Source organism: Vicia villosa, linkage group LG2 (genome assembly GCF_029867415.1).
Source record: "Vicia villosa cultivar HV-30 ecotype Madison, WI linkage group LG2, Vvil1.0, whole genome shotgun sequence".
In the NCBI taxonomy this organism is placed as follows: domain Eukaryota; kingdom Viridiplantae; phylum Streptophyta; class Magnoliopsida; order Fabales; family Fabaceae; genus Vicia; species Vicia villosa.
Window position 1 is genome coordinate 166,970,681 of NC_081181.1, and position 68,962 is coordinate 167,039,642.

General features: G+C 33.6%; 5 protein-coding genes, 1 long non-coding RNA gene and 2 pseudogenes across 6 annotated transcripts; 1 reads left to right on the forward strand and 7 right to left on the reverse strand.

The window, feature by feature from the left end:
• The first annotated feature begins 9,130 nt into the window (after positions 1 to 9,130).
• Positions 9,131 to 11,246, forward strand: LOC131652859 (uncharacterized). Its single transcript, XR_009298850.1, has 3 exons — positions 9,131 to 9,494; positions 10,570 to 10,720; positions 11,124 to 11,246. It is a non-coding gene; the product is annotated as an uncharacterized LOC131652859 (long non-coding RNA).
• On the reverse strand, positions 10,546 to 12,667 carry LOC131652858 (7-deoxyloganetin glucosyltransferase-like). Its single transcript, XM_058922840.1, has 2 exons — positions 11,962 to 12,667; positions 10,546 to 11,835 (listed from the first exon to the last, which is right to left on the reverse strand). Exons 1-2 carry the CDS (start codon positions 12,479 to 12,481, stop codon positions 10,898 to 10,900), a joined length of 1,458 nt encoding a protein of 485 aa, XP_058778823.1. The 5' UTR covers positions 12,482 to 12,667; the 3' UTR covers positions 10,546 to 10,897.
• Positions 12,668 to 14,065: 1,398 nt separating this feature from the next.
• Positions 14,066 to 16,012, reverse strand: LOC131652860 (7-deoxyloganetin glucosyltransferase-like). Its single transcript, XM_058922841.1, has 2 exons — positions 15,363 to 16,012; positions 14,066 to 15,204 (listed from the first exon to the last, which is right to left on the reverse strand). Exons 1-2 carry the CDS (start codon positions 15,886 to 15,888, stop codon positions 14,270 to 14,272), a joined length of 1,461 nt encoding a protein of 486 aa, XP_058778824.1. The 5' UTR covers positions 15,889 to 16,012; the 3' UTR covers positions 14,066 to 14,269.
• Positions 16,013 to 30,200: 14,188 nt separating this feature from the next.
• Positions 30,201 to 32,046, reverse strand: LOC131652864 (7-deoxyloganetin glucosyltransferase-like). The gene is made up of 2 exons (XM_058922844.1): positions 31,394 to 32,046; positions 30,201 to 31,256 (listed from the first exon to the last, which is right to left on the reverse strand). The coding sequence occupies exons 1-2, from the start codon at positions 31,905 to 31,907 to the stop codon at positions 30,322 to 30,324; spliced, it is 1,449 nt and encodes a 482-aa protein (XP_058778827.1). The 5' UTR covers positions 31,908 to 32,046; the 3' UTR covers positions 30,201 to 30,321.
• Positions 32,047 to 35,447: 3,401 nt separating this feature from the next.
• LOC131650575 (7-deoxyloganetin glucosyltransferase-like) lies at positions 35,448 to 37,431 on the reverse strand (annotated as a pseudogene).
• A 1,569-nt stretch (positions 37,432 to 39,000) lies between these two features.
• LOC131652861 (7-deoxyloganetin glucosyltransferase-like) lies at positions 39,001 to 40,993 on the reverse strand. The gene is made up of 2 exons (XM_058922842.1): positions 40,404 to 40,993; positions 39,001 to 40,264 (listed from the first exon to the last, which is right to left on the reverse strand). The coding sequence occupies exons 1-2, from the start codon at positions 40,930 to 40,932 to the stop codon at positions 39,330 to 39,332; spliced, it is 1,464 nt and encodes a 487-aa protein (XP_058778825.1). The 5' UTR covers positions 40,933 to 40,993; the 3' UTR covers positions 39,001 to 39,329.
• Positions 40,994 to 44,254: 3,261 nt separating this feature from the next.
• On the reverse strand, positions 44,255 to 46,066 carry LOC131652863 (7-deoxyloganetin glucosyltransferase-like). The gene is made up of 2 exons (XM_058922843.1): positions 45,417 to 46,066; positions 44,255 to 45,283 (listed from the first exon to the last, which is right to left on the reverse strand). The coding sequence occupies exons 1-2, from the start codon at positions 45,937 to 45,939 to the stop codon at positions 44,349 to 44,351; spliced, it is 1,458 nt and encodes a 485-aa protein (XP_058778826.1). The 5' UTR covers positions 45,940 to 46,066; the 3' UTR covers positions 44,255 to 44,348.
• A 6,035-nt stretch (positions 46,067 to 52,101) lies between these two features.
• On the reverse strand, positions 52,102 to 54,064 carry LOC131652862 (7-deoxyloganetin glucosyltransferase-like; annotated as a pseudogene).
• Positions 54,065 to 68,962: the final 14,898 nt, after the last annotated feature.

Genomic DNA, 68,962 nt, shown 5'->3' on the forward strand with positions numbered 1-68,962 from the left:
TGTCAGTAGTGGAATTCGAATTCGGGACTGCATACCTGCAAACCTTACCTCCTTACCAATTGTGTCATATCATTTGTTCAAAATAAATTGACATTTGCAAATATATGAGGGCAAATTTTGGGGTATGACACGTTGTCACAATCAAGGACCGTTAACTCCTAAGAAATTGCTTGGTTATTTAAAGAAGTCATCTCTTCTTATTATTCATAGTGTGTTGATTATTTCTTTTGTCCTTATGGCTTTTGTCCAAGTTTGGGTAAGTATCGTATGGGTATGGGCCTGTGATGAATGTACTTGTCAATTTGTGGCTAAAAAGGGGGAGAAAGGTTTTGTTCAGTTGTTGAGTCAGGAATTTGTTCTTGTAATAACTAGGTTTTATAACTGGGTTTCTGGGTTTACAAAGATGTCAAATAGGATGTTCGATCTTTCTTCTTTTTGTGTCTTGTGATCTGAGTTATGAACACAATTGTGTCTTGTGTTCTGAGTTACCTAGAATTGAAGTCTTCTCCCCTGAGTTTTCCTCTAGAGGCTTTAGTTTGGTGTTTGATTGCTGCTTAAGGGGTCTCATATGCCATATGACAGCTGGAGGAATTATTCAACAGTGGAAAAATTGGTTCATGGGTTGAGGGGGAGTGTATGTTATCTTCTTCCTTATGTACACCAAATGACTTCAGGACTTTCTACTCCTTTCCTGAAGTTATTGGACTATGGTGTTCAGGGTTGGATGGAAATGGTTAGACTGTTGTGAAAAGATGTTAAACAAGATGTCTTGACAACCTTCATTTGAGTGAGAAGAAATTCTCTATGTAGCTGTGTTTTGGAGTTGCTAAAGACTAACTCTTAGACATTTAGGTCTGCTACTAAAGTCTCAAATTGAGAGTTATATTTGAGAAGTGCATGAGTACGACTAGAGTACTACTGGACTTCTGTCACTTTTGATTGTTTGTTTTTGCTGCTGAAATCTGAATTGTGTTATGTAAATTTGTTTTAGCCAATATTTGCCAAATGGGGAGATTGTTAACTCTCTGATAGTATGATTGGTATTAATTCTAGTAAAAAAAATAGACAGCAACATATTAAATAGGATGTTTCAACTTGAAGCAAATTTATGTTGAACAAAATGTTCTATCAACTGCAACTGAAGAAACATGTCGAGAAAGATGTCCCATGCAGGATTATCCGACATCGTGACTATGTGTTAAGATGGACTCTTGGGATCTGTTTTGATTGTTACAGATGCAGAATATTTTGGAAATATTATGCAATCCAGTATGGCGCTTAATTTAGGGATAAAAGATTTTATCTTTTTTTTAAGATGTATTCATAGTTTCTAAATAAGGAGATTATTTAGGAAACTAATGATTGAAGACCTATTTTCAAGGAGAAGCTTTTGCATATTTTTAGCAGTTTCCTTGTTGCATTTTAAAGCCCAAATCTAGACCATATGTGTGCTTTAAATAGAAGACTACAAATATAATTTAAAAGTTGAACTTACGGTGGAATAGGTTAGGGTTTGTGTGTAAATTGTGAGGTTCTCTAATATCATTCTTGATAGAAGAGTAGGACTATTTTTGAGTCGTAAGTTATGTCATGCATTCATAATCTAGTAAGTATTGAATGTATGTATGTCACTTAAGTATCATTGATACGAGAATCTAAGTGTGTGTTGCTTGCGTCTCAAGCTATTGTTCTTGATCGAAGCTTTTAAGCAAGATCAAGTATTCTTGTTGATTAAGAGGTTCTTAATCTAGTATCACTTGTAATTGAAGATTGAGGTAAAGGGTCGTCAATATCAGTAACTGGGATTGTTAGTGTGAGACATCACTACGATGATAGGAAGTGAGAGGGGTTTCTCATATCTAGGAGGTTTTTAGGTATAAGGGCATTGGGTAGCGATTAAGTGAGAAGTTGTAAACCAGAGGTTGTTTAGCTTTGAATTGATAATACTAATAGTGGATTTCCTTCCTAGCTTGGTAGCCCCAATAGTAGGTGTTATTGTACACCGAACAGGGTTAACAATTTTGTGTGTTCAATTACTTATCATCCTTGCTTTTTACTCATGATTACCTTGCCACTGTATGTTATTCCGAGATCAATGTCTTGACATCTATTAGGACATTTGAGATTTGAAGGCAAGAATTTCACTACTGTTGTAACTTAATATGTAGTTGCTGGTGATTATAATTCAAAATTCTTATGGCTAAAGCAACAATTATTGGATTATGATTTAAAACTCAATAAGAATCATGTACTTCATTCTTGTACTTAAAATATAGAAATCCAACACCACTTCCTTAGGGATCTTGTTGAAAAGGGTGGTGTTATTTTTGAATATGTGGATACAAAAAATTAAATTGGCTGACATTTTCACGAAACCGTTATCCATAGAACCCTTTCACGAGATACGAAGGGAATTGAGAATCTTGGACTCTTTGTGTTTTAAATAGATTTAGGATCATATTTAATTCCATTTTCTATTTGTATTATGTTGTACACTAACATTTTCTTGTAGCAAGTTACATTTATGCCAACCCTATTGGTATGAATCTACTCCTTTTATATCTAGTTATACCATTGTTATATTTGTCTATTTGTTTACTTCTTACATTTTTTTATTTCATTCATTCAATGTTAAGCCGGTGTATGATTGTTTTTTATGCATTTAAAATCTTTTTAAGTGCAGTGGCGGAGTCAGAACAAAATTTTTGGGATGGCCGCTAAGGTAAACTAAAAATTATAAAATATAAAAAGTATAATATATAAAACATTTAAATTATAATTAAATTTAATAATATATTTAATAAACATAATTATATATTAAGACTGATTTGAGACAAATTTCAATTATAGAGATTTTTAAGATAGATTTTAGAGAAAATACAAAATTGTTTATTAGTTTTTTAAGAAATTTTATCCAAAATTCGTGTAAAATATTGAGACGGATTTTAAATGGAATCCCATTGTATACATAGAATTTGAAATGAATTTTAGACATAATGCAAAAATGTTATTTATTTTACTATTTTTTTATTTCATCTCAAATCTGTGTAAAATATTAAGACGAATTTGAAACAAAATTACGAAGAGTCTTTAAAATGATAATTCACAAAATACACATTTATTATTTATTTTAGTTATTTTTATGAAAATGTTGTCTCAATTTCTTATCAAATATTTAGACGAATTTAAATTCTTTATATAATCATTAAAATGTATTTTAAATATAATACACAACTATTATTATTATTATTATTATTTTGTAATTCCCGTTACAAAACCTTGTGAAATATTGAAAAAGATTTAAAAAAAGTTCAATAATATAAAGCATTTGAGATAGGTTTTAGACAAAATATAGAGTATAGCTTATAAAAAATAATGCAAAATATTAATAATAATTAATTCAGTTGAATAATTAATAATGACAATAATAGTTAGTTTTGACATGGAGAGTGGAGTTGTAGCTTATAGAGTCAAATATAGATATAAAGCTATATAGTTGAGTGTGAGTATAGTGTATGATGTGGGACCATAACACCTAATTGGAACTAGTAGTACATCTCAATGTTTAGTGTTTACTAATACTTTTAATGTATCACTGGTATAAACTTAATGCATTATATTTTCCAGCTGGTAATTGTAAGAGGATATGAATTTTACTTTTAAAAAAGAAAAATGGGGTGGACGTGGCCTTCCTTTGCCACCTCCTAGCTCCGCCACTGTTTAAGTGCATCAAGTTAATTATGTGCATTTCAGCATCATTTTGTTTTGTTCATGCATTATTTAATCTTTCATTCTATACATTTTAATCACGTATTTGTGTTGCTCTGCAATCTTATGTCTATTTGCATATATTGTTGCATTTGTCTATCTTCGTATATCTGAAATATATCATCTAGTTTTGTATATTCTTCTTAGCTATTTTTAGCTCATTTGCTTCTCTATATTATCATCTGTGTCACTAGTTATTTTGTGTATAAGATCATTAGCATCTATCTCTTTTTAATCTTGTCAAAAGGGGAATAAGTTATTCTCTACATAATTACTTTGGTAGTGCTGTGTAGAAGCCTACATACAAAGTGAGAGTTCTTCTCATTCTTCAGACAGACCATCGCTCAAGATATTGGTAGGATCGAGGAAACATCGCTGCAGAATCGAGACTTTGGAAAAGAATTGTTGGGGCTGAAAGATTCAAGATGATTTAGATTAAATATTTTGCAAATATTAGGTTTGGATACTATGTACAAGTTAACGGATCCATATTAAATATATTTATATTTTACGCATAATTTGGAAATTGAGATTGTACTAAACATTGTGTAATATGTCACACACTATAATGGTAGACCAAAATTTTCAATGGAAAACCATTGCAGAGTGGAGTAGACTTAGCAGGGATGATCGCCAAACCACTATAAATCCGACATACACACACTATATATATATATATATATATATATATATATATATATATATATATATATATATATATATATATATATATATATATATATATATATATATATATATATATATATGAATATATGAGAATGATTAAGTTATATGAGAATGTAATAACAACCATTGGATTTATATTTAATGGTTGAGGATAAAAGATATTTTTTAAAATTTAATTAATAATTTCTCATTCCTCTTAATGACACATGATTTATTAAATATCACAATTTAATCTCAACCATTCCTTTTTCAATCTAATGGTTCTTATTCATTCTCACATTCTCATATAATTTATTCATTCTCTCTCTCTCTCTATATATATCTATATATATATATATATATATATATATATATATATATATATATATATATATATATATATATATATATATATATATATATATATATATATATATATATATATATATATATATATATATATATATATATATATATATATATATAAAATTTCTTAGAAATTACATGTTTGGTTATTTTTACATTTTTACTATAATTGCATGTCATTAGATTTTTTTTGGTAGAGATTTATTGATTAAGTGTAGGTTTTATTAGAATCGACACTTTGGTTTTGTATTGTTGTTGATTAAGGCTGAAAATTGTGGTGTTAGAACTCAAATCGTATTGACTTTGTTCAAATACACGTCTTGTGTAATTTTGATATCAATTTAATACATTGATTGATTGTTCATTTTGGGTAACTGTTTGATTTGATTTATTATCATATTGTGTACCGATTAAGGTGTAACGCCCCGAATTTAATTAATTATTTAATTAAATTGATCGAGGATTTATTCATTGGAATCAGTTGAAGTCGAGGTTTATCGGTATTATTCTACAAACGTAATGGATTAATATGTTGATTTGAGCAGTTGAGTTATGGTCAGATTAATAAGTCGGATTAGTCAGAGATGTACAATTGCGAGTTAGTATTGTTAAAGTTATGGATCGATGGTAAATGTGGAATATTATTGGAAATAATATTCGGTTATGTTGTGTGGTTATTTATTTACGTGTATTATTCGGATTAATTGAGTAATTAAAGAGATATTATGAATTGGGCCTAAGTGGAAAGAATATAACACAATGGATGGGTTATGGGTTAAGTCCATTAGTGAGAATGATAGTAAGAGTTAGGGTTTTAGAGGTTTGGCCTCATAACTCATTTTGTGGAGAAAGAAGAGAAAGAAGAGAAAGCTATGGCATGAAGAGGAAGAGCTCCATTGAAGGAAGTGAAGCTTTTGCTAAGGTAAGGGTGGGGTTCTTACTCTCTAAGGGTTGGCATGATGATGGGTATGGTAGAGATTAGGTTTATAATTGAAATCCATGATTGTGTTGCAATGTTGATGAATGTGGAATTGATAATGTTGTGTATGCTTTCTATTCTTCAATTTCATGAATTTAGAGAAGTTGGGGTTTATGAACAAATGCATGAATTTATGATTTGAAATGTGTTTTTAATGGATGTTTAATGATGTTATGATGTTAGAAGATCCATAATATGTGTTGTATTTGTGTTTATAACATGTATTCTATTGTTGTTCATGATGGTTGGTGTTTTCAGCTTGATTTGGGTTGAGTTTAGGGGTTTTGGAATGAAATTCGCATGCTGTTTTCTGAGATTTGGGATTTTCGGAAATTGCCAGTTCGCGCCGCGAACTATTGTTCGAGCTGCGAACTTTGTTGGCGCCGCGAACCCTGTTTTGCATAACTTTTTCTAAACTTTGAAATGGTGTAACTTTTGATCCGTAACTCCGTTTTAGGCGCCGTTCGAAGCGTTGGAAAGCTAACGCAATGAACTATACCATGATGCAATAAAATTATCCATATGATATAGTTTCCTATTATGTTTATTAGGATTAAGTGATGAACTATGTTGTGTTAACAAATGAAGTATGCTCTTTGCGATGAATTGACATAATTGCGTTGTAGTATAACTTGATGTATGTTTTCTTATGATGATACAATGTTATTGAGATGATGATAAGTACCTTCCTTATGATGAATGAGATAATGATGTATGTGATGATATGCATGATTAATAAAGATGTTGTATGCTATATGCGATTAATTGTGCGTATTTGGTATGTATGAGTCGACAATGATGCCATGCGATAACTTAACAATATATATGAAATTGAATATAACATATTATGATGATTACTTGAATTAAGGAACATGATGAATGTGTTGATGTTTGTTGTTGTTGTGCAATATGATGAATCGTTGATGTTTGTTTTAACATGATGAATTGTTGTTGTTGTTAACATGATGAATTTGTTGTCGTTGTCGCTAGTATGTGGAAATTGTTGTTGTTGTCGTAGACCCAATGGTCAATGTTGATAAGTTGTATTGTGATGTATTGTGAGGTGAATTATTGTTGTATGATGATGCAACATAGTGACGTGATTGTGAAGTGATGCATTCTTATGAATGATGATGATTTTGTTATTGTTGAAGTTCGACATTATATTGATAATGTTCGATGGTGATTTAGACGATGTTGTGATGTATTAGTTATATGTGTTGTGTTTGTGTGGATGTTACATTTATTGGGTCACATCCATTGCATAAAGAGACGATGGCCTTAATGGCAAAAGCGACGGTGGCCTTGATGGCAAATAGCGACGGTGTGCCCAATGGCAAATTTTGAGACGGTGGGAGTTTTACTCCAAATGGTACCACATGCATTTGCATAAGTCGAGTCACATGTGAATTGCATTTGAGTCTTATTTTATTATGTTTGTGGTGATGTGTTGACTTGATGATGAGATGTTTATCGTGATGTGTTGGGATCTTACTTGTGAATTGCATATATTGTCATGGTTGATTGTTGACATTGTTGCCATTCCATAAGTTGATTATGTTATTTGAATTGTTGAGTCGATGATCTGTTGTTGTGACATGATGATAGTATAATTGTGAATTTGAATATGTTGTCTTAACTGATTAATGATGTTGTTTCCGTTTTGAAAGTTGTACTATATTGATAAGTTGTTTTGCGGTGAAACTTGTTGTAAGATGTTATGTGATGCGAAGTGGTGAAATTATGCATGATCTATATCTCCTATATTATTTATCATGCATTCCTTTATATTGTAAGATATCTCACCCCTTTGCTGATATTTCCCCTACCATGGGAAATGGGCAGGTATTCAAGATTAGTCGTGGATGTTCGAGGTTATTGATGTGAAGTCTTTATGTTGTGTTATGGCTAGTCGAGTTGGTGTCCATTGCTCTGATACGTAGCACTCGGGGGGATTAGTCGATTATTACTTGGTTGTTGTATTCTATGATGACATTTGTGATAAGTTGAATATAAAGATGTTTATAATTTGAAATTGGAAGATGTTGGATAAAGTCTTGTTTTCCGAATGCTATGTATCTGTGTTGATTGCAATATGAGTATGTTTGTTGGTTTAAGTCGAATTGTGACATCCCATCTTTGATGAATATTTTTAAATGCACTCTGATTTTCGCTTATAATTGTGGGGTAGATTTGGGGTGTTACATAAGGTATCCTGTGTATATATTGTTCGATAAGCATAATCATTTTATACGCATATTGCTTCCGCCACACAATCAACATTTTTTTCCAACTTTGATAAACTTTTCAAAACTCTTTTGACCGTTCATTCTCATATTCTCACCCAACACAAGCAATGCTTGAGGGACTCACTTTTACAAGTCATATATGAGGGATTCATCATTACAAGTGATGCTTGAGGGATTCATCCTTGATAATTCTTTTAGGATCCATTAACTAAGGATACCACTTAGAGCGCAACCAGTTGAATTTAATCACTTCACCCTTTCCAAAATGCCGTGCTTTAGAAATTATGGACTATGAACTATTTGATTGAACCTAGAAAGGAATGCTCCAATGAAATACAATGGGTCGCCCGGAACACTCGAAGCAGGGTTAGTCGCCCGGACTGAAGCGAATGCAATTCGCTAAATAGGGTTAGACCCAAAATCCATGATCAACCTCATTTGATATATGTTGCTAGTGAGGTGTCCAATGAATAGCGGTATGAAAATATCAGTCAAAAAGGGAGAAACATCTTCTTCTAGTTTTGAGGAATACTCATTCTTCCTGTACTTCCATGTTGTTGATCATAAAAGAGAAAAGAAGAAATACACAAAGTTTCTCACAATCTCCGCGTCAACGGGTTCTTTCTCTCAACTATTCTAAGTGAAAATTTTAATTTGATCTGATCCAATTTTATGCAATTTAATTTAGATCAGTTTTTGAATATCCAAATTACAAATTATAATTTTTTTACTAGTACAAATATTATAGAAATATTAAAAAATAATAAGTTTGAAATAATATACTATATATGCAATAAATTAAAAATTAGAAAAACAAAATAAAAACGGCTGATTATATTTAAAATAAATAAATAAATTAAAGTAATAAATAATAATAATAATAATAATAATGATAATAATAATAATAATAATAATAATAATAATAATAATAATAATAATAATAATAATAATAATAATAATAATAAAATTCAATATCAAGAAATAATAAATTAAACTTAATATATTATTTAGTAAAAAAAAATTAAAATATATGAATGTATTTCAGGTTGATTAGATTTTAGAAAAGAAATCCAAAATTCGTTATTGACAGTCAGCACCTCTTCCAACGACAACGTATTCACCGTCAACTATAACGGAACTAAAGTTACTATCACCGCCACCGGCTTTGCCTCCGTCGTCGAAGGATGGATCAATTCCACGCTCTTCCGCGGCAGCAACTACCTCTGCCCGCGTCTACTCATCGCTGGCCTCGCCACCGATCCTCCGTAAACGCATTGCGTTTGTCACCAATGCCTAATTTTCATCTCTCTCACGCCGATCACATTCCGGTAAGTCTCCGTAACCGTCCTCGGATTCAAAGTTGAGCATAGATAAGATATCGGAATGAGTAATTGGAACAAAATCTCAGCGGTGATCGAATTGATTATGCTTGCGTTGAAGCTTGGAGGAATCTCAGAAGTGCTTTTGTAAGTAAATAAGTTCTAATTAATCAATTCAAAGTCTTCTTTGTTGTATAATAATTTTTTCATGATTCATATTGTTGCCTGTTCTACAAGAATACAAGATCATAAATGAGAATTTGAATTGTCTTCATTTATCATTTCCAGGAGTTTATAGGTCATGCAATGAGAAGCTCACACACATATACCGGACCCGGTCTGACACCGACATGTTTGACACATGTAATAATTTAAATTAATTAATTAATTAAACGTAATCCAAGTGTCGTGTTGGTGTCAGTGCTTGACAATGACTCCGACATGGACTCGCCTTTTTTTCATAGGTGTAAGTGCTACATAGCATTTGATCAATATTCAATGACGATTTGTTCTTTAAGCTAATGAAGGTCCTTCCTTATCTTACTTTTTAATGATATACTCAATTGAATGTAGAGATAAAATCCACTTTAAAAGCAAAATTAAAATCGGAGTTGTTCAATCTAGATCGATCGGCTCTGAGCTGCCCAATGCATAGGTGTGTGGAAATTGTGATCACAGACTAACTAAGTTCTCAAAGATGATGAATGAGATCATCAATAAACAAATTAAGATATTGTTTCTTTTTTTTCGCACTAAAAGTTACCTTTTTGGTTTGATATATATGGGGCCATGATTGAGAACTGAGGGGAGAAGGGCCCATATAAGCAAAGGTTGCTAAGGAAGATCCTTGGCTTACTTTTTAATGATTTACTAAATTTGATTTAGAGATTTAAATAAAAGGAAACCAAAATTTTTTAAATCTATCTTGATTAGATGAATATGAAAGATTAGTTTTGGAATACCTTAAACTTATATGAATTCTCATTACTTTCATTCATTCATTAATTCATTGTCTTATGTTAAAGTAAAACTAGTTTCCTTGGTAGAGTAAAAGATTAACATGTTCTTTAAAGTAGCTGATCTTATGCCCTTATGCCTGATATATTTAGATTATAATTTTTTATCATTCCATTTGCATCCTATAAAGTTGTTCTTTGATGATATAGAAAATCAAAAGTATAATTGCTTACTCAACATGAATGAATGTTTTTTATTGTCGTAGGAAAAAACCTTTAAATTCAAATGCTTTCAAATTAATTTCTGCATCAAGAAGCTGACAATGTAGAGCAGAGAATTTTTACAAGAAATCTAAAGAAGCATGTGAATATAATAGAGGTGGAATCAATCAAACATTACTGGAGGGGGAAATAGAGGTATGTGATCTTTAGTTATGAAGAATGAACTTGAATGCATCATTACATAGATCCTAGTTATGAAAAATTAGGTTTTAATGCTGAAGATGAGTTCACTTCCATCATCATGAACTCATTATTTCTCAGGATCAATACACATACACTGCAATAGGATAGGACCTAGAAATTAAAAGTCACTTAAGTATGATTTTGTTTTAGCATAACTTCCTTAATCACTTTTTCCAAGTTCATGTATGAACAACCTCCAGGTCTTGTATCCTCCTCCACCTTCTTCTTTAATTCAATTGTCTTTTGCCTCATCTTCTTTCCTTTCTCTCCCACCATCAATTCAATGACCAACTTCTCCACCTCCTCTCTCTTAACATTAGTATCGATTTCAATTCCAATCTCCCATGTATTGCAGATATATCTACAGTTAGCTGTCTGATCAGTAAAAAATGGCCAACACAACATTGGAACTCCAGCACATATGCTCTCGGTGGTTGAGTTCCATCCACAATGAGTTAGGAATCCACCGATTGAAGGGTGGCTTAACACTTGCTCCTGATGACACCAGCCCGCAATTAGGCCTCTATCCGAAATTTCATTCACAAACTCAGATGACAAAACCACCGAGCCACCGATGACAAGGTCAGGCCTAATGATCCACAAAAACGATTGCTTGCTATTGGCTAAACCCCAAGCAAACTCTAACAATTTTTCCGGAGTCATAACTGTCATGCTCCCAAAATTCACATAAACAACAGATCCTGGTTCCTTGGATTCAAGCCAATCAAGACACTTATCATCTTCTTTCCAAAGATTAGTACTTAAAGATGCCAAGTGGTTTTGTGGACTTTGATATAAAAATGAAGATAAAGGACCAATTGCGTAAACGCAAGGGAACTTAGTCGACAGAACATTCAGTACATCACTTTCAAGTTCATTGGAAGTATTAAAAATTATTGCAGAGGCTCGATGAGCCCTTTCTACCGTTTCATTGATAAATTCTATCAAGGAATCATTTGGATCTGTAATCCTTATAAAGTCTGGCAGATCTTTCAGTCGGAAGTCCTGCAGACCTGGAATACAATCTACTTTAGCGTCCAAATATCCGTTTGTCAAATAACTCTCATCTGCATATCAAATTTATAAAAGACGTTAGCTTGAAATTGAATCTCCAAAGTCCTAATATATCTCATATGTACACTTTAACTACATAACACCTATGAAGAAAGAAAGAAGATTAACTAATTTGTTACCTTTGAGTGGTATGAGACCTTTATCAAATAATGTTGGTAAATGCAAACCAGACAAGAATGTACAAGCATTGGCTGGACTAAAGAAAACAATAGTGAGTGAAAGTTCTTCAGCAGCTTGTATAGTAAAAGACATGCTACTATCAGAAACTATGCATGTAACTGGAGGGACAAGACCAGAAGTTGCAGAGTCATTAAGTCTAGCAAGAAGTTCGCGGAACGGTTTGATGAAGTTCTTTCTAATTGATTTACAAAGTAAGAATATGTCTTGGCTAACATCACCATCAGCATCACCATCTGTTGGAGTTAAACCATCTGGAATAGTCTGAAAGCTAAAACCGGTGAGACCATTGATGGCTTTCGGACCCCTTGATTTGAGCAAGCGTTTGTGATTGTATTCAGTGTTGACAAAGGTTATGTGAAAGCCTCTAAGGTGAAGAAGCTTTGCTAGTTTGATCAACGGATTGATGTGGCCTTGAGCTGGATATGGAATTAACACAGCATGTGGTTTTTTATCACCCATTTCTGTTCTGAGTTCTTGTGTTTGAATGTAGAGCAAAGGGATTTGCCAGTGGTTTAATAGGGATAATGTCCAACCTTTCTTGGATTTGTGGAATAGAAAATAGAGAAACAAGACAAGTAAAAATTTCAAATTCAATGAGATAATAAAATTTAGAAAATAGTAGACAAAAGTTTAATACACAAAATTAATTTAATCTATTATATTTTTTATTTTTTATATATTATAGTATTTTTAGAACTTTTTAGACACAACTTACAAACAAGTCATCAGGATCAATCCAATTTAATACATATATAATTTTATCTTATGTCATCCAATTTAACTACTAATTCTCGTCCCTTTCTAAATTTCTCCAACTTTTTTTGTCTGTAGTCTCTTCTTGTCTCTTCTTTATTGTCTCTTCTTAAGAGAGTAAATTGAGTGATTTGGCACAAAAAAATTTAAAATATTTTAAAATTATGGCTTTACAAGACATTTTAAATTTAAGAAGTATGATTTGAGACATTTAAAATTTAGGAAGTATGATTTGAGAGTTAGTTGGTATTCTAATTCTTATATTTTGGAAAAATAATATACAATATCAAGAATTAATATTTTATTAATTATAAAATAAAATAGACATGTAATTTCTACTCTGAATAAATATTTTATATCATTGAAAGTTAGGACTTAATACTACAAATTGCATTCATTGATATAAAAGATAAATTTAAGTCATTTTCTTAACATTTTAAAATTATAAATAAGAAAACTAAATAAATAATTGAAGTATAACTGATTTTTACTCTGATGTGTGATGACAATGAAAGAATACTAAAACAATTGTTATGATAAACATTTGTTATTATTTAAAACCTAACAAAAATATTAAACTAACAAAAATGTCGAACCAGTAATTACGTATTGGATGGCAAACACTGTCATCATATGATTGTGGACCACTTCCTTAAGTTTCAGTTTTCTAGTTGAGCTAGAAGACATTTTTACTCTAGTACAAGTACAAGTATAACTAATTTCTCACGTCATCAAAGATTCTAGTTGTACAGAAGAAAACATGATATATGCCAAACTATCAGTCCCTTCCAAAAAGGACTCAAGATTATGTCCAAAATTACATTGAGAAAAATCTAAGAGTTCACCTTTATTGTGCACCTCTAGTGATGGATCTGCTGTCCCTATCATAATCAATTTTTTGCTGCCCATTTAATGCTAATGTTAGAACTTCTGCCTTAATTGCGGTCCGCCCCTAGTCGTCTTAATTGCGGTTCTTTAGCTTGCTTCATTGCTGCCTCTAACACCTTCATTGTATTGGCTTTAAAGGGGGTGGATTTAGTCCCTCATTGCTTAAAGATATGGTCGGTGTTGTGTTTATTAATGGGAGCAATCCTCACCCTACAAGTTGATTTTGTAGGGATGAGTTAGGTCCAACCTAAATTCTAGATAGTTCATTGTTAGATTTGTTGTAAAGAAAAATTGAACCTAAGTGTTATCAAAGTTCAGTAAAATTGAACTGTAATAATTCGTTTTGAACCGAATCAAACTAATATAAAGATTTGGTGCAACCATTAATCCGTACTGTGACAGATATTTTAACAACATGATTGAATTGGTTCAATTTTGTTCTTGATTTGTTGGAAACAGTTCAATGGTTCGGTCTATGCTTTCTTTTAAAAGTTCTAGATACAACTAGTACTTTTAAAAGATGCATAGTTCTTATTTGACAATAAAGTACATTAAATAGTAGAAAAACATTTTGGTGTAGTACAATGCCGCATGGCTGAAATAATTCTAATTAGGTTTAAGCAGCACTTCGTTAATAACTTTGTCTAAGTTCATGTATGAACAACCTCCTGGACAAGTGTTCTCCAAAGCCTTCTTCTTCAATTCCATTGCCTTTTGCCTCATCTTCTTTCCTTTCTCTCCCACCATCAATTCATTCACAACCTTCTTCACCTCATCTCTCTTCACGTTTTTATCGATTTCAATTCCAATCTCCCATTCATTGCAAATATATCTACAATTTACTGGCTGATCAGTAAAAAATGGCCAACACAACATTGGAACTCCGGCACATATGCTTTCGGTAGTTGAGTTCCATCCGCAATGAGTTAGGAATCCACCAACTGAACTGTGGTTTAACACTTGCTCCTGTGGACACCAGCCTGTGATTAGGCCTCGATCTGAAATTTCTTTCACAAACTCAGATGACAAAATCACTGAGCCATCAATGACAAGATCAGACCTAATGATCCATATAAATGATTTCTTACTATTGGCCAAACCCCATGCAAACTCCAACAGTTGTTCTGGAGTCATAATTGTGGTGCTGCCAAAATTCACATAAACAACAGATCCAGGTTTCTTGGATTCAAGCCATTCAAGACACTTGGTATCTTCTTTCCAAAGATTGGTACCTAGAGATGCTAATTGATGATTATTTGGAGCTTGGTTCAACAATGCAGGTAAAGGGCCAATGGGGTAAATAGAAGGAAACATAGAGAAGAGAGCATTTATTACATCACTCTCAAGTTCATCAAAAGTATTCAATATGATAGTAGAGTCTCTATCAAATCTATCTGCCATATCAATTAAGAAATTTAACATGATATCATTTGGATCGGTTGTCCGGATAAAGTCAACAATGTCCTTCAAACGAATGTTTTTTAACCCTGGAATCCAATCTACTTTAGTTTCCAAATGTCCATTTGTTAGATAACTCTCATCTGCATATCATAAATATCAAAGTTAAGTTTGAAGTTCCGTATAAATACGCGCGAGTGTGTATATACTCGCACATATACATTATAATAATAGTAATAATTATTGTATATATACACATACTATATTCCGAAGAAAAAAAAAACACTTAATGTAACAGTACCTTTGAGTGGTGTGAGACCTTTTTCTACAAAGGAACGGAAGTGCAAAATATGCAATAAAGAACATGCACTTGCTGGAAAAAACAAAACATTTGGTAGTGCAAATTCTTTAGCTGCTTGTATAGTAAAACTCATCATGGCACAGTCAGAAACTAAGCAAGTAACATGTGGAATAAGACCAACATTGGCAGATTCATTAAGTCTAGAAAGAAGTTCACAAAAGGGTTTGAGGGAATTCTTTCTCATAGATTGACAAAGAGAAGGAAAATGTTGAATAACATCTTCATCACCTTCCATTGGAGTTAAACCATCTGGTATGGTCTCAAAGGTAAAGTCTTTGAAGCCATCAAAGGAATCAGGACCTCTTAATGTGAGCATGCGTTTATGGTTGAACTCAGTGTTGACAAAGGTTATGTGAAAACCTCTAAGGTGAAGAAGCTTTGCAAGTTTCAACATTGGATTTATATGGCCTTGACCTGGAGCTGGAGTCAACACAGCATGTGGTTTTCTCACTGCAAAACTCTCCATCTTTGATAATGTTCTCTGTTTGTATGTTATGTGTGCAAGATATGAGGTGGAGGAACAAGTGATATAAGCATGTGCTTTAATAGAGAGAAAAAATGACAATTTTATAAAATTTATAAATACTAAAAAAAAAATACTAACAGAAAAAATCTAGGAGATGCCATTATATGTGTTGGTGTCTGATTATATGACATGTCGGACACCACCAAACACACCTTTAATTAAAAGTGTGCTGCATAAGTACAATATTTTTTTCATACGCCAATGTTATTAAGGTAGCTGTAGTTATGTTAATTTCTAGAGTTTGAATTTTGAACCATTACTTAAATCTATCTCTCTCTCTTAATATCTCTAACTCATCACACACTAATGGAGCCACCTACTATACTGTTGGCATTGAATTCTTTGATAGTACCAATCTTTATGGCATTGAATTTTTTTTCTTTTTTCTTCTAGTAGTAATAGTGTGTCAACTTACATTATAGAAGAAGAAAAGAGGATATACCTAAAAAAAATGAACACTCCAAAGATAGAAGAAAAGAGGATATACCTAAAAAAATGAACACTCCAAATAGAAGAAAAGTGGATATACCTAAAAAAATGAAAACTCCAAATTAACGTCTATTAAGATCCATAAGTGTATTTGCAATGTAAAAATAATAATGTGCCCAACATTTGCAAAGGACCAACCTTTTTTTTTTCAATGATTAGCATCATTTGAAACATTTACATAATATTCTTAGTTGTGTTCTAATTTAGGTTAACTCAATAAATTTTTTAATGGGTTAAAGATTAAGAAGGAAAAGTCTCGATTCAGGAAAAAGATAGGTAGAAGATTTATTTCTACAATTTATTTGATGAAAGATATGTTATTTCACCAAATTTAATAGGTCTGGCATTAGAAAAGAGAGTCAAAATTATAATTACTATCGTCGGATTTAGAAACAAGAGGTAAAAGAAGCATTGAGTAAAAGTATGGTGGTTGGGTCAGACAACATGTCTATTGAAGTGTGGAAAATTCTTGAAGATAGAGGTATTAAGTTGCTCACCAAACTCTTTAACGAAATTATGAGGGCAAAACAAATATCGAATCAATGGATAAGAAGTACTTTAGTTCCAATATATAAGAACAATAGGGATACACAAAATAATGCAAATTATAGAAGGATTAAACTTATGAGTCATGCCATAAGCTATGACAAAGAGTGGAAGCGATATATCTATTATGACGTGTGATAGAGCAATATTAGATGAACCAATAAGACTTGCACATAATTTTATTGACTTGGAGGAGACATAAGATAGCGTTCTTAGAGAGGTTTTGTGGAAAACTCTAGAGAAGAAGTGGGTTAAGATTGGATATATTCAAGCTATCTAATTTATGTATGAAGGGGTGTTGACTAGTGTGCAGACACAATGCAGAGAGACAAATGATTTCTCCATTACGATAAGTTTGCATCAAAGTTCAACCCTAAATCCCTACATTTTAATTTTAATTTTTATGTACTCATAGAACACATCCAAGAGGTAGCACCGAGATGAATACTTTTTGCAAATAACATAGTCTTACTTGGAGAGTTGAATTAAGATTTAAATGACGGGTTGAAGACTTAGATATGAGTTTTGTAAATATAAGACTTTCTCTTAAGTAGGAGTAAGATGGAGTAATGGATGTAAGTCCAACAAAACAAGAAGTATTTCTAACCTAGAGGTAAAATTTTGAGACCATATCATCCCACAAGTCACACACTTTTTATATCTTAGGTGTAATACATAATAGTGGAGAAATAGAAGGAGATGTAAACAATTGAATTCAAGATAAGTAGCTGGAATTGAGGAGAGCTTTAGAGATTTTACGTGACATTAAGGTACCGCTCAAGTTCAAGAAATTTTTTTATTGGACTGTGGTAAAACTTGCAATATTGTACGAGACAAAATATTGGACGATTAAAAGTTAACACGAGAATAAATGAAGTGTACTAGAGATGAGAATGGTGCGTTAGATTTGTGGTAAGACTAGACATGATAAGATTAAAAATGACATTATAGAGTGTCGGGGTAACACCTATAGTAGAAAAGATAATGAAAAATTGACTTAGGTGGTTTGCGCATGTAGCGAGAAGACCTATAAATTTTGTGGTAAGGATAGTAGATTAGATAGAGAGGAGTCAAACTGGTACACATGAAAGAAGACATGAAAAATCTATAAAAAAGCATTATTAAGAAAGATCACGATACTAACCATGTGGATATAAGTATGATATTAAATAGAACATTATGACGGAAACTAATTATGTACACGACACAATTTAGTGAGATAAGAATTGATTGTTGTTGTCATTGGCTCGACTAAGCAAACATTACAAATCACTACAATGAAAAAATATGTTGTGGCGTTTTTTTACTGCAACCGCCACAATAATTGGAATGCCACTGTTTTTATTCTTCCATATGTGTCAGCATGCATGATCTGCGACAGTTTGAAAAACCGTCATTACTATTTTTTACAGTTACTTAAATAGTTATTTGCGACACTTTTAAACAATTGTGAATTTTATTTGGTGTTTAGTTTTCAATGCTGATTGCGGCGGTTTCAAATTGTCGTGAATTTTATTTGCTTTTTCGTTTTTAATGTTTTTTCGACGCTTTTGTTTTAATACTAATTGCAACATTTTTAAACTGTCATGAGTGTGAAATTGTGATAGTTCAAACCGTCACTAATTTTAAACAAACTACTAAAATTTACAACCTTCTCTAAATTTATTAATTTAAATTTTTTTTAAAAATCCAATATAGCTGTAAAATTAATTGCTGAAATATTCATTTTTTATAAGAGCACAAAAACAAAATCTTTTCCCTTACAAATAATTAATCTATGGAAAGAAAGCAAGTGATGCTATGCCAAGAAACCAAGTGATGGCATGCCAATTATATATCAGCATTAATAACTTCAAGAAAATCACACTAACAAGAAATGTACTTATGCCTTTTAAAAATTCTTTGCCATGTCCAAACTCTACAGCCAAAAACCACAACAATAATAATCTGCAAACCAATTACATATAAACCTTTTTATTATTGTATTTGTTGCATTATACATAACATAAGGATAATAATAAATAAAAGAAGTAGTGTTTCATTAGTTTTAACCATATGGATTAGCTTTTTTTCTGTTTCTATTTTGTCAATCTAGTCCTGGAAGTGAATGTACCAGTATTTTCATGATTAAGGATTAATATCGGAATATGTAAGTAACATAATTAAAAGCATATGTTTTCATGAAGTGATCTTACACAAGGTGACAATTTGGATTCTCTCCTTTATCTTAGACGTGACAAACAAATTACATGGCCGTGTTTTTCAAGGGAACATTTTTAATAATGAGAAATACTTGCATGGATACGAACCTAAATCCATATTTTTAGACACAACCAATAAAAAATGAGAAAATTGATATTTGTTAAAAATTTAATTTCATTTTTAATTGCTATCATGTGTGTGTCGTGTGTGCGTGTGTGTGTGTCGTGTGTGTGCCGTGTGTGTGTCGTGTGTGTGTGTGCGTGTGGGTCGTGTGGGTGTGTGTGTGTGTGTGTGTGCGTGTGCGTGTGTGTGTGTTTGTGCGTGTGTGTGAGTGCGTGTGGGGCGTGTGGGGCATGTGTGTCGTGTGTATGGGTGTGTGTGTGTGTGTGCGTGTGTGTCGTGTGTGTGCGTGTGTGTGCGTGTGTGCGCGTGTGTCGTGTGTGTCGTGTGTGTGTGTGTGTGTGTGTGTGCGTGTGGGGCGTGTGTGCGTGTGTGTGTGTGTGTGTGTGTGTGCGTGTGCGTGTGTGTGTGTTTGTGCGTGTGTGTGAGTGCGTGTGGGGCGTGTGGGGCATGTGTGTCGTGTGTATGGGTGTGTGTGTGTGTGCGTGTGTGTCGTGTGTGTGCGTGTGTGTGCGTGTGTGCGCGTGTGTCGTGTGTGTCGTGTGTGTGTGTGTGTGTGTGTGCGTGTGGGGCGTGTGTGTGTGTGTGAATAGATCAGACCGACTAATGCGGGTCAACGGTCCAGCGTATATAGGCATAGGTCAGGTCAGACTTTTTATATAAATAGAAAAGATCTAGACTTTTTATAGAGAATTTCTTACATCACTCCTTGGGGTTCTTAGGTACCATGTGCGTTTTCAAAAAAAAAATTGGAGGTGTATCTCCGGACGCATTTTTTTACTCAACGTTGGTTTGATCCGTAGGTACATTTACAGAAGCATTCCTGTAATGTATCTCCGAAACCATTTTTTATTAACTCCCGTCAGACTCTCTTCTCCTCCCTCATTATAAAACTTTTTCATCTCCCCTCTCCAAACACTCTCAATCCTCGAAAATCATTTTTCCACTAAACTTACTTTTTTTCTCTCGAGTTCGACAAGGGGCATCAACTTCAACGATAAACACACTCCAAATCATTCAAATTTCAATATAATCGGTAAAATTTTGAGTTTTAAAGATATTGTTTAGCATTTCCCGTTAAAGAGTATGAATATACTTTTAGGTGTAGAAATTCTTAGATGGTTTTAGAAATATAGTTTAAAGACATTGTAGGTATTGTTTGTTGTGTAAAATGGACGATCAGGGCCTCACTAATTTGATTTTCAAGGGTTTCAGACGCCATTGTCGCGTTTGAAGAGTTGAAGAAGGTTCAGAAGGTGCATCTACGGAACAAGTTAACGTTAGGGTATTTTCGTAGATGCAGCTCTAGAACAAACTCATATGTTATATATGTTGAGTTCTTCTGTATCTGTATCTACGGAAGCTTTTCTTATGTACATATCTAGAGTTAATAATGGTTTTTTTCTTTTGTTTTTATAATTTAGTTGTATCTAATTCAAATTTATTTTTTATACCTTGCAGACCTTATGGTTGATAGGACGGAGAAACTCATACATGGGAAGAGGGAGTTGACGCCTGTGTTCCAACAGTTCCAATAGAGGCCACAGATGAGGCTACGTCACAGCCTACTCCGCAGCCTAGTGCACAGGCCCCATCCACTTCCACTTCTTCATCCTGGAGGCCTCGGGATGCCGGTGATGGTACATCACAAACCTCGTCCTCCCGTAGACCTCGTCGGGATAGTTCTGTACCACTTCTTGCCGATGATGTTTCTCCGGTGCCACCTCCAGAGGGTGATGACCCACTGGAGGAGGATGCTGATGAGGGTTACCTAGGGGTCCCTCCAATACGTCACTACTAACAGGGTACGCCAACCATACTGCCAGACATGTTTGGGATGGAGAGGTAACGTTGCACCCATTAATTCTTTAGTTTTTCATTGGAAATTTATCATTCGTAACATTAATTGTTATTAGCATTATTTTCATTGGAAATTTTCAAGATAGGTCGACCCAAAATTTCTTTAACCATTGGCAGAAGATATTATGTTTGGAGCAGACACAGGAGGCGTGGTTCCAGGATGTCCTCACAGCCTTTGGTCTGAAGGACCTTTGTGAGATCGGGTACAACCTGATCCACAACGTGATGCTTATGACTTTTGCGGAGAGATGACACCCTGAGACGTCCTCCTTCCATCTAACTCATGGAGAGATCACGATTACATTGGACGACATCTCATGTCTATTGCATATACCTATCAGGGATGCCCTTATCCGTCACGGTAGGATGACAAAGGAGAAAGCGGGAGAGCTTCTGGTTGAGGAGCTTAGGGTTGATCCACTAGATGCGCTTGAGGAGGTGGATAAGACCCGCGACGCTCACGTGAGATTTTCCTTCCTGTTGCGTAGATTTACTGAGGCACTAATTAAAGCATGACAGGATGATGGTGATTTAGATGAGGTGAGATACACAGACTTAAATATTATTAGAACTAAATTTAACAAATCTAAAACCAAATTCACTTTTCCAAACTTCATATAGTTTCTAATAGGTGTGATGAATCATTTTTGCTTAGCAACGAAGTACATTAAATTGAAGAAAATCAAAGAAGTAGCAGGATGATGTATTGCAGAAAATAAATCTAATCCTTTTTAAGCAATACTTCATTGATAACTTTGTCTAAGTTCATGTATCCTCCTGGACTAGTATTCTCATATGCCTTCTTCTTCATTTCCATTGCCTTTTGCCTCGTATTCTTTCCTTTCCCTCCCATTTAATTCATTAACAAGTTTCTCCATCTTATATCATCATGATTGTTACGATGATAAGTCATTGTCACAATCATCATGATAGTGACGATGATGAGACAGACTTAGGCAATAGATTAATGTTATTTAAAATAAACTAGAAGAGAATGAATCAATTCTATGAAAGACTTAGGCCATTGAACCATATTCTATATGTTAAAGAGCAAGATATGAGTTATGACATGCATGCAATTCGAAAAATAGTGGTTTGTTTAGGTTGTTTTGCAAGAATAATTTAATTTTCAAATTATTTTCTTCTTCATCAATTTGAATGGTTGTATTTGTTTAGTGAGGTGTATGGAAAAAAAGCAATATATATTATACAATTAACTCAAGGTACTTTCCACAACGGTTATCTATTGTAACTCTAACTAAATGTTAGTTATATTCCAACTAAATCATTGCTGCTGGGTTTCGAACTCATTACCTAAATATATATATATCACAACGGTTGTTTAGCGTAACCATTATGATAGGTAGCACGTGTCATGCCTTATTATCACAGATACACGTCATACATACAATCACCCCTTACCTTACAATAGTTGGTCAAACATTGTGATATCCCTTTTCAAACTTTTATAGTATGGCTTTTCTGTTGTAGTGAATAAACTAATGACACATACCATGAATTTATGAGGAAGAATGATTGAACTGAGGGTAAGAAAAAAGACTCAAGTAAGTGATAATCAATATTTTTTATGATTGAAAGGTCAATAATTGAAGAAATCTATCTACTACGACGTGTGATGGAGAAATATCGGATGGAAAAAACAAGACTTGCTTAATTTTTATGGACTTGGAGAAGATGTATGATAGAGTTCCTACAGAGAATTTGTGAAAAACGTTAGAGAAGAAATGAGTCAGAATTGCATATATTCAAGCTATCCAAGATATGTAGGAAAGGGTGTCAACGTGTGCGGATACAGGGTGAAGAGACAGGCGATTTCCCCATTACAATAGGGTTGCATCAAGGTTCAACCCTAAACCTTACCTTCTTACTTTAATTTTGGATATTCTCACATAACAAATCCAAGAGGTAGCACTAAGATGCATGCTTTTTGCATATGACATAGTCCTACTTTGATAGTCAAATTAGGATTTAAATGAGAAGGTGGAGACCTGGAGACGAGCTTTAGAAACGGATGACTACTGCCAAAGAAGTAAGAAGAGATATATGGAATGTAAGAAACAAAAGAAGAAGCCTTTCTAACCTAAAGGTGAAAGTTGGAGATCATAACATATCATAAGTTATATGGTTTAAATATCTTGGGTCTATAATACAAAATGATGGAGAAATGAAATGGGTGTAAACCATCAAATTCAAGCTGAGTGGTTGAAATAGAGTAGGATTTCAGGTAATTTATGTGACACAAAGGTACCACTTCAGTTGAAGGAAAAAATTAATTTTATTGTGTTAAGACTTGTGATGTTGGGTGAGACATAATGTTGGACGGTTGAATCAACGCGAGAGAAACACTACTATGAATAACATATTTTATCTTGGTTGGGAAAGTGTTATTACCTCCTAATCAACCCCACTAGGAAAAGATATACTAAGAGAGGAAAGATTTGATACAATAATATCCTAAATAATACCACTACAAAAAATATATCCATTTTACGTCGGACGCGAAGGGGATTTTACCTCAGTTATAGAGGCTAGGTAACAAAAGGCTTCATAAAAACCACCACCTTACCCCTCGAATTTTGAATAACTGAGGATATATGTGAAAAGATCATTATTTTGATCCCTATCAGCAACATTTTTTTATTTTCATAACTATGTAACACTCGCCATATACATCTCTGTTTTAGTTAATAACCCAGAGAAAAATTCAAGTATTTATGCCAGATTTTGTTAATACCCGAGGGATATAACCAATTTTTTTCATGAATCTCATTTTAACTGACCTAATTCATTTTTTCACAGAACCTATAAATTATATGGCATAATCAGATAATTTGTATTTTATCAAGAACTTAACACTGAATATAAAATTTACATTGCTTACAAAACTAAATGTACAATACTTATAATAATATTTGGGACACACAAAATCTCTACTAAGAGAACTTATAAATATTTGATACATTACATATTTGCACCTATAGGGTGCGTTTGATTTGCTAAAAAACGAGGTACTGGACAGAACAACTTTTTTATACTCTGTTTGATGCAAAAACTAATCATGGTACTGGACAAAAAATTTGGCAAGGTACTGGACAAAACCATAATTTCTTGTCCCCCACTAAACCATGGAACAACTTTTTGTCTCAAGCACTAATTATAAATAAAAAAAATCAAAAAATTATTTTTTTACTCTCTTTCTGATTATTTAATATTTTAATTTATAAATATAATATTAATATTTTATATATCAAAAAATGTTATAATAAAAATTACACTGTTGTCCAGTACAGTAACCATCAAACATAGTACAATACAAAAAGTTATCATATATTGTTCTGTACTGTCTAGTACCGTTCTGTCCAGTACTTCATATTTTACAAATCAAACGCACCCATAATGACAAAACATTTATACAATGCTTACAACAACTAGGAAAAACTATTGTTTATGAATTTCATGATAAGATAGAAAAACTATTGTGGAAATGGTTTTTCGTCGCAAAACCCCTATAATTTGAACAAAATTTAAATTATGATAAATTAACAACAACAACAACTGTTGTGATAATGACAAGGTTCAATTTTAATCAACACTTTTATATGTAAGGCAAACAACAGTAGCAACCCAAATAAATGGCTTTCAACAGTGATAATCAAAAAGAAAAAAATATTAGAATAAGGCGAAAAAAAGATGAAAGATTTGTTTATCCAGTTCGATCAAAAGATCAACTCTGATGGAGAGAGCAGTTTTTCAATTCAGATTTCCACCATTAAAAACACAAAAACCCGATGTAAAGCATCTATTACTTGCATATCATGTCTAATCAACATCTGAATATCCAATGGTATCAGTGTTGCCTCTATCACATAAAACAAGCCCTTTTTAGGTGATCATCCTTTGATATACTTAAGGATTCGAATAATTGCATTCCAATGGTTGTCACAAAGAGAGTTCAAGAATTGATTACTACCCTGACTGGAAAAGATATATCAGGTCTAGTCAAGGTAAGATAATTCAATTTTCTTATAAATCTTAGATATCTTATTAGATCATTATATGGCTCAGTCTAATTAAGGAGAAACTTTACGTTAGGGTCCATAGGAGTGTCATTCGGTTTACAATATGTAAGATTTATTTCCTTCAAAATTTCTAGGGAATAATTCCTTTGATAGATAACAATACATGACTTTAATTGAGATATCCCAACTCCTATAAAGTAACTAAGAGGAGGAAAATACGTAGTCTGAAAGTTATGAAATAAGTGTTGTTTTAAAGTCCTGATTCCCTTAGAATCATCATCAGTAATTCAAATGTCATCAACATAAATCACTAGATAAATATATTTATATAATGATGAGCATTTGTGAAAACAGAGTGATGTGATACAACTTCCTGCGCGTCCATTCCCCTGGAGAAACTGTGTCCCGTCTAAGGCATCTGCGTCAGCAGGTTCCATGGTCAGATAGTAATGCACATCACAAACCCTCGCCCTACCCAGCAGGAACAACAACTTCGGGGAAACTAATATGGGCCAATAGCAGGGCCCAATAAGTAAAGCCCATTAATGGAGAGAAATGTCTGTCAGAGAAATGGTTGCCAACAATCCATCCTATTTAAAGGAGAACAGAAGTCACCCTCAAAGTATAATTCATTTTTCTATTCAAATTCCATTTTCACTCTGTTACTAATTTGAATGTTAGAGTGATAACTTTGCAGGCCAGCCTCTATTCCATTACATCACAGATCAACCTATATTCCATTGCATCGAAAGTTTCGGGCCATAGTTACTTAGTGTAGATCCAACTTCTCTTATCTTCATACATTTCGAGAGCTGAACATATTTGATAAACGTATAATAATAATAAAATTAGGAAAACTCTTAATCCACCCCTTAGCCTCTTATGCACCACGCGAGTTGCCAAAAATGTCCTCTGCTTCCGTAGATGTATATCTGGAAGCACCTTTTTTGTCAAAGTTCATTTGTTCCGTAGGTGCATATACGGAATTCTTCTAGTTATGCATCTATGGAAGTATTTGATCTTATATTCGCGACAGACTGTTTCTCCTCCCTCATTCTCATATCTTTCATCTTCTACTTTCTTAATCTCTCTCAACCTCAAAAATCAAACTTCCACCAAACTTCATTGTTTTCTCTCGAGTTTGGAGGTGAACGTCAACATCAACATCAACGATTAACACATTCCAACAACTTCAAAACTTAATTTAATCGATAGATTGCCTCTCTGCAGCAGTGTATGGAGCCGTGGTTTCTGGATGTCCTCATAACTTCTGGGCTGAAGGACCTCTGCCAGATTGGGTACTATATCATACATAATGGGATGCAGATGGCATTTGCAGAGAGGTGACACCCAGAGACATCGTTGTTCCATCTGCTACATGGTGAGGTTACCATTACTTTGGACGACATCGCATGCCTCCTGCATATACCTATATGGGGTACCCTCATTAGTCACAGTAGGATGACGAAGGAGGAAGCGAAAGAGGCTCTGATTTAGAAGCTCAGAGCTGATCCTAAGGACGCGCTTGAGGAGGTGGAACGAACCCGAGGCGCACACATGCGGTTTAACTTCTTGACCCGAAGATATGATGTCGAGCTCCTTGCGGCACAATAGGCTGCTGGTGACCCAATAGAGGTGGAGATACACAGACAACGTTTGCTGAGATGTTACTTCCCCATGATCATTGGCTAGGGATAGATGCCTGGCTACACTGAGGCCGTGCTAGTGCCTTCGTCCCCACTTAGAGAGAACCAGGTGTCGGATCCGTACTAATAGTATTTGGACCGCTTGGCTATCGAGGACACTTGATATGACTACTACGCTACTCACCGTGAGACGGTTCCGTGGGATGACGTTGCATTATATATAGGATGGTTAGCTGCCAGTTCGACCATCATTATTCGTTATCTTCTAGAGCGCGTCATGTGGCAATTCAGCTACTATCAGACGATATCTCGCCACCCTTTTGTCTCTGCTCCTACCTTGATGATCTGTCGGCCAAAAGATGAGGTCTTTGTAAACTTTAAGCATCACATGGTTCTGGATGAGATTCGGGCGTCTAGATCAGAGGTAGTATGGAGTTGCGCCGATGGGTACATCACTGATACTTCACGGTGTCACACCCCTACATGATCCCCACTGCAGCGGGACCACCACCCAGACCAGCCTATCAGGAGATCTTGCAGACTCATTAGTCTTAGTTGAACCACACTGACGATGTTCTTTCTCGATGTCGTGAGATACTTAACATGACGCATGCACACATTGCCGATGATTTCTTCCTTGAGGGGTCTAATCACAGGCATATACTGAATGGTATCATTAGGGTGGAAGATGGGACATTTTTGTATCATCGACATCGTGCCAAGACAGGTGGGACATTTGTGGTGGACGCAAAGGCGGGGCCAGAGGTAGAGGAAAGGATGAGGATGTTGTCCGACACACAGAGTAGTGATACCTATGATTGTATTTTGATTACATTTATGTACTTTATTTTGATTATGTATATGACATTATTTGGATGATTTATACGATGTATTCTTTTGGTGTACTATATTCCATTGCCTTTAAATTGCACTACTTTGATGTCCTATAATTTGATGTTCCATTTTTGTTATAAAATTAAGTTTTGGAGTGAAATGTAGTTGATTTAAAATACAACAGAATGTTCTGGAGGTACATCTACGGAAAACTCTGTTTTAAACACCTTCCATAGATATATTTACGGAAGATTTCCTGAACTGAATTAATTTACATTTCTCTAACGTTCACTATATGTTTTATGCTTCCGTTGATTCACCTCCGAAAAAAACCAAATTTTATTAAAAAAGTGTTTCCTCATACATATCTAAACAATCAGAGAGCATAATTAAAATTTTGTCATGGTGACTAAGAGATTGAAGGGGTGGAATGTGATATTGCCTAAAATTATAATTTAAATACAAAATCAAAATAATCAAACTATATTTGAATTTAATCTCTTTTTATAAAGTATACAAATGATCACTAAAAATAATTTGACAACCGTCAATGAACCTGCCCGAGAGTTGGCAGTATCTCCGTTTCAAAAATATATGGCAAGGGCCATTGATTATCCGCACTTTTTCAATGATAGCAATTTCACCGTCAACATTCACGGAACCAAAATTACCGTCTACTCATCTTCGACCTCTACGTTGATCCTCTCTTGTAAACATGTTGCGTGCAAATTCCTAGGGTTTTGGAACCTATCCCATCGGTTTGGGAATATACACAGATTTTGTGGTTCTCTGTGGATGAGATGAGATGATATTTGCAAAGTTGATGAGAAAGAGATTAGAATGAGCAACTGGATTGAACAAAATCTAGGCAATGATCAAATTGTTTATGCTTGCTTGCGTTCAACCTTCTTTCACATTCATCATTGGGAGGAATCAATCTCAAGGTATGTGATCTTTGCTACTAATATTTTACCCTTCTCATATATAAACTTGTAGTACCCAAGACTCAAGGTCCAAATGTGAGTCATCATTTGAACACCCCTGATTAAGTGAAAATCCTACTTTATAGTACAAATATTTGGTCACGTTTAGACTAGACTTTGAGCCTCGTTGTACATCCATGTCACCAAAACTTAAGGTTTTTTTTAGTTAAGGGACTAAAGCAGAACATTAAATTAAAGAACATTAAATTAAATTAAGGGACTTGTATACTAAATATGCCAAACTTTTATTATAACCTCTTTTTATAAACAAAGAAATATAGGAATGCTTTTTACTGGTATAGGGAAGAACCTTTAAATTCAAATGCTTTCAAATCAATTTCTGCATCTGGAAGCTGACAATGTAGAGCATGTGAATATAATAGAGGTGGAATCAATCAAACATTACTGAAGGGGAAAATAGAGGTATGTGATCTTTAGTTATGAAGAATGAACTTGATGAACTTGAATGCATCGTTACAATGTTTCTGACTAAAATGTTGATGTTCAGTGTTTACACTTAATAACATAGGTTGAAATTCAATATAAATTACTTGTTCCTGACAAAACTATATGTATTGTATAATATTAGAGAATGTCAGCTAAAGGATTTTTTTTTATGAAATGAATGATTCACATGATATTGGAATTCAAAATACTTCGAAAATTCCTTAGATTATTCCATCATCAGGAACTCATTATTTCCTAGCATCAATGCACATGCCTATACACTGTAATAAGAGAAGATCGAGAAATTAAGAGTCTCTTAAGTTTGGTTTTGTTTTAGCAAAATACCCTTAATCACTTTGTCCAAATTCATGTATGAACAACCTCTAGGTGTTGTGTCCTCTTCCACCTTTTTCTTCAGTTCAATTGTCTTTTGCCTTATGTTCTTACCTTTCTTCTCCACCTTCAATTCACTGACCAATTTATTCCATAAACTATTAATGTCTCTCCAATTTGTTCTCTAAAGTATACTCCTCTGGTCCTTAATATAAGAAAAAGTTTACTTTTTAGATTCATTGAAGAATCAATGTTATTGAACTATATATAGCCTAAATACATTGATTCTTCAATGAACATAAAAAATAAACTTTTTCTTATATTAAGGAGAGTCTAAGATATTTTTCTATCTTCCAATTTAGTCCTTTCATTAGTCACTGTCAAGTTGGCATCATTTTCTCTTTCTTACATGTAAACGATTACTAGTACATCTTTATTTGTAGAGTTTATTATTTAACCACTTAAATATGATAAGTATATCCAATCAGATAGGCATAATAAATCAGAAATCAGTGTTTCAAAGAGTTATAGTAGTAATATTTGGAACAAGTTATATTCTATGAATTTATTAAATACACATGTTTCTAAGGGACTACCATAAACCAAAGATTACTACTATAACAACAACAACCAAAGCTTATCCCACTAAGTTGTGTCGATTATATGGATCAAATTTCACCATAAAAAAAATTACTTATTAAAGGAAAAAAAATAATAACAATTTAATATAGCGAATTTGATAATTAACAATTAAACTTAATATAGAGGGGTGAAATTGAAGGATGAAAAAATAGTTTAGAGACTATTTAATATTCTAGTACACTTAAAATGGAGAGGGAATGATAATACAATGCTGCATTGCAGAAAATAATTCTAATTCTGTTTAAGCAAAACTTCGTTAATAACTTTGTCTAAGTTTATGAATGAACTACCTCCTGGACTAGTGTTCTCCTCTGCCTTCTTCTTCAATTCCATTGCCTTTTGCCTCATCTTCTTTCCTTTCTCTCCCACCATCAATTCATTCACAAGTTTCTCTACCTCATCTCTCTTCACGTTTGTATCGATTTCAGCTCCAATCTCCCATTCATTGCAAATAAATCTACTGTTTGTTGGCTGATCACCAAAAAATGGCCAACACAACATTGGCACTCCTGCACATATGCTTTCGGTGGTTGAGTTCCATCCACAATGAGTCAAGAATCCACCAATTGAAGGATGGTTCAACACTTTTTCTTGTGCACACCAACTTGCAATTAGACCTCTATCTGAAATTTCATTGACAAACTCAGATGACAAAACCACCGAGCCACCAATGACAAGATCAGGCCTAATGATCCACAAAAATGGTTTCTTGCTGTCGGCCAAACCCCAAGCAAACTCCAAAAGTTTCTCTAGAGTCATAACTGTGATGCTGCCAAAATTCACGTAAACAACAGATTCAGGTTCCCATGATTCAAGCCAATCAAGACACTTGGTATCTTCTTTCCAAAGATTGGAATCTAGAGATGCTAATTGATGATTATGTGGAGTTTGGTTTAACAATAAAGATAAAGGGCCGATTGGGTAAAGAGAAGGAAATATAGAGAATAGAGCATTTATTACGTCATTCTCAAGTTCATTAAAAGTATTCAAAATAATAGTAGAGTACTTATGAACTTTATCTGCCACATCGATAAAAAATTCTAAGGTGATATCATTTGGATTTGTTGTCCTTATAAAGTCGACAATGTCCTTCAACCGAATGTTTTTCAAACCTGGAATCCAGTCTACTTTGATTTCCAAGTATCCATTTGTAAGATAATTCTCATCTGCATATCATGAATATCAAAGTTAATTGTTTGAAGTTCCACACACAATTATGCGTATATAGTTGTTTATATATCCATAATAATCGTAATAGTTATTGTATATATGCACTTAAGAAAGAACTTTAAGTTAGCAGTACCTTTGATTGGTGTGAGACCTTTTTCTACAAAGGAACGAATGTGCAAAATACACAATAATGTACATGCACTTGCTGGAAAAAAGAGAATATTTGGTAGTGCAAAATCTTCAGCAGCTTGTATAGTAAATGACATGTTAATCTCAGAAACTATACAAGTAACTGGAGGGACAAGACCAGAAGTTGCGGAGTTGTGAAGTCTAGAGAGAAGTTTGAGGAACGGTTGGAGGAAGTTCTTTCTAATTGATTCACGAAGAGAATTCAAATCTTGAGTAACATCACAATCATCATCTATTGGAGTTAAACCATCTGGAATAGTCTCAAAGGTAAAATCAGCGAAACCATCAAAGGCTTTTGGACCCCTTGATTTGAGAAAGCGTTTGTGATTGTATTCAGTGTTGACAAAGGTTATGTGAAAGCCTCGAAGGTGAAGAAGCTTTGCTAGTTTGAACAATGGATTGATATGGCCTTGAACTGGATATGGAATCAACACAGCATGTGGCTTTTTATCATCCATTTCGGAGTTTCTGTGTTTGAATGTTGAGCGAAGGGATTAGCCAGTGGTTTTATAGGGATAAGTCAATTTTGTTTGATTCTGGAAAGGAAATAGAGAAACAAAACAAGGGAAATAAACTGAAATTCAGTCTGGGATTTTTTTTCTGTTAAAATGAAATAACCTAACAAAATTGTTGATGCAAACTTGTCTAGCCACCACTTTTTAATCTGTGAGAGAAGTAAAAATTTGTTGGCACAAACTTAAGTTTTGCCTTTGGTTTGCAATTGTGAGAATTGATTTGAATTAATTAATTTCACAAAGTTATTGTCTTTAAAGTAAAAGTGAATTTAATATAAAATAAATTATATTTAGATACATTTATGTAAAATTGACTATAAATCAAATCTTAAAGCAAAACAAGATTATACGACTTAATTGGAAATTCTACTTCAAAGAAAATCTTGGAGTCGGCGGAGGGAAGCTTAACAAAGGAAGCATCATTGTTTTTCGTTGGAAAAAAGTAGGCTCTTTGTACATTATTTAGGGAAAGATAAATAAGGGAGTGACCAATGTTGCTCAAGACACAAGAAAAGAAATGTGGCACAAACGACTAGGTCACATCAGTAAGAAAAGTTTGGAGATTCTTGCTCAGGAAAACACCTTCCAAACATTAAGGGTCAACCACTTGAATCATTTGAAAAATGTGTAGCAGGATAACAACACAATATCTTTTCAAAGATCTAACAAATACTTGCATGGAACAACAACCACTGAAGTAGAAGATATTATCCAACAATACCATCATAGTGGACCACCTCCAAGGGTTTCAGTTTCCTAGTTGAGCTAGAAGACACTTATAATATATTTGTCAGATAAAAAGATTCAAGTTGTAGAAGAAAACAAAAGCAAATTGATTAAAATAATTGACTTTTATATATATATATATATATATATATATATGTGTGTGTGTGTGTGTATTTTTATCAATAGTCTATTGGCTATAATTTGCATTTTGGACATCTGCCAAATTATTAGTCCTTTTAACAAATGCTCAAGGTTATCTCCAAAATCACATTGCATAAAATTCAAGTTCACCTTTTCTTTGCAGTTTTCACTTCTAGTGATGGATAAGTTGTTCCTATCATAAACACAACCCTCTACTCTCTTCATTAGTATATGTTTTCCAAGGTACAAGTTTAATGATAAGAGTTTGAGCTTTTAATTTTAAGGAGTAGAGTTTGAAGTTCTTCGAGATAAATATAAATTAGTCATTATTATTATTTTAATTAATATTTTGTTATTTTCACTAATTATAATATTCATTTTCAAAGACCAAATTGGCGAGGTCTTCAAATCATTGTTCAATAGGTTATTCAGTTAAAAAAATGTAAAGAATGAAAATTGGTAAAACAAACACGAGATCAACTTTGTCAATAATATAAGAAAAAAAATTTTGAGAAGACAAATTGTAATATATAAACTAAAAAAGTATGTAAAAAAATTGGGGGGATAGACCTAACTCAGTCTCAGATGATAGAAAAGAACATAAAAACAAAAAAAGAAAAGCTAAACCAAAACAGTCAAGTCAGTAAGAAAATCCCAAAGGCCAATCCCCTGAGACATAAATCAAGCGAATCTAAAATATTAAAAGTCAAATTGATCCCTAAAGAACTCTTCTCTAATGAAATGATCAAGGGAATCCCACCACTAGAAGTCCATTATAACTATCAATGATTAGCTAACTTGTCTGTGCGCATGTTTTTTTCTCTATAAATATGAGTGTATACCAAGTTCATACGAAGATTTTTGCTGTTAAACCATCTGTTTCTGAGGGTCCTGGAGAATTATCTCTTTGTTTTGCAAACATTAAATGGTTGTTTTTTGAGTCGCTCTGAAACAAACGTTTCATCAACCTTTAGTCTCTTCCTTCTCTATAGCTATCATGATTGAAATAATTTTTGTTCTCGAGACATTCACCTCACCTAAGTTGACTGAGAATCCACCTATGAATCCACCATGACGATCTCTCACTATAGCCCCTCCCGCAACTTTCCTATCTCTGGGAGCCATTTCTGTTTACTTTCATTCACATAATTCTCGACTTCTTCCAAATCACCATCATGAGTACAAGTATGCTACTTTGTGCAACATACATTCCTGTTTTTTAATTTTGGAAACACATCGCATTTCTAGTTAGCGAAAACCAATGAATCGTATGAGGCAAAGGTGAATAAATCGTCTTTGACTTTGAGGTGCCAACCTAGATTAATCATTCACAATAGGTCATCCCTTGTTGTTGGTAAAAATAAAATGCCAAACTTCCTAGTGACCTCTTTCCAAATGTTAACTGCAAAACAAAACTCAAATAATATGTGAGCACTTGGTTCCACCTCCTTGTTACATATATCATACATTGATACCATATTGCAATCTCTTTTCCTTAGGTTTTCATCACAAGGGATTTTTCCAAATCATGAATGAGGAGGATGGCGGGATAAAATTCTGCCAAATAAGTTTGGCGCACTCTATAGTATGCTGCTTTCTCGATAGATAAATAAAGGCCTCTTTTCCTGTCAGAATGTCATTGCTTGAGTGTATCCACACTAACTTGTCCTCCAGCTGCCTATTTCGAATCTGAGTAGGATTGATTTTTGAGGCAATTTCCAGAGAGTGATTTTAGATGAATTGCGGAATAACCCAAGTACCGTCTATTAGATCTGCTACTTTTGTAGACAATTTATGCCTAGCGTATGGCCCAACCAATTATCATTCCAATAGTTTATATTCTCGCCAATGACAATTATCTATCTCGTGTTATCCATTACTCTTTTGTAGTACCAACTAATTCGTAGACAAACAAGAATACCAACTTATTCTTAGACAAACAAGAATGTAACCGAGATCAAATCAACTGGAGAAAGGACCAGCTTTTAATTCAATATTCAAATATTGGCTATGATTTAACATATATATGCAATTTGAAAATTGCATATGAATATTCCAGTATTAACCCTTAACTATTGGAATAAATATTGGCTAATGCCAAATCTGAAAACTATTAACCATATCAAACATAATGTCAATGTGATACTAAATTTTTTTTTTTTTTAACTTTGGTTTACTGAAGTATGAAATTTATGTAGAACAGACTATTTAAATAAATTAGTTTCTAATTAATCTGTTTCTCATGATATGATGATAGTGACTTGGCTAAGAATGTAGTAACTGTGCAAAGATGAAATTATATAGTGTTAATCCCAAATAGAATATTGAACTTGTACATACTTTAAAATATAGTACATAAATGAATTGTAATAGCTTGTAAAGTTCTAGATGTCGGGGCTGTTCAGGGCTAGGTTCGCCAAGAAAAAGTGAACTTAACTGTTATATAAATTAGTAAAACTTAACTGAACTGTAATGGTTTATTTTAAACCGAATCGAACCAAATTATACCATTAATTCGTACTCTGACAGATATTTTGCTAACATAATTGAATTGGTTTTTTCGTTCTTGATTTGTCGGAAACACTTCAATTCTTTTAATTGCGGTTTCATTTCTGATATCTTTTAAAAGTTCTAAATACAACTAGTACTTCTAAAAGATTCATCATTTTTGCTTGACAATCGAGTACATTAAATAGATGAAAACCAAAGTAGTACAAATTGTACAATGCTGCATTGCAGAAAAACATTCTAATTCTGTTTAAGCAAAACTTCGTTAATAACTTTGTCTAAGTTTATGAATGAACTACCTCGTGGACTAGTGTTCTCCTCTTCCTTCTCTTTCAACTCCATTGCCTTTTTCCTCATCTTCTTTCCTTTCTCTCCCACCATCAATTCATTCACAAGCTTCTCCACCTCATCTCTCTTTGCGTTTGGATCGATTTCAGCTCCAATCTTCCATTCATTGCAAATAAATCTACTGTTTGTTGGCTGATCAGCAAAAAATGGCCAACACAACATTGGCACTCCTGCACATATGCTTTCGGTGGTTGAGTTCCATCCACAATGAGTCAAGAATCCACCAATTGAAGGATGGTTCAACACTTTTTCTTGTGCACACCAACTTGCAATTAGGCCTCTGTCTGAAATTTCATTGACAAACTCAGATGACAAAATCTCTGAGCCACCAATGACCAGATCAGGCCTAATGATCCACAAAAATGGTTTCTTGCTATTGGCCAAACCCCATGCAAACTCCTTGGAGTCAAGTCATTCAAGACATTTGGTATCTTCTTTTCAAAGATTGGAATCTAGAGATGCTAATTGGTGATTAGATGGAGTTTGGTTTAACAACAAAGGTAAAGGGCCAATGGGGTAAAGGGAAGGAAGCATAGATAATAGGGAATTTATTACATCACTCTCAAGGTCATCGAAATCGAAAGTATTCAAAACAATAGTTGAGTCTGTTTGAACTTTATCTGCCACATCGATTAAGAATTCTAACATGATATCATTTGGATCTGTTGTCCTTATAATGTCAACAATGTCTTTCAACCGAAAGTTTTTCAAACCTGGAATCCTGTCGACTTTAGTTTCCAAATATCCATTTGTTAGATAACTAACATCTGCATATTATAAATGTCAAAGTTAATAGCTCGAAGTTCTGTGCATAAATATGTGCGAGTGTGTATATACCCTATTCTTTCTGGCAGTCCTGAAACCATATTCTTTCTTTTCAAGTCTCTGATGTCTTTGAAGTTGAGATGAGCTAGTCGATAGTGCCACATCCATTCATCTCTGCTAGCTGCAGTCGAAAGGAACTTGTGCTCCATCACATCGAGTTCGATCTTGAAGTTTCTATTTTGAGACATAGGAGCCTTCAAGATTAACCTTCCACTTGCGTCGACGACTCTCATCATCTTGTCTTAGATCGACACTTTGTAGTTCTTTTCGACCAACTGCCCAATGCTGAGCAAGTTGCTCTTCATGCCTGGTATGTACAACACATTGGAAATTACTGACCTCTTGCCATCTTTCCTCATGATTAGAACGTCTCCAATACCTTTAGCTGTTAGAGTATTGTCATTTGCGAATTTCACCATGTTCTTCATCGAGGGCTTTATGTTGACAAACCAGTCTTTCCTTCCAGACATGTGTGATGAGCATCCTGAATCAAAGTACCATTGCTCCTTGAATTTATCTTCATCTTTTGTTGTGACCATCAGCATCATCTCTTCTTCTTCTTCTTCTTCTTCTTCTTCTTCTTCTTCTTTTATAAGCTTTGCATCACTTTCTTGATCCTTATTCTTTTTCGGACACTTTGTAGAATAGTGACCATACTTTTGACAATTGAAACACTGAATGTGAGTCTTGTCTGATTTTCGACCACCACCTCTTCCTCTACCTGCAGCACCACCTCTTTGGTTGCTTTGGTATGAGAATTTTTTTGATTCGACCAGTTTCCTTCTTGCTGATTTCGAATAGTCGAATTGTTGTAGCCACCTCTTCCTTTATTTCCATTCCAACTTCCTTTGCCTTTGTTTGCCGACTGAGCTTGCAAAGCCACATCACTCTTTGACTTGCTTGCTGCTCTTTCAGTCATTCGTTGTTCATGAGATTCAAGCGTCCTTTGAAGCTCTTCCTTTGTCAATTTCGACAAATCCTTCGACTCTTCTATGGCTACCACCACATGGTCGAACTTAGGGGCCAAAGACCTCAAGATCTTTGAAACAAAAGCTCTTATTGTTAACGTTTCTCTACATATCTTGATTTGATTCACTAGTTTCGTAACCATAGTGAAGAAATCAGTTATGCTTTCACTATCTTCCATCTGAAGCAATTCATACGTTCTTTTGTGAGTTTGTAACCTCACCTCTTTCACCTTCTCAGCACCTCCAAAAGATTTTTCCAGAATCTCCCAAGCTTCTTTTGCAGATTCTGAATCACTAACCTTTTCGAAGTTGCCTGGACTCAGACATTGATGAATTATAAAGAGTGCTTTATAACTCTTCTTCAATTCTTCGTGTTTTTTCTTTTCTTCTTCTGAAGCGTCTTCTACTCCATCCTTTACAAGATCCCAAAGAACTTGACACCTGAATAGAACTTTCATCTGTTTGCACCAATTCTCATAGTTATCTACTTTCAGAATTGGTAGACTTGCTGGATAATTTCCATTCCCATAATTCACCATCATCGTGATTTTTTCTTCTTCCTTTGATCGATAAACCGGAGCTATGTTGGAAATCCACCAAAATCTATGATGAATTTCTATCAATCTTGATGAACAAGATTGTTACCACCACACGATAACAATGAAAATAAGAAAGGAAATTTAAAGAAGAAGAGAGATTAGGGTTTCTGCGGAGTAACTCTCTGCCCACAAACTGTGGAAAACTTTGTTATTCACTTGCAACTGCAAATTCTGTGAATACAATTCAATTGACTTGATTACAAAATAATGAGGGTTACTCCCTATTTATAGATTTAGGGTAGCTTTCTTCCTAAACCAAAGCCCAATACTATAAAAACCCAAAATACCTATTTTGGAACTAAATCAAATCTAATCTATTTTAGATCTAAATTAAATCTATCTAGATCTAAAACAAATCTGTATGTAACAAACTATTCCCACACAAACAAATATTTTCGACACTCCCTTGTCTCTGTCGAGCAACCTGCTTCGACACAAAGAATTACTTTCAACAAGATCAAACGGTTAACATTTCAAATTTAAATATATATTTTTAATATAAATTAAAAATAATTTTTAAATTTTAACTGTTTGATCTTGATCTAATGACAAAAAAATGCCGAATGTTGCAAACGTTTACACCATTAATACTATCGATCCATAGCTCTGTCAAAATCAATCTCCCTACCATATATCCTAGTCTCTCAATATGTGATCCTATAATATCAAATATTGAGCTAATAGATAAAGAAGCCACCCTCCATTGATAATCTCTGGGAAAAAAAACCCTCCACTAATCACGATGTCTTCAACCGTTTTTTTTTAATCTTCTAACTTCAATTATACATTGTTAATTCCAAATAGAATATTAAAACAGTACATACTTAACAATATTTCAAACTTCAATTATATAGTGTTAATTCCAAAGAGAATATTAAAACAGTACATACTTAAAAATACATTGCATCAATGAAAAGTAATAGCTTGTAAAATTCTGGTTGCTGGGACAGTTACAAAAGTTCAGTAAAACTTAACTGTAAAGGTTCCTTTTGAACCAAATTAAACTAATATATTCTGTGGTTCCAAATTGAACCATTAATCCGGACTGTGACCAGATATTTTATGAACATAAATAAATTGGTTCAATTTCGTTCTAGATTTGTCGGAAACATTTCAATTTCTTTTAGTGTGGTTCGGATCTAGATAAAAGTAGTACTTCTAAAAGATACAATGTTTTTGCTTGACAATGGAGTACATTAAATAGAAGAATATCAATGAGAAAGTACAATGCTGCATTGCTGAAAATAGTTCTAGTTCTGTTTAAGCAACACTTCCTTAATAACTTTGTCTAAGTTCAAGTATGAACAACCTCCTGGACTAGTGTTCTCCTCTGCCTTCTTCTTCAATTCCATTGCCTTTTGCCTCATCTTCTTTCCTTTCTCTCCCACCATCAATTCATTCACAACCTTCTCCACCTCATCTCTCTTCACGTTTGTATCGATTTCAGCTCCAATCTCCCATTCATTGCAAATAAATCTACTGTTTGTTGGCTGATCAGCGAAAAATGGCCAACACAACATTGGAACTCCAGCACATATGCTTTCGGTGGTTGAGTTCCATCCACAATGAGTCAAGAATCCACCAACTGATGGATGGTTCAACACTTTCTCTTGTGGACACCAACTTGTTATTAGGCCTCTATCTGAAATTTCATTCATAAGCTCAGATGATAAAACCACCGAGCCACCAATGACAAGATCATGCCTAATGATCCACAAAAACGGTTTCTTGGTATTGGCCAAACCCCAAGCAAACTCCAACAGTTGCTCTAGAGTCATAACTGTGATGCTTCCGAAATTCACATAAACAACAGATTCAGGTTCCTTGGATTCAAGCCATTCAAGACACTTGGTATCTGCTTTCCAAAGATTGGAATCTAGAGATGCTAATTGGTGATTAGATGGAGTTTGGTTTAACAATGAAGGTAAAGGGCCGATGGCGTAAAGAGATGGAAACATAGAGAGTAGAGTATTTATTACATCATTCTCGAGTTCAACGAAAGTATTCAAAATGATAGTAGAATCTCTATGAATTCTATCTGCCACATCAATAAAGAATTCTAACATGATATCATTCGGATTTGTTGTCCTGATATAGTCGATAGTGTCTTTCAACCGAAAGTTTTTTAAACCTGGAATCCAGTCTACTTTAGTTTCCAAATATCCATTTGTTAGATAACTCTCATCTGCATATCATGAATATAAAAGTTAATAGTTTGAAGTTCCACACACACCTACGCGTATATATACACGTAATACCAGTAATAGTAATTGTATATATATGCAGATATTATACTCTTAAGAAAAAACATAATTTAGCAGTACCTTTGAGTGGTGTGAGACCTTTTTCTACAAAGGAATGAAAGTGTAAAATGAGCAATAAAGAACATGCACTTGATGGAAAAAAGAGAACATTTGGTATTGCAAATTGTTTAGCAGCTTGTATAGTAAAAGCCATCAAACAGTCAGAAACTAAGCAAGTAACATGTGGAACAAGACCAATATTGGCAGATTCATTAAGTCTAGAAAGAAGTTCACAATAGGGTTTGAGGAAATTCTTTCTTATAGATTGACAAAGAGAAGGTATGTCTTGAGTAACGTCACCACCGTCACCATCCATCGGAGTTAAACCATCTGGAATAGTCTCAAAGCAAAAATCAGTGAAACCATCAAATGCATTAGAACCTCTCGATTTGAGCAATCGTTTGTGATTGTATTCAGTGTTTACAAAGGTTATGTGAAAGCCTCTAAGGTGAAGAAGTTTTGCTAGTTTGAACAATGGATTGATATGGCCTTGAGCTGGGTATGGAATCAACACAGCATGTGGCTTTTTATTGTCAGAAAAAGTACTCATCTTTGATGATGTTCTCTGCTTGTATGTTGTGTATAAATACAAACAAGAAATATCTAGGAGGTTGTAATAAAAGGAAATAAGTTATTTATTTGACTTTCATTTCAATTGTGAACCATTACTTAAAACTGTATCTCTTAATATCTCTTTCTTGTTAATGGACCTACCTACTTAGCACTCATTATAATGCCGTTGAATATGTTGGTTGGACCAATCAATATGGAATGGAATACACAAGAGAGTTTATAGATCCGTTTTGGAGGTGAAAATAAATATAAGTAAAAATATAATAAGGTAGAGTTACACTTCAAATTGGTACCTGTTGAACCTGTAACACTGTGTCAACTTCTATTATAATGATTTTAAGTTAGTCTCCCAAAGTTGATCAGGTTATTTCTTCCATGAGTGTGTCAATCCAGTCCTTTGTTTTATAAATATTTCAAAATAGTTCACTGCTTTATAGAGTGTTAATCAATTTGGTCCCTAAGTTCTTAACATAATTAGGTATGTTGATGTATTACATGAAGTGTCTCATCGGCACTCACGTTATTGTACTCCTATTTTTCACATTGTCTATCTCAGACACACATGTTATGAATTATTTTGAAACTTGTTTAGGTTTTGATTAGAGTATCCTCTAACTTAGATTTTTCTTATTTTGTGGGTGACGTGTTATGGATATTTTTTATAAAGTAACATGCCCTTGGCTCAACATTTCCCCAAAAAGGGAGGGTCCGAGGGACTCTAAAAACCGAGGTGTCCGAGGGGCTTCTACAAGATGCTTATAAGCATCCTAATAAACTCTATTATTTAAGAAGAGACACTACTACGGAAAATACCTTCGATAATACAATATTACCATGGCCATTTATCCACCATAGTCATATCTCATTTTTTACGCGCTTTTTATAATTATATTATTCAGAAACATTTCATCACGGTTGCTTTAAAGATCTGTTGTCATATAATTTAGTTGACAAGCTTCGAATCAAAGTGTCAACATTTTTCTGTAGAAAAACTGCGCGTTCCTTAACATTTATTTTTATTTAAAAATTGAAATTATAAAAACTAAGATGTTTACAATAAGCCGTGGTTATATGTTCCATATTTCACTACAGTTGAATCTGATAACCGTTATGAAATTGTTTCTCACAAAATTAAAACATAACAGATGCTTTATTCCTTTCATAACACACAGTGTTCCCTAGCGAACGAGATGGTAGATAAAGCAAAATCTTTACCATCATCTTCGATGAATCATTTATGAAAGCGAAATATTCACCATCATCTTCGAAGAATCATTTCTGGAAGCGAAATCTTCACCATCCTCTTTGAAGAATCATTTCTGGAAGCGTAATCCTCACCATCCTCTTCGAAGAATCATTTCTAGAAGTAAAATCGTCACCATCCTCTTCAAATATCTGGTACGTTACCGTTCTTTGACGCTTCTGAATATTTTGGGTGAATCAATGGTTACTTGTTTCTTTCATGAATCAATGGTTTCTTTTTACTGAATATGCTATAGGTTAGTGTGCTTTCATGTTTTATTCCGATTTACTGCATATGCTTTAGGTTTTGTGTGTATCATTAGTGTGTCGTTCACAATAGTCCTTTTATGTAAATTTCAGAATTTATTATGGATCGTAGTTGGATGAAAACTGATAGATTAGGTTTGGTGTATGAGAAAGGAGTTCTTGAATTCCTTGAATTCGTTGAAAAAAATGTTTCCGACAATAATGATATCTTTTATTGTCCTTGTGTTGTTTGCGGAAATATCAAGAAACAGTCGAAAAAAGAAATATTCAACCACCTATGTTGTGATGGAATATATCAAGATTATACGACATGGATGTGACATGGAGAAATGGATAATAATCGAAATGAGTCGTCACAAATAGATGAAGATGATGAATATATGAATGATTCGTGATATGGGAGAATCGTCTTATCTGAAAGTCCATAAGATTTTTTTCCATCTTATTTTCATAATTTCTTCAAGATAACTAAGATTTATTTTTATATTTTAATTCAAAATACAAAATACAATATAATAATAATAATAATCATATTTATTTAAATAGGCCGGCTCAATAGACTTAAAAGACTTTTTATATGGCCTATGGCCTAGTCTTTTTAGTTAAATAGGCTTATAAAAAAGTCTGGCCTGACATAGGCCTATGTAGGATGGACCGTAGGCCCCTGTTAGTCGGTCTGGCCTATTCCCACCCCTATTTGCAATAGGTCCTCGCTTGTCGTTGGTAGAACTGAGATGCCACGCTTCTAAACGACCTCCATCCAAATGCTAACTGCAAAATAACATGTAAGTCATTTTTTCCACCTCCTTGTTACACATATCAGTGCAATATTGCAACTCCATTTCCTTAGATTTTCATCACAAGGGATTTTTTCTAGGGGTGGTAAAACAGACCGTGGCTCGTCGAGCTGGTCCGCGCACTCGTCAAATCCCGCCCGCCATATTCCGCTTCGTCCAATTCCTCCGATCCGCTCTTCTTTAGTTAATTCTAGTAATTTCAATTCTTTATGGTTTTATTTTATATATTTATTTGTGAATATAAACAATATTTTTTAAGTAAAATTTGTTAAAAAGATGTTTTATATAAAATTGTTCTAAAAATTATGTGAAAAATATAATTGAAATGTAAAAAAAAAAAGTCTATTAATCTATTAAAAAAGTGAAAAAATAAATATGGGGTGGACTAGGTTCTTATGCCCATTTCAATTTGGCGGGCTTGGCCGCCCCGCTCTTGTTTTAGCGGGCGTATAGCGGGACGGGGCGGGCAGCCCGCCTTGCTACCTCTAACTTTTTCACGAATTAGTCTCTAAATCGTGAAAGAGGGATGAGGGATCAAATTCTCCCAAATAAGTTTTGCACACTCTAGAATATTCTGCTCTCCCGATAGATAAATATGGGCCTCTTTTGCTATCAAAATGGCATGAGTATGCCATGAGCGTGTTCACAATAACTTGTTCCCCGCTCTCCATTGGAATTTGAATAAGATTAATGTATAGGCAGTTTCTAGAGTGGTATGTGATGAATTGCGGAATAACCCAAGTATCCCGTCTATCAGGTCAGCTACTTTTGTTGACAATTTATGCTATGTGCGCAACGAGATATTATGAAGCTCGCTTGGCCCCCAAACAAGTATCATTCCAATAATGTATGTTGTCCCCAATTCCAATTATATATCTGGTGTTATAGGTTACCCTTTTGTAGAACCGGTTTATACATAGACAAGCATGAATGTAACTGAGATCAAATTAACCGGCAAAATGACCGGTTTTCAGTTCAAAATTCAACTAGTACTTCTAAAAGATGCATCATTTTAACTTGACAATGGAGTACATTAAATAGAAGAAAATCAAAGAACTAGTACAATGCTGTATTGAAGAAAATATTTCTAATTATGCTTAAGCAGCACTTCGTTAATAACTTTGTCTAAGTTCGTGTATGAACAACCTCCTGGACTAGTGTTCTCCAAAGCCTTCTTCTTCAATTCCATTGCCTTTTGCCTCATCTTCTTTCCTTTCTCTCCCACCATCAATTCATTCACAAGCTTCTCCACCTCATCTCTCTTTGCGTTTGGATTGATTTCAGCTCCAATCTCCCATTCATTGCAAATAATTCTACTGTTTGTTGGCTGATCAGCAAAAAATGGCCAACACAACATTGGCACTCCAGCACATATGCTTTCAGTGGTTGAGTTCCATCCACAATGAGTCAGGAATCCACCAATTGAAGGATGGTTCAACACTTGTTCTTGCGGACACCAGCTCGCAATTAGACCTCTATCTGAAATTTCATTCATGAACTCAGATGACAAAACCACCGAGCCACCAATGACAAGATCAGGCCTAATGATCCACAAAAATGGTTTCTTACTATTGGCCAAACCCCAAGCAAACTCCAACAGTTTCTCTGGAGTCATCACTGTGACGCTGCCGAAATTTACATACACAACAGATCCAGGTTCCTTGAATTCAAGCCATTCAAGGCATTTGATATCTTCTTTCCAAAGACTGGTACCTAGAGATGCTAATTGATGATTATGTGGAGTTTGGTTTAACAATAAAGGTAAAGGGCCAATGGGGTAAAGAGAAGGAAACATAGAGATTAAAGCATTTATTACATCACTCTCAAGTTCATCAAAAGTATTCAAAATGATAGTAGAGTCTCTATCAAATCTATCTGCCATATCAATAAAGAAATTTAACATGATATCATTTGGATTTGTTGTCCTTATAAAGTCCATAATGTCCTTTAATCGAAAGTTTTTTAAACCTGGAATCCAGTCTACTTTGGTTTCCAAATATCCATTTGTTAGGTAACTCTCATCTGCATATATATCACGAATATCAACGTTAATAGTTTGAAGTTTCACATATATACTATACACATAATAATAGTAACTGTAATTTGTGTATATGCTAATATGATATTCTTAAGAAAAAAGTTAATTTAGCTGTACCTTTGAGTGGTGTGAGACCTTTTTCCACAAAGGAACGAAAGTGCAAAATGCACAATAAAGAACATGCACTTGCTGGAAAAAAGAGAACATTTGGTAGTGCAAATTGTTTAGCAGCTTGTATAGTAAAAGCCATCAAACAGTCAGAAACTAAGCAAGTAACATGTGGAATAAGACCAGCATTGGCAGATTCATTAAGTTTTGAAAGAAGTTCACAATAGGGTTTGAGGAAATTCTTTCTTATAGATTGACTAAGAGCAGGTACGTCTTGTGTAACCTCTCCATCACCTTCCATTGGAGTTAAACCATCTGGTATGGTCTCAAAGGTGAAGTCTATCAAACCATCAAAGGCTTTCGGACCCCTTGATTTTAGCAAGCGTATGTGGTTGTACTCGGTGTTTACAAATGTTATGTGAAAGCCTCTAAGGTGAAGAAGCTTTGCTAGTTTGAACAATGGATTGATATGGCCTTGAGATGGATATGGAATCAACACAGCATGTGGTTTTTTTTCTGCAAAGTTTCCCATCTTTGATGATGTTCTCTACTTGTGTGTTATGTGTACAAGATATGAGACTGAAAAACATGTGAAAAGATTGTGCTTTTATAGGGAGAAAAAGGAAAATGCAAAAAATTGATAAATACTAAAAAAAGCAAAAAAAATCTAGGAGGTTCTAATTGTAGTTATGTTAATTTTGAGTTCTAATTGTGAACCACAATACTTAAAACTCTGTCTCTTAATATCGCTTTCTTGTCAATGGACCTACCTACTTAATTGTCATTATAATGTTATTGAATATGTTGGTTGGACCTATCAATATGGCATTGAATTTCTACTTGTGTACGTATATGCAATGCAACATTAACCACAGAAACTATATCTGAAATATATATGGTTCTAGCTACTTGACGGTGGAGGTGGACCAGCATCGTAAGTTCCAGATCGCGGTCGACATGCAAGCTACACAAGAGAGTTTATTGTCACTTTGTGAAGTGTGTTTCATTAGGGTCGCAATATTATTTAACCTATAAATTGAGTATTCTGGATTTAAAAAAATACTATTAGTAAAAGTATAATAAGATAGAGTTAAATTTCAAATTGGTACCTGATGAACTTGTAAGAGTGTGTCAACTAATATTATAGAAAGAAAACGTGGAATAAAGATTAACTAAGAAAAAGAAGATAGAAAACATTCAATTGTGACCTGCAAGGTTAATTTGTCATCAAGTCTAGGAAGGTTAGAAATTATGCATGATTGGTTGTGAAGCTGGACCACCATCGTGAGTCCCAGTTCCCGTACGCCCACATGCAACCTGCCCAAAAGAGCTTATTGTCCATTTTTGAAGGTAAAAAAGTATATTTGTTAAAATATAATAAGGTAGTGTTAAACTTCATATTGGTACCTGAAGAACTTGTAACAGTGTGTCAACTTCTATTATAGATATTTCAAGTTAGTCCATGAGTGTGTCAATCTATTCCTTTTTTATTATATATATTACCGTTTGATCACAACTTGAAAGTGGGTCAAAGATTTTGCGTACAATATTGATGGTGAGGAGGAAGGGGTGTACCTGCAAGACACTTCGATCTAAAGTCAGTTGGTGCACAGATACGTTTGAGTGTTTTAAGGATAAGATTGGAATTACCTGACCCTCTCAAATGAGAGGGTTTTTATAATGTCTTTGACGCTTGGCCAATGGTCCATATATGGGTTGGGTCGAGGATCCAGACTCAAAATATGTGACTTCCAGGAATCTAGGCGAAAAATTAGGAATCTTGGAAGGCTGTCTGAAACTAGCCATTCAGGCGGACATGGATGCTCTTTTGGGCAACAATGGTGCCCAACGAGCAGGTGACCATCTGTCCCCGACGAAGAGCGCATAAGGGATGCCTTGATATTGGCTTAGGTGGAGGCCTGAACAAGGACATCGATGGTTTGCTAGCCCTCTGGTCAGGTGAGAATGTGTCCTCAACGGAGGGGTAGGAGGAAAGGTGTTTGTCTTTGTCCCTAACTAGTTGGGCCAACGCTATTGGATCGTTCTGGGTGCAGAAGTGGATTGGGTCACGCCTAGCCATTGGGCCAGTCTAGAATAGGAGCCCCCAAGTCGCTGCTTCTGAACATGGGAGTAATGACATAAGAGTAGCTTATGATCCGGGGAGGAGTCGTGTGCATGGTGGATGACCGTGGCTGGAGACGTTGATATCCCGTGTTTCTCCGGGGAAGAATGCAAGAGAGGAGTCATAACGTTGCCTTGTGTGGCCGGCTCGCGGGGAGCTGAACAACTGATAGGACTTGAAGGGGCGATATGGCACGCGTTTATCAAGCCACACGTCGCATTAAATGCGTAATAATGACTTACATCTTCCCAAGAAAGCGCGTGTTTGTGCACACGCTTCTGAAGTTTTTATAAATAAGAGGGAGCGGAGTTCATTTTTACTTTCGCTTTTCTCTCTTCTCAGCCTTCTCTGCTCGTAACCTCCTCACGCCAACGTCTGCCGCTGTTTTCAGCTGTTTGAAGTTACTGGACCACCGTACAACCTTTTCCGATCAAATAAGTTCTTCCCTTTCGTTGTTTTCGCAAGTTTTAGCTCCATTTTTTACTAGAACGCATGCGGTTAGGATGATCAAAGGGGTATATTTAGGTTTTTCCGGCGAGTGTTGGTGTTTGACAGTGGTTCTGCCACTTTTGGATGCTGACGTTGACGAGGACGCGTAGGAAACCCATGGTTTTTGGTATTTATGGCCATTCGGGTGCCGTAGTTATGGAAAAGGTTCATGAGTTTCCCAGTGGCCTCGTGAATCTTTCGACGGATGTTGGCCGTGGTCTGGATTTGTATGGCGGATTGTATGAGTTTTCCGGTGGATCTTCATTCGAGATTTAAACCCAGGCGTTAGGGAGATTATTCCCCGTGATGGTTTAGGATTTTTCTTGTCGGGGAGGCATTAGATGTGACAGAAGACATCAGAGCATTGTTCTTTGCTTGACAATGAAGAAATCTTATGGGAAACTCTACAACAAATGCAAAGGGACCAACGAGGGTTCTACAAATTTGTGAAAGATAAGAATACATGGCATAAGAGATTGTACAATCTTCACAAAGAAGGAGTGATGAACATGCCTTCTATGTTCTCATAACATATTTTAGGTGAGCAATCTAGTGAAAATCAACATGACCAGGATCAGCATCCTGCAAGGAAAGATAAACCAAAAGGAAGCCTGGAAAAGAAAAACAAGAAGGAGAAAGGTCGGAAGAAGAAAATGTCGTTTGTAATAAAGGTTGTTGTAATGGAGGAAACCTTTAATGTGACTCTAGAAGACCCACCTACTTTGGAAAATAAAACCAAAAGGTTACCAATAAGGTGAATAGCCACTCCAAGAAAAGTAAGACAAAATAGAAAAACTCAACTAAGGAGTTTGATATCAATGAGCCATCTCAAGAAGAACGTGAAGAAGATATAAGTGAAAAAATTATGGTAGAGAAAGAAAACAAAGAGAGATAGGAGGAGCGAACAATTGATGACTTGATTGAGGAAGCCAACAAGGATAGTGAAGAAATGAAGGAAAATGCCAATGAAGAAGATGGGAAAATATATGAAAAAGGAGTTGGTGAAGAAAAAGATGAAGAAGAAGGTGAGGAGGAACAACCTGCAAAAGAAAAGGAAGAAAAACATGCTAATGAAAAACAATTTGTGCTTGTGTAAAAACCTACTGAACCAAATCAAGTGGAAGAAGAAGACTAGGGCATAAAGAAGCAACCACAAGATGGGTGAGTTGATGAAGAATGTTGATCCCAACATGATAGAAATTCGTATGCTTGGGAATTACAAGGAGACATGGGAAGTAAGGATATGTAGAGTTATGGTGTGCTAGAAAGCCCTAACAAACTAAAGAGTCTAATGAATTTCAATATCCCAGCCAAAGCCAAAAGCTCTAAGAAATAAAAAAGCCCAAACAAAATTGGACCTCCTAACGCGATAGAAAACGTCATTGAGCTCACACCAGTAGAGCAACATAGGACCATTGAGTTCGCTCCCAAACTTAAGATCAATAAGAAATATACTATTGTTGTTGGTGAACCAACCGAGTCAGAAGGCACAACAAAAAATACTAAAAAGAAAAAGGATGTGAAGAAGAGAAAAAGAACTAAAAAAACACAAACAACAAGGAAAACCAGCATGCTTCAGGCCTAGCTGGTATTTCAAACATAATCATTCACTTTTAATTTTTAAGCTTGGAGGTATGTCACGTTTATGTGATGTTTAATTAAAAAAATCATAATAACTAAAATAGGCTTTCATCGGTTGAATTTCAAAAACAATTTCAAAATTTTTTAAGTGTTAGACTGTTGAAAAATGTTGAAAGCAAAGCCTATTAAGGAGCTAAAATAAATTATGCACAAATTTGTAACTTGGTAAATTAAAATGATGAACCTCTGTCACGCCAGAAAAAGTCAAAAAAATAGTTATTCTTTTAAATATTTTTGTATTGTCTTTTGATTTTGGAATGAGCATGATTGAATGATTTAATTTAGGGAAAGAAACACTAGTAATTAAGGCTAGCTAATGAGACTACTGCATTTATAAATGCGGGTGAAAACAATGTAAAAAATAAAAAGAAAAAAAATTATCATGCTCAAAACTTGAGAGCAATGAGTATTCTACTATAAGTAACATGTTGGACTCATTACAAGTGAGATCTCGTCAGATGAAAAGATGAAATATCTAGTAAAAAAGTGATTGAAAAAGCAGTGCAAGGATAGATGGAGTGTTAATGATACCATTTGGAATATTAAGATGTTTGTTTGGAAGTGGACTTTTTGTGAGAAAATTACTCATTCCAACTTCTCTTTTTACGAGTTCTTAAAGGATCCGTTGTTTTTCCTCTCGTAATTGTATTTGGTTTGTAATTTTTCCTTGTTGTCGAGATTTTGTTTCCCGTGTCATCTTGTAATTGGGTTGGAGAACCCTTTGTTCTCCCTTTAATAAAATATTGCTTCTTAAAAAAAAAAATAGTGCAAGTAGAATCCCCAAAATCAAAAAGAATTAAAAAGCCTATGAATAAGTAAAGGAGTTAGTTCTTCCTTTTCAAACTGAAAGCTAATGCTTTGGACCATAGGCTAAGACAACCATACTAGGATTAATACTATCAATATTTAGTGAATGGGTGTCATGGGTTGCAAACTCATAAACAAAATGAATGCACTAATACGTTAACATGTTGGGTTGTGCTAATGTTTAAATACAGTTCACTGGATAAGACTTGGATACTGTGAAATGTTGTGTTGATGTTAGTTTTTCTTAGTTATTTGTTTCTATTTGTCGCATTACCTCAAGACATGTAAGTATTCAAGTGTCTAGGTGTTATAAGTCACTATTTATGAGATATTTAAGCCCTTATTATTTGACTATGTTTTGTTTTGATAAGCATAATTAAGATTAATTAGGAATATTTTGTTGATTAAAGCTTAGTTTATCTAGGTGCTCTCTTTTTGTGAGTTTTTTTGTGTTTTGTGCTTGTGTCGGAGTACTCTGATGACAATTATTTAACCCCAAAAATACAATTTCACATTCCAGCAAACCTTAAATCCAGAAGATGTTGAAAGGAGTAAATGGTCTCAACAATATGGAAAACAAGGTAGAAGTTTGAGGATGGAAACCCTCGGTGAGCTGGAAAGTTAAAGGGATAAGGATGAATACTATGTGACAAAACCTACAAAATTTTCCTAGCGCTGAAATGAAAGCACTGATTGTCTATCTACACAGGAAGTCTGTCACAAGACCCTTTGTCCACTGCATGCATTATGTACTACAACCAATATCTTTACGAGAGGATAAGAAAAGAGAATATTTTAAATTTTATGGGCCAAATTAATGGATAATTACGAGTCCTGTGATCCAGTAACTCAACTAAACCATAAAAGCTATGAGGTTATAAGACCATCTTGGAGAAATGAAAAGAGGTTCAAAAGTTGAAAAACTTGAGAAATAACTCTGAAAAATACGCTTTGTGTGGAGAAGAAGAAGGTTGAACTAGAAGTAAAGGAAATCTCTCATCTTCCCTCTCTTGATGAATGTAGTGCTACCAGACATGACAAAACTCGTCTCTTATTAATTGAAAATTGTAAGAAGTAAAAGTTATTACACTTGCCTAATAATTTTGTTGATTATTTAGAATTAATCCCAATAACAAACGTACTATACTTATATATTCTAATAGTGTTTAATAAACTTATATAAGTCTCCTTTTATAGAGAGATTTGGTTGAAGATAAAAAGACAAACAGGCAAAATATGATAACTCAACTATTAATTTTTGGCATTGATTATTACTTTATAGCATTTAGTTTTCTCTAGTTGTGATCACAAGGCTATGCTACAATATCCAAGAAAATGATATCAAACAAAATGTTTGATTATTGTTTGTAGAAGGATACTAATAAGGCATGAGATTAGGCTAGCTGCAATATCAAATTGAACCACTTAACAGACCGCTGGCATATTAGTCATCTCTCAACTAGTCAACTATATATTTCAAACACCTTTAAACCAATATTGACACGTGAACGCCCGTAACACGCATCGCAGTCGACGCAATACCGGAAACAGCCACCACAATTTTAAACCAAAAACTTTTGAATTTACTATATCAGAATTCTTATTACTAAGATAAGAGATCTTAAAAATCATTAATTATATAGAACTCAAATAACATATTAAATTATATTTATATGGCTTGCATTTTAAATGTGACTGGCACCTAAAATTAAGGCATAATTTTTATCTTACAATAAAATAAATCACACTAATGGTAATCTATTATTTTTTAAGCATTACCTCCTTAATAACCTTGTCCAAGTTCATATATGAACAACCACCAGGACTAGTGTTTTCATATGCCTTACTCTTCAACTCCATGGCCTTTTGCCTCATCTTCTTTCCTTTATCTCCTAACATCAATTCATTGATAAGCTTTTCAACTTCCTCTCTCTTAACATTTGTATCAATTTCAATACCAATGTTCCATATATTACAGATAAACCTACAGTTTGTTGGTTGATCCACAAAAAAAGGCCAACACAACATTGGCACTCCAGCACAAATGCTTTCAGTGGTCGAGTTCCATCCGCAATGAGTCAAGAATCCACCAATCGAAGGATGGTTCAACACTTTTTCTTGTGAACACCAACTTGCTATTAGGCCTCTATCTGAAATTTCATTTACAAACTCAGATGACAAAATCACTGAGCCACCAATGACAAGATCAGGCCTAATGATCCACAAAAATGGTTTCTTACTATTGGCCAAACCCCAAGCAAACTCCAACAGTTGCTCTAGAGTCATAACTGTAATGCTTCCAAAATTCACGTAAACAACAGACTCAGGTTCCTTTGATTCAAGCCAGTCAAGACAATTGGTATCTTCTTTCCAAAGATTGGAACCTAAAGATGATAAGTGATTATGCCCAGTTTGATTTAATAATGAAGGTAATGGTCCAATGGTATAGAGAGGAGGGAGCTAGCATAGAACTGAGAGCTTGCAGCACATCATTCTCAAGCTCTTTAAAGGTGTTAAAAACAATAGCAGATGCTCTAGGAACTCTATTCGCCACATGGATTAAGAATTGTAACACGATGTCATTCCGATCTGTTGTTCTGATAATGTCAGGGAGATCTTTAGTCGAAAGTTGTGCAATCCTGGAATACAATCTACTTTGGTGTCTAAATAACCATTTGTCAAATAACTCTCGTCTGCATGTCATAATTACATATATCAACTTTACAAATTTTCATAAAATAAAAGTAAATTGCAACCGTTAAATTACATATTACAAATATTTGACTTATACGAAATTTCTTATCAGTAAAATATATAAATTATAATGAGTTATTAAGCAGAATAAATCTATTAAAAATTACTTTTCAACTAACTTTATCACAAGTTGTTACCTTTGAGTGGTATTAGACCTTTCTCAATCAATGTATGAAAGTGCAAAATAGATAATAAGGAACATGCACTAGTAGGAGAAAAGAGAAGAATTGGGAGTGCATGTTTTTCAGCAGAATGTATGGTAAATGGCATGAAACAATCAGAAACTAAGCATGTAACTGGTGGGATAACTCCAGCAATGGCAGATTCATGAAGTCTAACTAGAAGTTCCCCAAAGAACCGGGGGAAGTTGTTCATGATTGATTGACAAAGAGAAGGTATGTCTTGAGTAACATCACAATCATCTCCTTCCGTTGGAGTTAAACCATCTGGAATAGTCTCAAAGCGAAAATCAGTGAAACCATCAAGAGCATTGGAGCCTCTTGATCTGAGCAAGCGTTTGTGGTTGTATTCAGTGTTGACAAAGGTTATGTGAAAGCCTTTGAGGTGAAGAAGTTTCGCTAGTTTGAATAATGGATTGATATGGCCTTGAACTGGATATGGAATCAATAAAGCATGTGGCTTTTTATCATTAGAGAAAGAACTCATCTTTGATGAAACTTGTAGTGTATATGATGAAAACTATATGAGTGTGAAAAACAAATGATATAAGGCTATGCATTTATAGAGAGATTTGGTTGAAGAAAAAAATACAATAAACAGATAAAATAAGGTAACTCAACTATTAATTTTAGGCATTGGGTATTGCTTTATAGCATTAAATTATCTCTAGTTGTGACTACCATGCTATGCTACAATTTTCAAGAAAGAGATATCAAACAAAATGTTCGATTAATGTTTGTAAAAGGATATTAATAAGGCATGAGATTAGGCTACATTATCAGATTGAACCACTTAACAAACCGCTGCATATAAGTCCCAGTTTCAGTTTCAGTCCTTGTCCAACTAAAAGTAAGTTATATATTATGAGAGTTAGTTAACCTTTGTTTGGACTTGAACACAACTCGGTAGAGAAAAACAAGTGTTGGGTGTATTGATATTGTTGTATGAGGAAGGCTCTTGATGTCGTTTTAGTTAAGATTTACAGTGGGTTTGATTTTGTGTTGGAAAAAAAATGATTTTGAGTGAATTGATTTTGTTATATATATATATATATATATATATATATATATATATATATATATATATATATATATATATATATATATATATATAGGGAGCATATCAAGTGAGAGAATTTTATAATGAGAGATGAGAGAACTGAATATCAACCATTGGATTCATCAAGAGAGAGAATGTTAATGCATTAATGTGACTATTAATTTCTCTCTCTTGATGAATCCAATGGTTGATATTCATTCCTCTCATCTCTCATTATAAAATGCTGCTCCATATATATATATATATATATATATATATATATATATATATATATATATATATATATATATATATATATATATATATATATATATATATATATATATATATATGAAAAAATCAAATTTATCAAGGCTAATCTCCTCAAAAGTGGCAAAAATCTCTCACAAATACAAAATTTGCGAGGGAACGGCTCCCCTAGAAAAACAGGGGGTCGCAAATTAATTTTCGAAGGGTTATACATGTCGGTAAATTGCTTGGGGCAAACCCCTCGCTAAATGCAGTTCCCATTTTCAAATCTGCAACATGCAGACGTAGGCACCAGCTAGTAGTCAGGTAGTGGTCAGACTGCATCAGATATTTTGCTTGGCGAAAAGTCTCTCGCAAAATGCAGTACTTTTCAGTTTGCGTGAGGATAAGCCTCTGGCAAAATGTTTTTCATTTGAAAAAAAATGTAATTTATCAAATTAAACATAACTAGACGTCCACCCGCACGATGTGCGGATAAGTTTTAATAAATAAATAATAAATATTATAGTTTAAATTAATAATTTAAAAATATGATGATATGAATTAGCAATAATTTAATAGTTTGTCTTTTTTTTAAAATAACAATGTATATTTTCAACAAAATTTAAAAAATAAAATAAATCATAGATTAGATATAATAAAAGAGTTTTGGCGGGAAGAAGTTCTAGAATTATAATTTAAATATGTTCTAGACGTTTTGGCGGGAAGAAGTTTTAGGATTACAATTTAGTATGATAATTAAAATAAAAATATAATTATAATTATAATTTAAATTTAAAAAAATAAATATAATTTAAATTAAAACGAAATTAATATAGTACATATAAATAATTAATATTTAACCAAATATATAAAAAAAATTAAAATAAAACTCCATACAAAATTACAATAATATTTAAATGAAGTCCAAAATAGTTAACACATAAATTCTTCCATACAAATTAAAATAAATTTAAATATTCAAATTTAATTATTCTCTTTATCTTAGTTCCTCTTCTTCAACAACTCATCTATATCCACCATTTCCTCCAAATCCACCACCAGTATTTTGTGAAGTAAAAAATTGATCAAATTTTTGTGTCCGCTCGTTTGTAATTTGTATTGCTTCTTGATACTCTTGTGTCTGCCTCCTCATTTCTTCCTACAACTTTGTTTCTCTTCTCTGCATTTCTTCTTGCATTTCTTCTTGCATCTCTAATTGTTTTCTATTCATCTCTTCAATTTCCAACAAATTTCTTGCTGCGACTTGTTGTGCTGCCTCAGTATTCGCCAAGTTTCTCACAGTTTCAAGCATTTCGGCGGTTAATATAGGTGGAGTGGATGATCATTCTCCATCAGCATATCTCATTTTGAAATCCCTATTATGCCGCTAGATAGTTTTGGCGTACCCTCTAGTACCATACACTCTCCCATTTTTCTTCTTTTCACCTGAAACATTATACCAAGTCTGAAAACTAATACTAGGGTCAACAGGATACCTCGACGGTGGTTCAGGTATTTCAGGATCAGGGCCGGTCCTTTGAATTTGAGTGCCTTGGGCGAATGAAAAGAGTGGTGCCCCATAATTTTTTAACAATAAATATATAAGGATAAGAGAAATAATTGGATAAAAAACACATTTTCATTTGACACTGTGCAAAAAGAATAGAAATATAAATCTTTGAATCAATGTTTATACTACATCAAAACATGAACCACTATAAAGAGACTTAATATTCTTCTTCTTGATCTGGTCTTTTTTCCAATAAAAAAAATTGACTAAACCTTTAACATTATTTAAATATCATCCTCTTAGCATTTTTTGTTGCAAAATCGTTAATAATTTGTTCATAATCAAGGTTCTTCAGAAAATTACTTTCAATTGAAATCAACGCAAGACTATTTAATCTATCTTGTGACATTGTAGATCTCAAATAAGATTTTAATAATTTTAATTTAGAAAAACTTCTTTCAACAGATGCAACACTGTTAGAAATAGTCAATATTACTCTATAATCTATGCATGCATAGGAAAACAATTAAAAGTCTTTGAAGAACTCAATATCATATAGCTTGATTTTGATTCAACTGTTAAAACTTCTCTAATAACTTTCAATTCTTCAAACAAAATTTTACCATCAAGATCAAGAGAATCGTCATATTTTAAACAAGTTTCAAGATATTTACAACATGATTTCAAGTTCCTAAATAATGATCTAAGCCTTTCAATACTAAACAAGAATCCAAAAATATTTTCATATGTGCTATAATGCTCAAATATTCTATCAAGTTAGCTAATTGATTGATCTACAATACATAAGAAATAATGATTTCGAAAAGACTCTTTAGCAGACTCGAGATTCAGTTGTGTGGGTTGAGATGAATTTTCATCATAGTGTTGTTTTCTACTAAGTTGACGTTTTTGAATAAACACACATTCAATCTCTATTTCATTCTCAATCTTTTCAGCACTAGCCTTAGCATTTACAAATCCAGATTCTCTTTAGCAAGTATTTTTGTAATAGAAAATTCTCTTTTAATATATATATATATATATATATATATATATATATATATATATATATATATATATATATATATTGGATAAAATAAAATTTTGGTGCCCCTAAAATTATGGGGCCCTGGGCTCCCGCCCCGCGAGCCCGTGCTCAGGGCCACCCCTGTTCAGGATGCTCTGAAAACTTTATGGCAAGCTCTCTATCAAACTCCTCGAATAAAAAAATTTAATGTTATCATGATTCAAAAAAACTAGGTACATATAAAAGAAATAAATAAAATGTCTTTAATATAAGAAAAATTTACTTTAGTGATTTTTGCGCGCTCGTCAACAAACTCTCCATTTCTCTTGAGATGAGTCTCCACGTGGAGTTCTACCTAACTCTTCACGCTAAATAAGTAAAACAAGTTATACATAATACAACATCTAAATGATAGATTAATTAAAAAATAAATAAATTTATGTACCATCCTTCCCGCAACTTCAGCCACACTAATACTTCCTGCTGCGTAGTTGCAGCCACCAATTTCAGATGTTTTTTTTTCTCAGTCTAAAACATATAAATTATATACTTATTTTAAAAACATTTTCAATACTTCTTTAATCCTAAAAATAAACTAACTTCTTTTAAATTAGACATATAAAATATATTTATTTTAAAAAATAAATATACTATTTATACACAAAAGCACACAAATTTGTGAGGGGTTTTTAATGAATATATACAGTTTTTGTAAACATATTGTTTTTATATATTTTTTTAATACACACAATAAACTATACAAAATATATATATTATGTTAATTTTAAAAAAATACAAAATTTATATACTTTTTTTGATATAATATTTTAAAATATATATATATATATATATATATATAATTTTTTTATACTGTTTTTTTAAACATACAGCTTTTATATACTGCTTTATATATACTATTTTGTTATCATTTTAAAAATATAATATTATAATTCTAAATACTATTATAATATACTGTTTTTACTATAAAAAAATTACTTTTATAATAAAAAAATACTTTTTCAAAATAAACATGCAATTTTCTACATATTATGCTGTTATTATAAATACATTTAAAATATACTAAATAAATTTTATATATTATACTATTTATATATATATATATATATATATATATATATATATATAAATATATATATATAAATATATATATATATATATATATATATATATATATATATATATATATATATATATATATATATATATATATATATATATATATATATATATATATATATATATATATATAGGGGACGACTCAAGTGAGAACACTTGGTTATTATGAGAAATGAGAACAATGAATCACAACCATTAAATTTAGATTTGTTGATTTTGATGGACATGATTTGTTTCTCTTTCTATGATTCTTATTATTTATTTTAAATCAATATAGAAAGAGAAACATATCCTGTCCATTAAAATCAACAAATCTAAATCTAATGGTTGTGATTCATTGTTCTCATTTCTCATAATAACCAAGTGTTCTCACTTGAGTCGTCCCCTATATATATATACATACATATATATATATATATATATATATATATAGGGCATATCATATGAGAATGATATATTTATATGAGAATGTGAGAATGAATCTGAACCATTGGATTTTAAAATAAATGGTGGAGATTATGAGTGAATCTTTTTTTTCTCTCTCCTGTATCTTGAAATAAATGAAGTAGGAGAGAGAAAAAAAAGATTCACTCATAATCTCCACCATTTATTTTAAAATCCAATGGTTCGGATTCATTCTCATATTCTCATATAAATATGTCATTTTCATATGATATGCCCTCATATATATATATATATATATATATATATATATATATATATATATATATATATATATATATATATATATATATATATATATATATATATATATATATATATATATATATATATATATATATATATATACTTTTTCTAAATAAAAATTATATTGTTTTTATTGATATAAAATAAAAAAGCTAAATATTTTTTAAATAATATTTTTATAGTATATAAAAATTATGTTTTTTATTTAATATATAAATACTGTTTTCTAAATAGATATTATAATATTTACTAACACACATAAAATATACTACACATAAACTTATTTTTAATACTAAACATAAATTATATTATTAATATTCATACACTACATTTAAACTATTAATTTCGAAAATTAGTTAATATATTGTTTTCAAAATCAATAAATATGTTATTTTTAAAATAAATAAACTGCATTTAAAATATTAATTTCGGAAAAAAATTAAATAAAAAATGTAAGAAACAATTTACAATATATATGTGTGTGTGTGTATATATATATATATATATATATATATATATATATATATATATATATATATATATATATACTTACTAAAATACTGTTTTTAAAAATATATATCACAAACACAATATATTTCCATCAAAAACACACATGCATACAAAATTTATAAATTTTATATGTGTACCTTATTTGAAGACAAGTTTGGTGTAGACTTTGAACATTTTCTTCAAAATATTGCTCTTCTAAAAAAAATTATTGGTACAAAAAATACCAAACAAAACAAAAAAAAATTAATATTATAATCTAAATCTAAACATAAAATAAGTATTAAAATTGAATCAGATATTAATATTACCTCGAGATTTTTTAATTTGGAGATGAGATAATTTTCATATGAACAATTTTCTGTAAATATCCAAGTTTTCTTCTAAGATCTTGTCTTCTATGATTTAATTGCTATATCTAAAATAAAAATTAGAATATACATTAAATCAGTAATTAAAATCAATATAATTTAAGGTGCTTTTGGGACGCCTCTAGGGCAGCCTTGATCCCTTCTATCTCTTCGATGGATAGAGGGACAAGATCAGGAGAATCGGGCTTGTATGCGGGATCCACGACAAAAGGAAGCAAAATCTTCCCAACTCTTTCTTGAACCCATGCGGTGTAAGGTGCTTTTGCAATTGCATTCTTTGGCCCAAAGTTTTTTCTTTGAACATGCTTCCAAGCTTGAATTACTTCCTTCCATGTTCTTGGTTCACCTTTCCCATTGTCATGCAAGATTAATTCTTTTATCCGTTGTTCGGCGGGTTCCTTATCCATGGAATGGCCCAATTGGCGCAATGCTAGAATGGGGTTATAATTAATGCAACCAAGAGTTCCTATTAATGGCACATTGTTGAATTCTCCGCATTTGTAAATAATCTTATTTGAATTTAATTTCTTCGCATACCATAGAACAGAATCCGCTTTGAGAGCCCTCAATTTTTGAGACCAATCGTTTCTAGTCAATTCTTTGATAAAGCAACTAGATTTGTAGAGATGAGAAGTCAACCAAGAATATAGCCAATGGACACAACAAAATAGCATTCCTCTCTTCTTTTCGTACTTTGTATGGATAGCATAGTAAATATTAGCGAGGATAGTCGGAGTAGGATCCTTTCCATGAACCTTAAAGGAAGTGAAAGCATGAATGGCAGCGGGATCAACGTAATCAACATTTTTTGGCAATAACACAACTCCAAAAATCAGAAGAGCTAATAAATGTCCACAAATGTCCCATTGTTTCTTTTGAGCATACATTAAAGCTTGATTTTCTAAGTAAGATCTCTTGATCCCATGCACATCTCCATCAGTTTTGTAATTAGTCTTCAATTCCGTAGCGGACAACCCCAAGGCTTTTGCCAAATCTGAAAAGTCAACTTCTTTACCCACACCAGTATAGAATTCTTTTTTTAATTTTGAGAACCCTAGCGTAGCATCCATCTCTTCCAAAGTTGGAGCCAACTGAAAATCTTGAAAAGTAAAACACCTAAGCGGAGGGTCATAAAATTGGACCAAAGCAGTAATGGCTTCTTCTTGTACTCTCACTCTTAGCAAGTCCAAAATGTTCCCATAGCGGATTACAAACCTATCCAAAGCACTTGATGGTAATTTTTCCTTGATTATTTTCAGCTTCTTGATATCTGGAGTGGAAACGGTAAAGTGAACAATGGTCTTCTTGGTACTCATCCTTCCTACACATTCACCAAATAGAATATATTTTTACATTTATATTATATTTTTTATTTACTATTTTTTGTGGATAAAACATGATGAAGATGCAAATGAGAGATGATGCATGCAAACACACCAAAAAAATCATAGCAACACACAAAAAATATAAAACAACCAAACATATAAGACAAAAAACAAATATAACATAATATTTCAAGAAACCCAGGTTCATAGGTTCGACGTAGGGGGCTCTAGGGAGCCAACCTTTTTATGGGGGTTCTAGAAGGTCTCACGGGGTCGTTCGTAGCCTCCGAGACTCTTTGTCTCTTCGGATTTTAGAACGACTCATTTTATCCATGAGGTTCGAATTTTTGGGGTAGGTTCTCGGAGAGATCAGCCAAGTATCCAGTCCAGCCCTCAACAAAGTCAAGCCTCGTTTTGGACATTTTCGAATACTCAACCCACTCCGAGTGGAGTTATCAATGAGACTCGTAGGCGATTCATGTCCCCATTTGATCTCAAAGTTAACTCCCACACTTAGGGTTTAACATAACAAAAAAAACAAATACCAGCAGTGCATATAATAATATAAGTAAACATTTTAAGGCAGATAAATAAACATTTAATCAAAAAACAAAAACAAATAAATAAATAATTTAAAATTTATTAAAAAAAGATGAACCTCCCCCAAACCCTAAAAATGGCAAGTTTGCCAACCCTAAAATGCGCCCAAACCTAAACCCTGCCAAAACCTATAGGAGCATAGTATTCACTATTAAGTGTCCCTAGCAGAGTCGCCAGCTGTAGCAACCTGCCTAAAATTTAAGGTTTAGAGTCGCCACCTATTCTACCAAGGCGAATAGGAAACCTTTAATGGTTAAAAGATTAAGGGTAAGATACTATATTCGGGTTAAGGGAAGGTGTTAGGCACCCAAAACCCTTTCCTAAAGGTTAACATTACAAAGATAAGGGTTATGGCATAAAAAAGGGTAACAGACAATTATTAGGGTTAAAAGTTTAATTATTGAAAATGATTAAGATTTGGAGGAGGGGGACTCGCCTTGTTGCCAAGTGCCTACGTACCTCCTTAGGGAGGATCAGAGTCTACGTAGTTCGGGGAAGGGTTGTACGCCCTTAGAATTAGAATTTGATAGGGTTGGGAATTTGCCTCAAAGGCTTTTGAAATAGCCTATGATAATGTGTAATTTGATACTGGAAGTTTTGAAAAGTTTGGGAAGTGTTTTAAGAGTGGGCGTACAACCCTGATTTAATTTGTACTACTAACCGCAATGATCAATAGATTTGATCACCATAGTTAAAAGATTTGAAATTTGCATCACTACCAATTTTAATCGATTGATTCGATTATCACTAATAATGAATTAAGGTATTTTTTTAATAATTTTATAGAATTTTATATGCATTGTTACCCCTCGTAATCGATTGATTCGATTAAAAAGAATAACAAATTAAAGCGAAGGAAAGACGGTTAATCATCACAACTAATAAAATAATTGCAACCATTTAACCAAGTAATAGAAACCAAATTTTATTTAATTAAATAACATTTTAATTAAAACTATTGTTGACCATAGCGATTAATCGATTTAATCGGAACGAACAACAAATTAGAATTTTTTATAATAATATCATATATTTTTTATTTACAAAAATAATTATTATACATAATTAATTATATATAAAAAGAATAAATTAAAATCAATTATATTAATTAAATTAAATTAGTTAATTAGATTTTGATTCAATGAGGTTGTTATTAGGGTATATGGTATAGGGACTTGATTAGAGGCGTCAGATCTGGTTGGGGGAAGAATCAAAGGCTAGATCATGAGGGTACATGGTGGTGGTTAGACTATAGGGCGCACAGGATCAGGAATTGCAAATCAAGGAAAAATAATATGTTGGAGGGGAGGCTCGAACCTGCGACCTCACCCTCCCATACGCGCTTGGCAACCAACTCAGCTAAGGCCAGCACGCGTTTAAGAAACGCCTTCGTCATAATATAATAAAAAAATAAATGCATAACATGGAAACGCGCACGAGATTCAAATGGGCGAACCAGATGGGGACACATCACCATCTTCCCCACCAGACCCTGGTTTTTTCTGAGAAATTAGCTACGAATTAGCCAGGGTTTTGGTTCGTAGCGAAGTCACCTGAAAAATAACGAACAACTCATGCATGCATATACATCTTTCGCGACCCCATCATTGTTTTCGTCCCAACCATGCGAACTCAATCATATCATCAATTAACCCTAATTTAACTCCTAAAAGAAACACCCAATTCACAAACCCTAGACCTTGGATCGGCCTCTAATGGCAACACGAGATTAAAGCACGCAAGCTTGAAATACACAACCCAGAAACGTTCATGGCATTGAAACAAACCTAAATATGCAATTAATTTTCAATGAGGATGCATATATTGTTCAGATCGAATGGGTTTTCAGAGTGACTTACTTTGACAAGTAGGAGATAATTCTGGGGGTGCTGATGAAGCGTGATGATCCAGGCAGCTTCCAAATCACCTGAGGAAGCTTTTGCAATCTTCAAATCTCCTTGAGAACCTCTCAATTGCCAAAACCGAATCTTGATTATGGAAGTTTTTTTTTCTTTCTTGAACCCTTGCCTCTGATCAGAATTCTTAACCCTTATGCGTGTGTACCTTCTCCTCTACTTATAGGGATTGCATTAGGTTAAAAAAAAGAGCCCAAGAATCCCTTAAATCAAATCTTGCCATAGTTGAGAAATTGGATTTTTCTTGAATATTAAGTTTCTTATTTTGGCCAAAATTGCATCCATCTCTTTCCAATTAACTTGCCACGAAAATATATTATATTTTAGCATTAATGTTGATTGAAAATCACCAAAATATGTTTTCTATCAAAATATTTGATTTCTCACTTATTTAAATCATTAAAAATCAATTTTAAATGAAATAAAATTGTGTAAAAATCCAATAAAGTGATAAAATTCGTGGCATATGTTTTAGATAACTTATGGGCCAAGTTCAAGTCATAAAAGTATGGGCCTATTTGCAAAAAATTCAATTTGAACCTCCTTTTTTCACATTTGGTCCTCCAAAATCACCCAACTTTGATCAAGCATATCTCATTCAATTTTTAAGCTATGAGGGAGTTCTAATACTTTTTGGAAACCTCAAAGTGTCCTCTACAAGCCACTTTGGAACGTATTTTTCATCTGGAGCTTTTATCTTGATCATATCTTCTTTAACAAAAAACTGCTTTTGAAGGATGCCTGAAAATGACCTGTAATCTTTTGTACTGTACCTCTCAAATGAAGCATTTCTAGCCCTAGCTTGTGAGAGACAAAGTTGTAGAGAATCCAAATTCCTTCAAAATAGGCTTTGAGTGGGGAATTTTTGATGTTCCAGGTGAAAGTTATGCCCAGTCAAAGTTGGGTTGACTTTCTCCTAAAGAAACCCTAATTTGAACCTTTTTGTATTTGTTCATCTCTGAGTTTCTATTAATGGAATCATGATCAAGCTTTGATCAAATGATGGATATACATCCCCATACTTGTTGTGTGACCAATGGTTAGAAGTTTGGATCATGCCTTGACTTTGGATTTGAATCAGTTGATTGTAGATCTTGGGACTGTTTGAGCAGGTAACCTTTGGAGTGGTGCCTTGACTTTTGCTATGGAGTTATATTAGATCACTATAAACCATATACCCTTGATTAAAAGCCTTATCTCATTGGTCCCTCTTAGGGGAATCTCAAACCCTAGCCTCAAGAGGCTCTTGGCTAGGAGTGTTGCTTGAATGGAACCCTAGTCTTTGAATCTTTGTAGGTGAAGTAGATGGGGCAAATTTTGGGGTATGACAGTGACTGCACGCACAGTCTACCAACAGCAGTTGAGAAGACAATGATGTCTCGTTTCCGAGGGGATGCCCCTCGCTAAAATAAATAACTAAATTTCTTTAGGGATGGCCCTCACTAATTTCTACGTTATCTGCCTAATAAAAAGACATTTCGGCGCCACTTTTATTTGCTTGGGGTACTCCCTCGCAATGTATATTTTCAAAAATCAAAATTTCCCTCTTCTTCTCTTTGCGAGGGGTAACCCCCCGCTATGTTAATTTTTTTTAATTGTGTGTTGCGTGGGGCTTAACCCCAAGCAACTTCATTTTATTTGTGGGGAGTTTTACCCCTGGCTATTCAGAGGATTTCTTGTAGTGATTGTTGGTAGTTGAATAGTTATATTTGATATAGGATAGTTTTAGAAAATTGTTTAGAAAAAAGGTTCTGATATTGATTTCTTCTACCATTTTCATACACATTATATTTAAGAATATTCTAGAAATTTGTAGCAATTTAAACACTCCTTCTTTATAAAATTTATGTGACTCCAAGCGTAACTTATAGTTCTTCAAATCTCAATCTCGACAACACCTTCGAAAATATGTCTGCAATTTGATCTTTTGTCCTGCGGTAGTCGAGTTTGATCTCTTTAGTTGTTTCAGCTTCTTTGATAAAGTGATACTTGATTGCTATATTTTGTTTTACTGTGATGCATTGGAATTTTCGTCTTTGCAATTGCTGATTTGTTGTCGGAGTTGTTTTTAGTAGGCTTATCTTGTTTTTCTCCAATGTCTTCAAGTATCCTGCGAAGCCATATAGTTTGACTCATTGCTTCAGCAACTGCCACCTACTTTGCTTATATTGTTGATTGTGCAACTATAGCCTGCTTCTTCAACGCCCAAGAAAACTTTCTTGATCCCAGTGAGAAAGCATAGTCAGAGGTGCTTTTCATGTCATCTACTGAACCGGCACAATCATTGTCGGCGTAGCCAAGTAGTCTTGAGTCAGTTTTGGTAGTGTACCATATACCGAACTCTTTTGTTCCTTGTAGATACCTCAAAATTCTTTTTCTTGCTCCAAAGTGTATATGACTTTGGCTTTGCATGAATCTTGATAAAAAAACTTGTAGCATACATTATGTATGATCATGTAGCTGCGAAATATAGGAAGCTTCTAATTAGACTTATGTACCTAGATGCATCCGCTTCTGGTGCTCCTTCATTCTTTTGTAGTTTCTCATTTTTTATGAGTGGAGTAGCTAATGGTTTGCAACCGTACATCTTTAATTTCTTAAGCGAGCCTTCTGTGTATTTCTTTTGCGAGATGAATATCCCATCATTTCTCTAACTTACCTCTATACCGAAGAAGTAACTCATCAAATCAAAGTCGGTCATCTCAAAGGTCTTCATCATATCTTCTTTGAACTCCATCATCATCTTAATATTGTTTCTCGGGTTGATAAGATCATCTACATATATATATATAGAGAGAGAGTGTTGACCTTGAGACTTGATGTATAGTGTAGGGTCACTCTTGCTCCTCAGACGATAGAGTTCTTTTCTTAGTTTTAACACTTTGTTTTCTTCGTCTTCAAACATGAATCCTTGTGGTTGCTCCACATAGATCTCATCTTAAAGTATGCCAAGTTGTTGTGAGTAACCCTTAGCTACTAGCCTCGTGTTGTGTTTGTGTATGGTGCCATCAAGTTTGAGCTTTGTCTTATAGACCTACGTAACCCCAATGATATCTTTTCAATGGGGACGGTTTACTTACTCCCATGTGTTTTTTTTCTCGATCATCTTTAAAATTATGGAACAACAAGACAGATGTCGAATACGATGTCACGACCCTAGAATGACCAACGCAATGTCGAGCGTAATGTTAAGACATCGTAACAACAGAAGTAACAATTAACAATTTAAAGGAAGATGCAGAAAGTAAATAACACAGTTCAGTTGTTAACCCTGTTCGGTGCAACGTCACCTACATTTAGGGGCATCTAAGTTAGGAAAGAAATCCATTATAATAGTATTAGTTTGAAGTTCTCAACAGCCTATGGTTTTTCAAACTTCTCACCTAATCACTACCTGTGCTATTCCTATCTAAGAACTCCTAGATATGAGACCCCTCTCACTTCTCCTTAATCACACAACAACGATAATACCAACAATGACAATAGACAGAAGACATACTTCCAATTAAACAGAATCCACTCTCGCTTAAAAGCCTATGAGTGATTCACAAATTACAACTCAAACTCACTCAAATTAAACATCAATATGATGCAAGAATGGCTCACAAAAAACAATGAACAGACGAAATCCTAAAGTATATTCTCTCACATGCAGCTTCGTAAATCCTTTAGGTTTAGAGTCTTTCTTTTTATAGCCATAGAAGCACCTAGGCTTGGATATTAAATATGGCCAAATCAAAAAAACTACAAATCAAATCATATCAAATCAAATCTTCTGGTGTAGAAAATAATGTTCTCATTAATATTTTGACATCCAATCTTGAGAACCAAATTTTTAGATATTTCTTGCTTGAAACAAATCTTCAGTGAATCAAATCTCCAAATATGCAGCTTGATCCACACAAAACATCAAACAAATCTTTTGAAGCACAAGATACCAATCTTCTAAAAATAGAAACAAAACAGGCTACAATGTCGTACCAACATGTCACGACATCTTGTCCAACATCTTGTTGAACTAGTTATTTTAACAAAATGCAGCCAACAAACCAAAACCTAACAATCTCCCCCCCTTTGGAAATATTTTGGCTAAAACAACATTTACACAAAACATACAAAAGCAACTAAAAACTAGAGAGATAAAACAAGCAGCAATATTTCAATGACACATCTTCATAATAATGTACAAACAAAATAGAAACTATAGAAGTTCACATCAGAGGCATACACAGCAGATAACCAATTAGAACACAGCCTCATAACAACATTTTCAAAGAGAAATTCAACCAAAAAGATGAGTTGTTGTTTTCAAGGAGCCACAACTTGTCATGGTAGCAGGAGCCACAACGTTTCTCTACCCTGTTGCAGGTCCAGCACTAGCACTTTTCCCTGAAATTTCATGCACCACTATGTGGGGGAAAGAGAAAGTGTCTATTGCATTCCTTCACACCTGTAATTGTTATAACTCTTCAAAAGTGAAAATTCTCAACTATCCCCTTAATTTCTCAAACTAATTTTCATTTGAAGCTTTAGTAATTATATCTTCCAGTTATTTCTCAGTGACCACATGCTTAAGAGACACAATTTTACAAGATCCCTAATAAAATTATGACGAATTTAAATATGCTTTGTCCTTCTATGTTGGATGGGATTCTTGGATATGTTGATATAACTTAGATTATCACAATATAATGTCATTACATCCTGCTCGACATTATATTCCTTTAACATTTGTTTCATCCAAATCAATTGAGAGCAATTGCTTCCTGCTGCAGTATACTCAACCTCAATAGTGTACAATGAAACATAGTTTTGCCTTTTACTGAACCAAGATATAAGATTGTTCCCTAAGAAGAAACATCCTCCAGGAGTGCTTTTTATGTCAACAGCACTACCTGCCCAATCTGCATCATAATATCCTACAAGCATGAAATTAGTACTATGAGAATACAGCATATCACTATCACTAGCTCCATTTATGTATTTCAAGATCCTTTTCACTTGAGTAATGTGGCTATTTTTAGGTTCAGCATGTTATCTTGCACAAATTCCTACACCAAAAGAAATGTCAAGTCTGCTAGCTATAAGGTACAATAGACTACCAATGATATTCTTATATAACTTTTCATCCATATTAACACCTTTTTCTCTTTATATAATTTCAAGTGAGT

What these genes read in the sequence shown, in the direction of transcription:
- LOC131652858 (XM_058922840.1), bottom strand. Translation starts at nt 12,481, where the DNA reads ATGGGTGATAAAAAACCACATGCTGTGTTAATTCCATATCCAGCTCAA. An exon ending in AGGTCTCATACCACTCAAAG is followed by an intron (nt 11,836 to 11,961) that starts GTAACAAATTAG and finishes TTTGATATGCAG; the next exon opens with ATGAGAGTTATTTGACAAAC.
- LOC131652860 (XM_058922841.1), bottom strand. Translation starts at nt 15,888, where the DNA reads ATGGAGAGTTTTGCAGTGAGAAAACCACATGCTGTGTTGACTCCAGCT. An exon ending in AGGTCTCACACCACTCAAAG is followed by an intron (nt 15,205 to 15,362) that starts GTACTGTTACAT and finishes TATGATATGCAG; the next exon opens with ATGAGAGTTATCTAACAAAT.
- LOC131652864 (XM_058922844.1), bottom strand. Translation starts at nt 31,907, where the DNA reads ATGGATGATAAAAAGCCACATGCTGTGTTGATTCCATATCCAGTTCAA. An exon ending in AGGTCTCACACCAATCAAAG is followed by an intron (nt 31,257 to 31,393) that starts GTACTGCTAACT and finishes CATGATATGCAG; the next exon opens with ATGAGAATTATCTTACAAAT.
- LOC131652861 (XM_058922842.1), bottom strand. Translation starts at nt 40,932, where the DNA reads ATGAGTACTTTTTCTGACAATAAAAAGCCACATGCTGTGTTGATTCCA. An exon ending in AGGTCTCACACCACTCAAAG is followed by an intron (nt 40,265 to 40,403) that starts GTACTGCTAAAT and finishes CATGATATGCAG; the next exon opens with ATGAGAGTTATCTAACAAAT.
- LOC131652863 (XM_058922843.1), bottom strand. Translation starts at nt 45,939, where the DNA reads ATGGGAAACTTTGCAGAAAAAAAACCACATGCTGTGTTGATTCCATAT. An exon ending in AGGTCTCACACCACTCAAAG is followed by an intron (nt 45,284 to 45,416) that starts GTACAGCTAAAT and finishes ATATATATGCAG; the next exon opens with ATGAGAGTTACCTAACAAAT.